We start from the raw sequence: 68,659 nt of genomic DNA on the forward strand, positions 1-68,659 counted from the left end.
TGTTCCAGGTGCTCTGCTGGGTAGTAGATGAGTGGCCCAGCCAAGACTACAGAGCCAAAATTCCTAGGGGCAAAGGGGACAGGCAGGAATTGGAAGGATGGCTGTAATGACAGCACGGTAGGGGAGGGGCATCTGGGTGTTTGATTTATGTCTGTTCCAACAGTCCTAGGCTGTCTTCCCCTGCCTCAAGCTGGGATTTTCCCAGATGTGCATCTGCTTGAGGGAAAGAAGGGCGGGTGCAGGGGGAGGGTCTCCATGTCCTTGCATCTGGTCCCAAGAGCAATCCCTTCCCCTTTCTCCCTGTGCTATTCACTGCCTGCTGGGTAGAGGGTGGGAGGCTGGGGGAAACGCCAGGGCCCCCAGATAATAACCAGGTAATGAAAAAGAACTGGCCCAGGGCTGGGGGAATGCAGAGGATGCAGATTTGGGGCCATAAATCTCTCCTGGAGGAGGGGGTACAGAATGGGGGGACCTGGCAGTTGGGAGCCCATCCAGGTGATTACCCACGAAGTATCTGCACCTTGAGGGGCGGGAGGAGGGAAGAGGAGAGGAAACAGGGATGTGAGCCAGAGACATGGAAAGAGACAGAGATAAGAGAAGCAAGGAAGAGAGACAGAAGGGAGGGCAAGGGAGGGAACAGGGATGGGGGAGGCAGCAAAAGGAGAGAGACAAGAGGAGATGTGGCTGGAGAGACTAAAAGGCACACACGGTGAACCTCATAAAGATGCAATGCGAAGAGAGACCCTCAGAGACTGAGGGAGGGAAGCAGGGAGGGAGACAGGGAGAAGGAAGGGCTGATGACAGACGCAGGTCTGGAAAATCGCAGACCAAAATATATTTGGAGTCAGACAGACAGACAGACCGATAGACAGACAGATCTGCCTGATGGAGATGAAGGTGAAGGAGGCAAAGTAGGAACAAAGAAAACAGGGATGCGGTGAGGAGGGGGGAGGGAGCAAGACAAAGAGAGAGAAGGAGGCAAGTGTGGAGCAGGAGGAGGGAGCGAGGCCGGGGAGGGGGATATATATTTTCTTTATGATCCTCTTCAATCTCACTCGGCTCGCTGCTGAGCCGGTCCCCTCTCAGGTGCTGCTGGGTGGTGGATGTGCCCAGAAAGCTGATAGGGTGAAGCTGCTGCCATTGCTGCCCCAGGCTCCCACCCAGTGCCAACCAGGGGATCCCAGAGGCTGCTACACGGATATAAAAATTGCCTCCCTTACCCTCTTCCCCAAAATGCTGCAATCAAAGAAGGCCTGAAGCTCAGCCCTAAATTTCTGAGAGTGAATGCAGCCTGGCAAGACCAGCGCACAGCGGGAGAGGGGGCCAAGGAGAAAGTGAAGCAGAGGCAGGCAGATAAGGCAGGCAGACAAGCTCTGGAGAAAGTGTTGGGGACAGACTGGGGTTAGGGGTCACTTGGAGAAGAGGGAGGAGAGAGTAAGGACGGGGACACTGTCTGCATTGAGAGCTAAGTAAGCACCATGCAACATATAAGCAAAATAAAATACTCATGACTGTCCATTAGTTTGGAATCAACAATGTAGACACATTCTGAGCAGTCACAGTCAATGCCTTTAAGCAGCTCTCTACTAAGGGCCCCAAGAATATACACATGAAATCCACAAAGGAGAAACTGAGGCAGAGAACAGAAACCTTGAGGCCAGTGTACATGTGTGAATCTAGGCTTTAAGGGACCAGGGATGAAGCAACCAGCCAAGTTTCTGAAGACCTAACACTTAGCATGGCAAGAGGGACCCTGCCTTTTCCCCCAAGCTTTCTTGGGGCTCTGCAAAGACTAACTCCCCTAGCTCCTCTCAGGGGCAAGGGAGACCCTAATAACATTAACTCAAGTAATCTAAAGAGGAATTGTTCTACCCACCCCCTTCCCTGCCAGCCACATTTTAAGGTCCTAGAAGCTGATGCCTGGTTATAGCTAGAGCCTAAGGAGTCTCTTTAGCGCAGGAAGAACCTATCACAGCTGGTTTGGGCCTCCCAAGGCTAAGTTCAGAGGCTTCAGGACAAGACTTTCCTCTTCCTACACCCATTCCAAAGGGGTATTGGTAGATAGCCAGATAGCCACCAGGGAACAGAGTCAGAAGGACTCCACACACCAGGGAAAAAGAGGACTCGATTCCCAGAGTCCCTGGCAACAGCTCAGCATATCTGGAATAGAGACCAAAGTTGGGCAGCCCAGGCTGCAGGCGGGCCAAAGGACCCCCCAAAGCAGCTCTATACCTATTTAGTTGGCCGGGTCACACAAAAAGCGGGCAACTAGGAAGCTCTGCAGTACCAGAGGGGACCGCTAGGGAGTGCTCGCCAACAGCCAGGCTCCGGAGAGGCAGGAGTAGGCTGACTTGCAGGAGACCGGAAGACAATCGATCAGAGTCGCCCTGGCAACCGGGCTGAGCCCGAGACAGACAGCACGTCGATAATGAAATCATCGTTAAATGACTTCAAGCCCTAATTAATAATCCGGGCCAACCGAGGCCATGCCTGACTGGGGTCCGGGGGGAGGGGATGTCATTGTTGGGGGAGCATTGGAAGCTTCTGGACAATTAATCAATTAATCCACTCACTCAATAATTGGCTCCTTTGTCCTCTGCCGTGCCCCCCTCCCCCACCCCATCCACCTCTGACTGTGGAGAGGGTAAGATGAGATGCGGCTCTAATCGTTTCCAAGGGCCACGGGGCCTCCCTCTCTCCTTTATATCCACTTGTCCGTTTCCTGGACCAACTCACAAAAGCCTTCAGCAAGATTGGACTTCCCTAGTGCTCTTCTACAAAACCCATCAAAGAGTGAATATTCTAGAACCTGGGGCTCTAGCTGTCTGGATACCTCCCCATACCCCCCTACTCCTTATCCTGTCTCATTCCCACCCCAGTGCACACGCACACATACACACAGCCACCCACAGCCTACGCTGACCGAGTAAAGAGCACTGAACTGAGAGTCATGGGGGTCAGGTGAATCCCAGTCACACCAGCCCACCATTAGATATGTGACTTGGAACAGGTTACATGCCCTCTCCAAGGCCTCAGTTTCCCCATCTGTTACCTGGGGAGATCCAACTGATAGCTCTGACTCCTTCCTGTCCTATCTATTATTCTAATCATGGCACCTGGATCATCTCCCAGTCCTCTCTACTGTTTCTTTACTTCAGGTAGGGAAGAAGGGGGTGGGAAGGAATGCCAGGTACTGACTTCTTAAGCGCCTCAGCCTCATCGCCAAGGAGCTCACCTTGAGAGCTGGGAAAGGGGAGATGGCCGATGGCAGAAGAGTGGATGGAGGGATGCTTCCCCAGCCCATCCCCCACCTGCCCAGTCATTCTGGCCTGCCCACCCACCTTGCTTATTGCTCTCCACAACCCCCAGCAGGAAATGAAAAAGGTACAGGAAATTGCACTTTAAATCCCCCAGCTCCTGGCTCCCTCCACCAAGCCAGGGAGCTTGGGAGGGACTAACCTCACAGACCAGGCTTTCTGTTTGTAATTAGTAAGCAGCTTAGGAGGAGACAGGGCTCCCTGCAGAAAGAGCCCCTCCCTCCAAAACAGTTAAGTGGATTGTCAAAAACCCAGTGTTAAGGGAGAGCTTTTGGGTTTGGGGAGAAGGAATCAGAGAAAGATGAAGAGAGCCAGTGAGACACCTGGACTGGACAGCTGATAGATGGCCTCCTTTCTCCAAGAGCTAATTAGAGCGCCACCTGTAGCAGGGCAAAATGTGTGTAGCCAAAGGCTGGGGATGGGGAGTGAGAATAGAAAGAGAACCCTCCAGCGAAGTCCTGCAGAGAAGACCAGGGAACAAAACCCACCAGGTCGATCCCACCCCCATGGACACTTAGAAGTTTAATAAAGTTCAGAATGTCCAGGGCTTACATGTAATTAAAGCCAGAAGCTGAGTAATTACATTTCTTCTCCAAGCTCTACCCTTTACTCTCCTCCTCCCCCATGTATGCACGTCTTTTATCAAAGACATGAACCTGATCCTGGATTTTAGAAATTGCCCCCCACCAAAGAGATGGGCTTAATTTCAGCAAAAGAAATTTAGAAATCCTTGAGAAAGGATTTCCTTAGAGCTAGGGTCGGTAAATGCTAAAACAAGAGAAACACGCGCGCGCACGCGCACACACACACGCACGCACACACACACACACACACACACACACACCCCAAACAGGAAAAGGAAAGCCCTCTCTTGACTATTTCTTTTCATGTGGGATTGACCTCCAGATGATGTGCCCCACATCAGGGAACAAAATACAGTCTCTCTAAACACTTGGAAAGTAATTCCCTGCTAACCCTTAGCTCCAGGAGGGAGATGATTGTTTCCCTCCCCCAGTCATGGCAAACATTCTGAAGAAGGATCACACAGCCTATAGGTAAGAGCCCCACAAGTAGAAACCTCCTTTGCTCTCCTATCGCCCAAGGCCTCCCTTCCCTGTTTGATCTCAACCTCTCTGCACCTCTCACCATCCGTGCCCTGTGAACGCACCCTAGGGGGAAAAGAAGGCATCCCGAGGGAGGAGAAGACAGGGCCCTGTTCTCTGGGATGTGAGAAGAGAGACACACAAGACAAGAAACCCTGGCAGAGGGGAAAAACTGCATATAAGTTAATAGAGTGTAGCCAGACCCTTCAAGTGCTGAGGGACCTGTGGAAAGGAGACTGGAAACAGAGATTGAAAATATAAAGCAAGATCAGAGGGAAGGAGATGCCAGATTCAGAGGTGGGGGCGGGGGGGGGTAAAGTACAAAGGTACAAAGGGCTTGGGAGACAGGAGGCTGACCTACTCAGTGGATATGTAGAGAATAAGTTGAGAAGATAGCAAAAATGAGGATCGGGATGGTTTAAAATGTCTAATGTATTTGATTTTATAAATCTTTACAACGGTACACAGTTCTTTCGCAGAAATCTCATTTTATCCTCAAAAGGAAACTACAGAAGCATGTATTAGTATTGCTAATACTAATGAAATAATAATAATGAAAGTAAGGCACAGAGAGGTTTAGGAACTTGCCTCAAGTCACAGAGCTGGTCAGGGGCAGGGCAAAGAATCCAACGACTGCATTGTGGCGCCTCCTCCTGCGGGCTCTGCCCTGGGAAGCAGCCAGGCTTGAGGCCTGGCTGTGGAAGGGAGAAATTACTCCCAGAGTCATGCCTCCCTAGTACCCTTTCCAACATATTCTACCCAGGAGCTCTTTGCCAAGTTTAGGCCTCATCTGTGAAGTGGGGATGTAATATCTCAGCCTCCGAAGATGAAAGGCTAAACCGGATCATTTACCGAAGATTTTTTCGCTTTAAAACACATAATTCAATCCATGGAAGGGGCAGGTAAAGAAGATAGGATAAAGGTCTGAAAGCCTTCGAGTCTTTTCATTACCTTCCCGATCCCCGTCCCTGTCTCCTCTCCCTCCTTCTGTCTACTGACCCCCAGAGGCCTCTTCCCCACATTTCATGGCCTGAGCAGCTGTCTCCACCCAGCCATGGCTCACTAGCCTATGAAATCCAGGCTCATTCATCCTCAAGGTGTATGAGGACACAGCAAGGCCAGGGAAGTCAGCCTAGCTTCCCAGCATCTTGCTGGCCCAGCCCAGGGTCGCAGTGGAGCGACAACCATGGTACATTTGACACGGCTGCCTCACATCCCCGCCACCACTGGCACCCCATCCCATCCCACCCAAGTCAACTCAGCCCAAGCTCTCTGCTCCTTCTCTCGGCGGACTCTGCCTCCTCTGTCCATCTGCTTCCCTAACACACATCCCCCAACACACACACACACACACACACACACACACTCACACAAATGCACACCCACACATTTCCTCCTCATCTGTCTCCAAGGGTCACATCCCCTCTCCCAAAATCATGCACTTACTGAGAGCTCTGACTTACCTGATCCTCACCTCGCCATTTTCCCACTCCCTGCTAACTAAATGGATATCATTCTCCTTACCTCCTAGGGAAACTTCTAGACTTCTGTGTCTTCCTCCGTCTTCCTTCCTTTGGTCATTGCCAGTCCTCTCATCATCGGAGTCGTGGGGCCTGGTCCAATGGCTCTGAATCGACTCAGATCACCTACATTTGCTGAGGGAGCACCCAGACCACTGTGACTCTGTCTCGGCTCTCAGCCTCATCTTACCAGTGGTCCAGGGCTCCCGCAGGGCAGGGCCCCCTCTCCTCCTTTTGGATCTCCCCTCAGGGCCCAGCACACACAGAGAGGGTAGAATGTGTGACTCAGTGATTCTGCTCCCTGGGGGAAAGGAGGGAACTGAGAAAGAAACCCAAGCAGGGACAGAATTCTGAGGCTACACTGCCCTGTGAGGTTTCCTATCAGGGAAGCAGCAGCAGGAAGGAATGGGTCTCTCTCTATTCGGGGGGAAGGGTCATATGCATGGAAGAGAGAAGAGGATGTAGGTCTGAGGATCCAGGAGTCTAGTTCCTGTCTGGAGGTGAGAGTTTTGGGGGACCTGGACCCCCTAGACGCACTGCAGTGCCCAGCACAGGCCGAGGACTGCAGGGACAGAGGGTGGCCAGCGCTGCCACCGCAGGACAAACGCAGGTTGGCCTTCGGGCGCCTCCCTCCTCCCTGGGTTTGAACTTGCTCTGGCCAGCGCACCCATTCACATGGTTTCCTGTGTTCTGTGGTTCAATCCAATCCCCTGTTCTCCCTTCTTGTCCACACTCATGGGCATTTCCTGTGTTCCAACTGCAGAGCATTTGTTAGGCTACACCATATGAAATCCCTGATATTCAAGCGGTTTGGGCTTATACAGTCTATTAGTTTGCTGCTTCTCTCCTCTAAAAAATATTGATTGATTGATTTAAACTCCAGGCTAAGGAGACGGGGGCAGATTGAGGAAGGGCAAATCATAAGATCTAGTATTTATTGAGTACATACTGTGTGCTGAGAACACTGCATCCCTTAAGACTTCGCTAATTCTCACTACAATCCCATGATGCCCCTAAAATTATTTGCCACATTTGACAGGTGAGTGAGTCTAGGTGAAGAGGTTACATGGTGAGGTACTGGGCTAGGATTCACACTCGGGGCCAACATTAGCTTAACCACTGCCCCCCACAACCTGGGAAGTCCTGGCAAAGCTGGGAACCAGCAAGCAACGCCTGCAGCTTCACAATCAGAAGGGAGAGGAAGAAACAGGCCAAACTTGAACTCTGGCGGGGCAAGAGGAGCCCCCAGGAAAGGGGGCGGGGGCAAAGCCCAGGGAACACACCTGAAACCGAAAGGGAGAAGGGCCAGTCGGAGAAAGAACACGGGCAGAAACAGACAGAGGGGCGGACTGAGACTGGGAGCCGACACGGCGGCGGGGGGAGGCCGAGGCGGGTGTAGACGGCACTGAAGGGCAACGACGCGAAGGAACGGGGCTGCGGGTCTACCACGTCAAGGAGGGAACGAATGATAGCTGCAGCCTGGGAAGGAAAGATAAAGTCCGGGCGAAAGTCTGAAAGCGAGGAGGGAGGGAGAGACCCCCGCGGAAGAGATATGGAGACTGCGGCAAAAAGAGGAATCGAGGGCTAAAGGCAACGGCAGCGCACGGAGAGGGGGAGCCGGAGTCCGCTGCAAAGAGGGGGAAAGGGGGGAGAGGGGAGGGGGGGAGAAGGCTGGAACAGATAGGCCCAAAAAAGAAAGCCAGGAGCTGGCACCGGCCGGCTGGCGTGGGGAGGGACCTTCATCTCAAGGACACTGAGAAAGGCAGATGGATGGCGGAGTGGGGGGAGCGGCGGCCCCCGTGGGGCGGGCACCGGCCCGGCCGCGCCGCCCCCCGGTGGCCAGCCCCGGGCCCCCGATGCCCCGGCTCGGCGCCCCGCAGACCCAGAGTGCGGGCCCGGCCCAGCCCGGCCCGTGCTCGGCGACGGCATGAAATTGGCTGCAGCCGTAATGAGTCCGCGCCGCGCGGAGGAGGCTGAGGGCCCGCCAGGGAGCCCTGCGCGCCTCGTTTAGCTTGTTTATTGTTCAGGCCTAATTAAAACGTTCCACCGCGCTGCGTTTACATCCGCCCCCCGCTAATGAATTCTCGGCCGCCGGGCGATTTCGGAAACTGCCGCGGGCCGGAAGGGGGGTGGAGGTGGCGGGACTGGGGAGGGTGTGAAGGGGGGGAGCGCACACACATAGACACACGCACACACCCCCTTCCGCTGCCGGAGGAGCGATTGGGCATCCGGTGATTGGCTCCGAGGTCCGGGTGAGCGCCCCCAGCCCCATCGCCCCAAGCCCTCGCAGGCGTGTGGAGGTGATGTAAGGCAGGCACGCAGGGCTCGGAGGAGGTGTGCAGAGAGGGAGGTCAGGAGCGAATGTGCGTGTCCTGCTATGCGTGGTAGGCCTGTAGGCGCCTGAGCGCGTGTGCGCGTGTGAGTGCACCTGCTCAGAGGAGCGGCCTGTGCGCGTAGGGCTCTGCGGGCGAGTCAGCCCTCTAGCTCGGTGCGGGCTTCTCCCCCGCAGGGGGAGTCTGCACGTCGTTTGCAGTGTTTCTGGTCTCTCTGGGCGGAGCAGTTTGCCGTTTGCTGTTGGCCTGCTTGTCACGACCTCAGTGAGGGCAGATGGAGCCGGTGGAGGGAGAGAGACAGACGGTGATGCTTGGGCAGCCTGGGCTCCCCGCCGGCCCCACTCCTCCTGCAGACACGGGTACGCGTACACACACACACACACACACACTCGCACACACGCCGCCCTCCACCGCATGCAGCCAAATAAAATACATAAAGAGCAACAGAGACACCTTTCATACATGACCACATGGAAACCCACAAATGAACAAACGCGCTCAGACATACCAACGTGCCAGTCACAAACACAGATGGAAAGACAAGAGCCTGAGGCATAACGCCACTTGGCACAAAGCCGCCTGGATGTACATTCCCCCCACCCCCCAACACACACACACACACACACACACACGAAAACTTCAGTACACACTTCTTTGGACAATCGTGTGCAGACACATCACTGCCTACCACATGTCAGTGCATTTTCCAGTGGGCCCCAGTTCCTCTCCTAGCAAATTCGGGTCCCACAGCCTGGCCATCAAGATCTGCCCTCCCCATTCCTCTTTATGCCAGTTCCCCAATCAAACTATTCCAGGCCAGCAAAGCTGTCTCCCACCCAGCCCGGCTTAGGGTTTGCTCATCCTGCTTCAGAAGCAACCAAGGAGATTCTCTTCCTCATTTCCTACTCCAGCCCACGCCCTGATGGGTTTCTCCTTCTACGCTCCACTCCTAACACCCCTCCTCCAGGCAGCCTTCCCTGATGAACTGACTGGCTCTGATTCTGAATTTTGTAGTCCTTTGCATTTGTTGATCTCTGCTGGGTGAGTGTCACCAGGTTACTTTGCATAGTACTTGGAGGGAAGGGGGGACTGTCAGCTCCCCAAGGGCAGGACATTTAACCAAGCATTTCTGGCAAATGCCAGGCCTCCCTCCTCCAGTGCCAGACCTCGAATGCTCCTGGGAGACCTACCGCCTGGTTTTAACGAACAGACAGAAAATTTAAACCGGGGCTCCAGCAGCCCACCACGGTGTCTCCTGTCCCATCCTGCAAGCTTCGCCTTCAGAATGACCTTTCAGAGCCAGGAAAGAGGGCACATCCTTCGCTGTCTTTTTGCACATTCACTTTGTTTTTAACTGAAAAGACTGCTTCCCGGCTGAGGCCTTCCCTTATTCTCCGGCCTCGGAGGAAACTTGGCAATTTTCAAAAATTAGATCCATCCTGAAGGATAAAAATCGGCTTCTGGTGAGGGTGCTCAGAGCTGTCCTGTAGGCTGTAAAGGCGATCCCCAAATAGGAATGCCAGGAACGACCCAGGCACCTACTTTGAAGAAGATGGGATGCATTGGAATAGGTTCATTGTACTTAAAAGAGAGAGAGAAGGAAGGTGACCCTAAAATCTCTCTATGACCATCTCCCCACGTCACCATGGGGTTGTTTCATCTCAGCTCAACCTCTCTGGGGAGACAGGTGCCCTGCTTGCTTCCTGCCCTGTCCCCTTACTCTGCTTTCTCAACAGCTCTGTGTCTCCAGGCCCCTCTCTCCCTCCTGCAGTGAGAGGCGCCCCCCCCCCCCGTCTTTCACCCATATCTGCCTCCATCATATTTCTTTCTCCACCTCGGTCTTTGTCTTCTGTCCACTTCTCTACTCCCTTTTTCACTCTCGGTTTCTCTGGTTTCTCTCCATCTGATCTCAGTCGGGGCTCTGACATTTCTTTCCCTTCTCAGTCTTTCTCTAACTGGCATCTTGTTTCTCTTTTCCCCCCACCCCCCCACCTCCACCTCCACCTCCACCTCCACCTCCACTGCTCAGAGCAGTCCTGCAGAGGGAGGGGCGTGGCGTCTCCTTCAGCACCAGAAGACTCTGGTTCTGAATTGCTGTGTTACACACACACACACACACACACACACACACACACACGAACCTCTCCTCCCGCCAGAGTCTCAGGTCCTGAGAGGCCAGCAGAAACCCTGACACAGTCTCCCTCCTTCTCTCTGCCACCGCTATCTGCCCCTTCTCACTGCCGCCGCCTGGGGCCCCCATCTCCTCCTTTCCCTTCTCTATCCCCCTCTGCCTCCCTCTCTGCGTGCACTTGTCTCGGATCTTCTCAGCCCTGCCCTTGTGTCCATTTGTCTGTCTCGGGCTCTGGGTCCAGGGCTTTCAGACCCCGGGAGCCTGGGTCCAACACATGTCTCTGAGTCTGTCTGCCTCTATCTCTGTCCTCTGGGTGTCTCTTTGTGTCTGTCTGTCTCGGGTCTTTCTCTCTGCTCTCTGGAAGCTCGTCTCTTTCCTCTCTCCTCTCTCTGGGTCTGTCTCCCGGTCTCTCTGTCAGTGTCTGTTCACTGTCTGTCTCTGACTCTGCAGTGTGCTCTGACCGGTCTGCCTCCTTGGTCCCACTCTGTCGGTCCTGGTTGGCATTTACGTGGCCTTTCCGTCCCTGTCTGTGTGTCCGTCTCCCCCCCCCCCCCCCCCCTTCCCGCCTCCCATCATCACTGCCCGGCGGTTACGGGGGTGGGCGGGCGCCGAGGACTCGGAGAGGACGCGGCGGGCGGCCCTTTGTGTGGAAGATTGACGGCTCGCGGCGCAGCCTCCGCAACGCTGATTAGGATGCAGCGCGGGCTCCGACTGCAGCATTCCGCTCCTCACCGAACATTCTCCACGACTCCAGATACTGATCCCCTCCCTGCTTGCGACGCCGGCCGCTCAGGTCGTGAGGTTTACCCCTCCCCCGCCCCAGTTCGTCCACTGGGAGCCCCTGGAAATTCTGGGAGGGCGCTCGAGCCCCCCCCCCCAACACACACACACCCCTCCAGGTATCTCCGCGTGTCGAGCCTTCCGTGAGATGAGTGAGGAAAGGCAGGAGGCCGACTGGAGGTGCTGCTTTGCCAGAGAGGGCGGGGGGGGGGGGAGGTTGCTGAACAGAGATGAGCCCCAAGACTTTGCCTCTGCCTCCCCAGCAGCGCAGCAGCAACTTGCACCCCTCGGGCACACGTGAGCAACAAGTCCAGGGAGGACCTGCGGCAGGTCTTCAAAGACAGGAAGGAGAAGAGGAAACATACGTGCCCCTCTTTTATCCCCTCATGGCATCTACAACCCTCCCTTGTGCGTAGGAAGCTCTCAACAGAATCACTGGCTCGCGTTTCACCAGTTCTCCCAAAATTCGCGCCTAAACCAGTGGAATCCAATTCCTTTAAATATTCCCTCCCACCCCCACACCCCCACACTCACCCCTAGCAACTCACTGTCTGCCCCCAGGACAGTTTCCTTCCAAGCACCCCAGTGATCACCGGACCCCAGCTCAAATCCCGCGCATTCCAACCACTCCTCCTCCATCATTTACCTGGTGTCCCTCCCTCCTGCTCTTCCCCCTTGCCCTCCCCAGTGCAACCTGGCCCACTGGGCTTCTCCCCAAAGACAGGCAGTCACTAATGAGCCTGGAGTACTAGAAGGGGAGGGCCAAGGGCAGCCTGGTGGGTGGGAGGGGATTCCAAAGCCAGCAAATAACGAGTCCTGTCAGCATCTGTCAAATATGCCATCTCCCTCCATCATCCCTGTCTCTTGCCTCCTGGCTCCTGCCAATCCATCTCCCTGCTGACGCTGACGGACTGAGCTCAGGTGCAAATTCGCGGAAGCCTAGATACATAACGCCTGGTCTGCGCCAGAACCATTTTCTCCAGGAATGTCAGTAGTTCCCTGCCATCTTTCTTTGAAAATTCCCGACGACCCTGGAAAGCTGGGGTTGTAGATAGAACCCAAGGAGGAAGAGAAATTGCCCTCTCCGCTCAGTCGCTTGATCTCGGCCCCTTGTCTCCACTGCACATCCCCAAAAGCAGAACTTAAAACTTCAGGCAATGGCAAAGAGGGTTGAGTCTCAGGAAGACTTTTCCAGCCTTAAGAAGGTCGCGAGTACCTCCAGAAACCAGGGGAGATGGGGGGGGGGGGTGGGAATGAGGTTGGACGACCAAAGATCGCTTCTGGTAATATACGCAATTTCCACCAGGGGGCGAGGGACGCAGCCCCGCGGTCTTGAGGGGAAACTTCTCAGCAACGACCTGCGAAGGGCTCCGCGGCCACAAGAGGGCGGCAGAGAACGGCTCTCCCTGCAGAGCGGGAGCTGGGCCCTGGGTGCTGAGATGAGGCTGAGTTGCCAGAGCCGGGGGAGTCTTTGGCTCCAGCAAGAACTCATGAACTTCCGAATTCAGGAAATCCCTTTTGCATCCCTTTCCACTAGAATCCCTTATTCTCTTCGGCCCCTGAAATGGCATCACCCACTCAATCCCCCTTCCCTTTTCTGGACCCCCAGCACTGAGGCTGCTGGCACAGAAGGTTCCAGGGGCCTTTCCTTTATGGCTGTACAGCAAATGACTTCCCAGCTCCGAGAGATGATGCTTCACAGGGCCCCAGACTAGAGCCAGAACCAGAACCCAAGTTTTCTTGATTCCCAGTACAGAGTCTTCTGATCTGTGCTCCTAAGCACAGGGGGTGGCTGAGTGACTCGGTGTCTGACTCCTGATCTCAGCTCAGGTCTCGATCTCAGGGTCGTGAGTTCGAGCCCCATATTGGGCTCCACACTGAGTGTGAAGCCTACTTTAAAAAAAAAAAGAAAGAAAGAAAAGAAAAGCATACTTTATAGGCCCGAGTGGGAAGCCAGCTCACAACCTTTGGTTTAAAAAACTAAAGTCGGGGCGCCTGGGTGGCTTAGTCGGTTAAGCGTCCGACTTTCGCTTAGGTCATGATCTCGCGGTTCGTGGGTTCGAGCCCCGCGTCGGGCTGTGTGCTAACTGCCAGCTCAGAGCCTGGAGCCTGTTTCAGTCTGTGACTCCCTCTCTCTGACCCTCCCCTGCTCACACTGTCTCTCTCTCTCCTAGAAATAAATAAAAACATTTAAAAAAAAATCTTTAAAAAACTAAAGTCAAGGGGCGCCTGGGTGGCTCAGTTAGTTACATGTGCAGCTCTTGGCTTTGGCTCAGGTCATGATCTCATGGTTCATGAGTTCAAACCCTGCACTGTCAGTACAGAACCTGCTCGGAATTCTCTCTCCTTCTCTGTGTGTGTGTGTGTCTCTCCCATTCACGTTCCCTCTCTCTCTCAAAATAAATATATTTGTCAAAAATGGGAAAAAATAAAAAAACCAATGTCAAAGTTAAACTCTGTTAATCACAGAGTATGGATACATTATTTAAATACATTATTTAAAAAAAATTTTTTTTGACAGAGAGAGAATGCAAGTGGAGGGAGAACAGAGAGAGAGAGAGAGACAGAATGTGAAACAGGCTCCAGGCTCTGGGCTGTCAGCACAGAGGCCTACGTGAGGCTCGAACCCACAAACCATGAGATCATGACCTGAGCCGAAGTCAGATGCCCAAGCAACTGAGCCACCCAGGTGCCCTGCAAATACCTTATTGCACGCCCCCTCATCCTTAGCACACACACCCCTCTGCCCCTCAGAGCGCACACAACCCCTGCCCCTCTCTTCCTACATCCTGAACTGCAAGAGGAACTTCTCTTCATTCCTTTTTAAAAATTTTTTTAATGTTTATTTATTTTTTGAGAGAAAGAGAGACATAGCACAGGTAGGGGAGGGGCAGAGAAAAAGAGAGGGAGACACAGAAGCCAAAGCAGACTCCAGGCTCTGAGCTGTCAGCACAGAGCCTGACACGGGGCTCGAACTCACGAACTGCAAGATCGTGACCTGAGCTGAAGTTGGACACTTAACCAACTGAGCCACTCAGGTGACCCTTCTCTTCATTCCTAATGTGCACTTTTCCCTGTGTTTGCAGAGGCTCCGCTCAAAGCGGCACACAGGGAAGTACCTTCCTTATTCTCATCGTGGTCCCTCCTACCCCAGCCCTGTACACATCAAGGCGAGGGGCCACTCAGGGTCCCCAAAGCTCTCTTCTCAGGGAACCTCTCCTCAAGCCCTTCACTACTCCTTGCCTCGCCTGTCCTCTGCTGACCCGTCTACTCCTTTTCCAGATCCTTCTTGCTTACCACTGGCTCTCCTTTAACTTCAGGCTCTGTCTTGTTCTCTTTACCCTCAGTCTTCTGGCTGGCCCTTACTTCTTCCACTCTCCTTGGAGCTAAAGAGCTGACGAAAGTGACAGTAACTGGATTAAATTCATTGATTGAGAGGAATGGAGCCATTTGGGGGGTTGCGGGGTAGAAGGCGCACATGTCCAACTTGTGTGTGCATACGGGTGTGCCACACCCCACCCCTTCCACACGGTCTCCACACGCATGAAATCCATGCCATTCCCCCACCCAGGACTCCTTCCTTATAAAACAAGTCCAAAAAAGCAAGCCAGCCTCTTCTTCCAACTCTCATCCCATAGGGAAAACCTGAAAAGACAAAATCTTCCCCTCTTCCTTCCTTCTCCACATGCGCTTCCTTGTCCACTCTGGCTTTTGCAATCCCCCCCCCACAGACCCTCTGGGTGCAGCCCCCACACACCTTCCCCAGAATGGAAGAGACACCAGACAGAGCCTCCTCCCTGCAAAGGCTCAGACAAACGCCAATCACGTTGGGGCCTCTCACGGTGCCCATTCCGCTATGAATTCCCAAGGTCAAAACCATTCTGGTGTTATTAAAAACATAAATGTTGCATACCAGGCAGCAGGGGAAAAAATTATAAGGCAGCCAGACGAGAGGGAGACGGAGGGGCCGGTAATTGTCTTCGTCTTCCCAGAGTCAAGCTCCACAGGGCTGGAGCCGCACACAGAACATTGCTTTTTAATTTAACTCAGTAAGGTCAGCGGCAGCAAATGAGGCAGGGGAGGAATGGCACCTCAGAGGGAGGGCGCGGGGGGCACAGCCCCCACCCCGAGCCCGCAGAGCCAGGGCTCCTGGCCAAAATCTCCAAGCAGTAACAGAGGAAACAGAGGGGAAGTGGCAGGGAGGACTCGGTGACTCGGAGCCCACCAAAAATCGGTGCTGGAGTGGGAGTGGGAGTGGGAGGAGGGACGTGTCACTGTGAGGGCCTCTGGGGGACTGGGATTTGTGTGGCAGGAAAGGAAAAGGCTTCAAAGGGACTCTAGGTGAGACTGGAAGGACTTGGGCTGATGGAGACAAACATTGCCCCCTATCTTCCCTCCCCAAGATACCCACCCTACAGAAGAGAACAACAAGGGCCATGTTTGGAACTTAGAGCCTCGCCTTTCCCCCAGCACCTGTGCATCCTGAAGTCCAAGCAGAGAGTTCTCCGGTGAGGTGAGCCACTCCGTCTCGCCCCCTTCATCTCCAGGGATCCAGAGGGGCAGGGGAGAGGAGGATGTAGGAGAAAGTGAGGCAGAACTACTGTCCCTCAAAAATCCTCATAGGTTCCTTTCTCTGGGCCGCCTTCCCATGTGCAGTTCTTCTAGCTATACGGTGGTTCTCTCCACTTCCAGTGCTACAGGAAGGACTGCAGTTAGACCAGAGAAGGGACTTCCCAGATTAGCACCTTGGCGGTAGCCACACATAGACTGGAGTAAGGAAGGCTAAGGAAGCTGAGCTTTTCTGAATAGTCCCGATGAGCTGAACGTGAAGAAATCAGGGAAGATGGAGAGGGTGGGACAACTCACTAAGAATGGGGGAGAGGGAGTCTTTGAAAAAGCTGTGCAATTGTCAGAAGCAGTGGCATATGAACACAGTTGGGGGTGTGCTTCTGGGGGGCTGTTTGGTTAAGTGTTGGACTCTTGATTTTGGCTCAGGTCATGATCTCACAGTCATGAAATTGAGGCCTGCATGGGGCTCTCTGTGCCGAGCTCTCTGAGACTGCTTAGGACTCTCTCTCCCTCTCTCTCTGCTTTTCCCCCCGCCCCCCAACAAAACAACAACAACCAAAAAAGACATTGTGGGATTTATCGGGAAGTTCTGCAGGTCAGATATCAACTCCTGCTTTAGTTTCAGATTGTTTCCCTTTTAGGGCTCTTTTGGGGAGGGAGAATTTGAATAGTAGGTTTGAGACTTGAGGACAGAGTTTCAATTATCTCTCTCCATCTAGACGTGTCCTTGCCACTTGGCTTTCCTCCCGGATTTCTACTCTCCTGTCAATTAGGAATTGAAAGGCTCTCTGAGGAAACCTCCAATGTCAATTAGGAATTCTGAGATCCGCTACCCTGTAATGTACACCCCTGCCTGCGTATCCCCCTCTCCCTTTCCCCTCTCAGCAGGACCCCAACCATGCAGTTCACAATATGGTCACAAGGTGGCGGCCGATGCCTCAATTGGTCCCTAGCTAGGCCTGGCGCCTCTCCAGAGCCAGGACCCTCTTCCCCCAACCGACCCCCACCCACCCATCCTCCTCCCCAGGCAGCAGCCAATCCCAAGGGTCTCAGGAAAGGAAGAGCTTGCTGAAAGAATTCAGGCTCTGCGGATAGGTGGGCTGGGTGAGGATGGAGTGGAGGAAGGAAAGGGGGAATGGAAGAGAAGACAGAAAATGGGTCTGAAGAGACACAACGGGGAAGCAGGTGGTCAGGTGCAGTATGAAGCCCAAGTTGAGAAACCACGGCGGGCCCGCGGGCTGCTCCCCACACCAGGCCCAGCATCCCGGGGGCTCCAGGGCAGCAGTCTCGAGGAGCCTGTTAACTGGGTCAGAGGCAACCGGGAACATGAGGAGGATGAGAAGCTGGAGGGGAGGCCTGAACCAGAATGAAACTCTAGGATAGTTAGGGGAGGGTCTTCTCATGTCCCCTCAGGATGAGACCCAGATGGACACCATTATCTCCGCTACTCACAGAACACAGAAAGAGGGAAGGGTTCATTCGATTCTCCACTGGAGTCCTGACCCTCCTGGTGCCTGGAGAAGGTCCTGGGAAGGAGGAGAAAACCCGGGCCTGCCCATGGGGAGGCACAGGTCCCTGTTTATGGGGCAGGGGAGGTCATAGGAGGGAGCAGGCGCAAGGCACACAGCCAGGAAAGAGAAGAGAGAAGAAAAGGGAAAGGCCCGCAGGTAACCTTGGCAGTGGTCTAGAAAGAAAAGAGTTGGGATCCAGAACCAAGAGGAATAATCACAGAAGACATTCCAGAGGAGAAGTGGAGTGTGGGGGGGGGCAATTTGCAAAGGGCTGAGAGGCTGGTCTGCAGGAAGAGGAGGGGAGGAGACGTCTCAGACTGTGAGGCTAGGAATGCGGTGAGGAGGGCTGAATACTGGGATGGCTTCCCTGGGGGGACCTCAGAGACTAGATGCAGGGAGCCTGTGCAGGGAGAGCAAGGAGGAGAAGGAACAGGTGTCAGTGGGCCGGAAGCCTTGAAGCCCACCCGGTTGGGAAGACCGGAAAGGAGTCACTCTAGGCTTAAGCAAGAGGAAGGAGGTGGCACCCCAGTCTAGCTCCAGTCCTCCTCCCTTTTGCCCCATCGCAGAAAGCCAAGGGAATGGGAACAGAGGCTATGGCCGTCCAAATAGGGCACCAGAAGGACTCCAAGGCCAGGAGTCAGGGGCCTGCCTCAGGGCCCCAGAGGTAGCTTTCCCGTGCCAGCGGACACTGAGTGTTCCACCCTGAGGGCCTCTGGCTCCTGTCTGCAAAGTAAGAGTGCTGCAGCTGGTGGTCTCTGAGCTCCCTTCTCTGACACTGCCCTGATGACCATGCCCTCCTGCTCAGGAATGGTCAGACCCATCTGGGATCTGCCAGGATTTAGCCCCACATCCTCTCAGGGTCCCTATGCTCTGGAACCACCTTCCCATCCAGAAGAAACTACCTCCATGCTTGGTGCTGGGTTCCAGCTTCACAAGCTCGGCCCGGGCTCATTTGGCACAAAGTGTAACAAGAGGACTTGGGGTTAGACTCTAAGAACTTCCCAGCACAAGGGGTCTGAAAGCTCGTGTGAAATTCAGTAGGAATGCATACATGGCCTTACTGAAGGCCTCCAAGAGACTAGAACTTGCTTGGAACCTGTCTGTTTGGGACCTGTCGAGTACTAACTAGAGAGAGAAGTTTTCATGGTGATTCCAGTCATCCCAGAGGCAGAAGATGGCACACAGAGACTTCTCAGGACTCTACTAACCTAAGGCAGAATGGGTGGAGCCTACAGTGAGTCTTGAACTCTCCACTGTCCAGGCACACCTCTTTATGGCCCTCTCTGGTCAGAGCAAGGCCTCTGAGCACTTCCAATGCAAGCCCTGAGTGAAGGCCTCAAGACTCAGTCTCCACCCAGCCTCAGCCCCAGGATCCTGAGCCTGGCAGGGCAGAAACACCCACTGTTCAGGTTACCCAATCCCCTACACCCCAAGCACAGACAGCCCTCCTCTTCTGGCCTCCCACCTCACCCCACCACTTCGCATGGCCCAAATCCTGCTAGAAATTTGGACAAATTAAATCAAAGACATCTTCAGCTATGAGGCTTCAGGCTCCCCTAGGATTGCACACACACACACACACACACACACACACACATCCACCTGCACACATGCAGACACACACACAGATCTCACACTCATACATAGACATAGACACATACTCTCAAAATACACACATGTACACATCCATGCTCACATGTATGCAACACAAAGACACACAGTCACAAACTCACACATTTATTGGGGGCGCCTGGGTGGCTCATTCAGTTGAGTGTCTGAATTTGGTTCAGTCATGATCTCGCGGTTTGTGGGTTCAGGCCCCGCATCAGGCTCTGTGCTGACAGCTCGGAGCCTGGAGCCTGCTTCCAATTCTGTGTCTTCCTCTCTCTCTGTCCCTCCCCTGCTCGAGCACTCTCTCTCTCTCAAAAATAAATAAACATTAAAAAAAATTTTTTTAACTCATACATTTACAGATAGGCATATACACGCAAACTTACACATATTCATACACTCATCAAACACTCTTACACACATATACACAGGCGATTCTATTTCTTTCTTCTAAGGATCCAGAGCCCTGTCCTCCAGATTCTTGAGGTGTAGAATCCCGGAGAAAATATGGAAACCCACCGGAAACCCATTGCCGGTTTTCTGACTCACATTGGAACTCCTTTGCTATATCCCTCTTCCTGCCACCACAGCCTCTAGGACTCTGGGCCACACCATCGAAGTGAAACCTGCAAAGATAATTCATTCCTTCATACAATGAACATTTTTGAGCACCTATCTGCCACCCTCCAACCTCATTCCCCCACCCCCAGGCCTGAAGGAGAGTAAGACCTTCTGCCCACTGGTGTGGTGAAAGAGTAAGAACTGAGTTTATATCATGCCTTTGCCTCTTAATATATTAGCTGTGTTACTTTGGGCACTTTATGCAACCTCTCTGAACCTCAGATTCATCACCTGTAAGGTGGAGTTAATAAAATTTACCCAATAATTCCCAGATGATCAAAGACAGGGAACACTTCCATCAGCAATGTGGCCCCCCCTGGAAGGCCGCCCCATTCCTTTTCCTCAGCCCCTGTGGTGAGCATCTCCCCAGCCACCCTTCCAATCCCACTGTCGCTGAAACGTAAACCCAGTCTCTTTCAGCCTCAGACCCCCAGGTGAGCGCACCTCGGGAAACTTGATCTCCGACTTGGCCGGCTCCATCCGACTCCCCTGCCCCCACCCCAGCCCCCCGCCCCTCCTGGTCCATCATGCCTCTCGCCCGTTTGCAGGTCGCGTTTTCAGTAATAACCTTTAATGCGGCTGGCCACGGCCCAAATGTTCGCGATGGAGCGCTGGGCCCCGCGCATCAGATGGACGATGAAGTGTTAATCATCCCCCAGGGAGCCGTCCCGCGGAAAGTCGTCATTAATTTCTCTGAATTACACCAATTCCGAGACATTCTTTATGGACAGACAGTGCGGGAGACAGTTATATGACAGGACTTGCTGTGCTAAGCAGATGTGGGAGAGATTGCGTCGCCCCATGAATACTAAACAATCGCTCGGAAGAAACCCCACTAGCTTCTGCGCTCAGAGCTGGGAAGCGGCCCAGCCTGCCCCCACCCTGACGGGCACACCCTGCAGGTGCCTTGGGCTGAGTGGGGGAGGGGCTGCACCTCTCCCCTGCTGCTCAGGTGGTCTCCTCAGCTCCCCTCCAGAGTCAGGCCTCAACCGGAGTGGGAAGTGGCTCTAGAGGTCTTACCCTCACCTTCCTGGGACCCTCCAAGGACCCACAGACACCCTTGCTTCCACTGCCACAGCCTTTACTCCCTACATGCTTCCCTGGCTCTGACCTGCCTCGTAACTGCTGTCTGTCTTCCCCTTCTCTCGCTCAGATCCTCCTCCAGCCTTCGTTCCAGACAACCCCCTACCCTGACCATCTCTGAGTTTCCATCTGGCATTTGCCCCATCCTGGTTCCTCCACCTCCCCGCCCTGCCCATCCCCATCTCTTCCACCCCCTCCGCTGCCCACCTCCCACTCTGTCTCCTCCCACCTTGACACTCTGACGCCCTACCCCGGCTGCCTCCCTCCCCTCCTGGCTCGCCTCCCCAGACAACCCACCTCCCTGCGGGCTCCACTTTCCCATACCTCCATCTCTCCAACCTGCTGCATCCTACCATTTTGCCCCATTTCAAGTCATCTCTACATCTGCTTTCATAACCACCACCCCCACTTCAGGATCTGGGAAGGAAGAGCGGGGTTCAGAACCGAAGGAAAGGAAGTTTGCACCCTTGTCTCCACTCATGCCCTCTCTGCCTGCCCTTCCTGCCCTCTTCCTTCCGGCAGATCCGGACGGGTGTTAACGAGAGCCGAGGAGACCTCTCCTCATCGGCAAAGTGAAGGGCAGGGGTGCGCTGAGGAACAGGGTGACCAGGGGAAAACCTTCAAGGCAATTCGGTTACACCTGGGGAAGCCCCGCCCACCAGGGCGAGCCCCGCCCCCTCCTCTGTGGGCCTCGGGGGCGGGGCCTGGCCAGCTCACGGCTCCGCCCCGCCCCAGGTCGGAAGGGACCCTTGGCGGCCTTGGGACCTCGGTGGGACCTCAGTGGGCCTAGGTACTCGGGCGCTTCAGAGTCACCCCCTCTCAGGAAAGGACAGAGGCTCCTGACTCTTCCCCATCAGGTCGTCCCACCACCGCCGCCTCCACTCCGACTGGAGGGAAGGCTCCCCTTCAGCTCCTAGCACGGGTTTGGGGGAGAGAAAGGAAAGTGCGCAGCCTCTGCGTCTTTTCTCCTCGCAGATAATTTATGTCTGAGAGCTGAGCAGATGGCGGGTAATTTAGCAATTACCGTGTGCAGGAACGGGACTCGCGCCTCCACATGGGAGCCAAAGATTCCCCGCCGCAGTCTCATCTTCTACTCGGCCTGTTTCCTCTGTTTTGTCTCCCCTTCCCCCACCCCACCTTGCCGAATCCCGACACTCAAGGAGAGAGGATCTCCCTCTATGGGTCCCTTTTCATCCTGATCCGCTCCCCCACCCCCGCATATGAGGCGGAGGATTTGTGCCTCAGAAAACAAGTAGCGCGGTCTGCTCACGGGAAGTTCTTCCTCTTCCCTCACTTGAATCTTTCTTGCTCCTGTAAGTCATCAGACTGTCCGGGGGGGAAAAATTGTGGGGTTCTCCCCCAACCCTTCCCCTCCCTCCGACTTGTTCGCATCCTCCAAGGTATGTCCCGAATATCTAGGTTCTGGGTCCCAGGCTTCCGAGGAGGCTTCTGGGCCCTGAAATTGACCCAGGGGCTGAGGAGTCTGAGGAAGGCCGCGGTTGTTGAGGTGCGAATGGCCAAGGAGTACTTTGGAGCTCTGTGCACACACTTGAGTGTGAAGTGGCGGGTTGAGAAGCTGGGTTTAGCGAAGTGATCGAGGGTAGAGGGGAAAGGAATGACGCTGGATCCATCTGAAATGTCCTTTCCCCATTCTTTTCCCTTCCCCTCTGGGCCACGTGGAGAGAATATGTTCTAACGTAGACCCTGAGCCTGGAGTCCTCCCTAAACTGAGCGGGGTGTCCTCCCCTCCATCCGCCTCCACCCAGCCCAGCTCAGGACACCCACCACCTAGAGTTCCCAGGCCACACTGTACCCTGCCGCACCTGTCTACCCTGGCTTCAGTCAGGGATCCGAGACCCCTGACTGCTAACCTTGCACACCAACCTGAACGCCCTCATTCTGGCAGAATCTTAAGTGACCTCTGGCCTCTGAAGAGCTGGGCTCCTGGGCTTTGAGTCACCCCCACCACCACCTCCCCCAGATCCTCCTCATTCCTCGACACCAGAGGAGCACTAATTAATTAGCGTGTGCAACCAGCCATACGCACGATCTCGTTACTCACCACAGGGACCCGCTGTTAACACACCAGACCCCCCGGGACGCGGGCACACACCAATTACACAGCCAGCAGCTCGGCTAATCACTGCTCCTGGTGACACTGGCTCACAGAGGAATCCCCAGCTTCCCTCTCCCCATCCCTCCCACCCCCCACACCCTTGCCTAGTAGACCGGGATACTGAAAAGGAGGAGGTGAAAACTGGCTAGGGAAAAGTTGAAACTTGCTGGGAAACAGGAGGCCAGCCATACAGGAGCTAAGGGGAGAGTGGGGATGAAAAGTTGGAAAGAAAGGAAAATTTTCCTACCAATCCCTTTGGGCTATAAACAGCCCTGCTGAAATTAACAACTGCAGCAAGCGAGAGTACTGGTTAGACTATGAGAAGGACTTTCCTGAGGTGTTGCTAGTGTAGGATTGGGCTGGGAAAGAGCAGGCTTTCTCCTTATAAGCAGGAGGCAAGAGAAGATGGCCGCGGAGGTGGGTGGAGGAGGGAGAAAGGGGCAGTTCCAGGAACTCAGGTATCTGGTTCCATCCTGTCCCCCAGCTGCAGTTCAAGGGTACAAAGAGGAGGCAGCCTCACTGCAGACACAGATAGACAGCTTTCCCCCCACACACGTCCCATTGACTTTGCCATTCCGCTGTCACTCCACAGCTTCTCCGAGATTTAACATATTGACTCTCCGAGCTGCAGAAAATTGAATTTTCTTCATTACGACTGTCTCCCGACAAAAGCAGCTCATAAATTCTCCATCTTTTCCCGACTTCCCGCCCCCTCACCACCCAGTATTTCCCCGGGGGAGTCACATACTTGAACATACAATTCACATGTCAAGGCAAGGCATGACCGGCACCCCCCACGGACATACTACTCAGCAAGACCACCCCTCACTGCCCGTCCACAGATGAGGTCAACACCTGAACTGGGCCGCTGCTCTCGGGGAGGAGGGCACACATCTGCGCAGCCGGGGCCCATGGGTGTAGTGCTCATGTGCCCCAGATAGCAGACACAGGGGTCCCTACCGTGGGACTGAAAGGTCCCATGCCTCGGCCATGCTTGTGCTCCTGGGCCCTGAGTCTCACCGCTGTCACTCCCACACAGGACAGATTGAGACAGTTTCAAATGGCCTGACCCGCAGAACTCATTCCAGGTTCACCTAGGCACTGCGGGGGGCATAGCTAAGGCCCCTCCCCCACGGTCTCGGAGCCCCGCCCACACTCCCACGGCGGGGGCGGGGTGGGGGAGGGGGGGACTCAGCCACGGTAGGAAACCTGCACAAGTCCACAGGCTCTGCACACACATGGAGGGACAGGAGGAAACATCCCCTAGGATCTAGTAGGGAGTCTTCCCACCATCGCAACCACCGCCACCAACCCCCAACACTGCTGCAGCCCAAGTGCGCTTGAGGTGCTCCTCCTCTGTGGACTACAGTCACATGCCTGAGCAGTCCTCCCCAAGGCACGGACATCCCTTTGCAGCATCCAAGGGTTTGTATGGGCATTGATTTCCAACCCGGGAGCATACTCTTTTCATGTGACTCTCCACCACTTTGGCCTCGGGAACAGCACTGGGGGGAGGGCAGAACCTAGTAGAAGTTCCTTTTAATACCTGTGCCAGCCTGGCAGCTGAGGCTATAATGGATGGGCAAGAGGCCAGTCTGATGGCCAGCACCATGTGGCTTGTGCCCAGGGCCAGATTGGGGCGGGAAGTAGTGGGCCAGTTGCCCAGGCACTCCACCCTCCAAAATGCCACACAATCTGTGAGTGGAAAGAGACAGAAAGAACTCAGATAGATAAAGACAAGGACATCCCCTGAGACCAGACTAAGCTAATCTCTGTCACCATCCTGGCCTCTCAACAGCCACTCCCTCCTCCCGAACTCCAACCCGGCTACAAAGGAAGTCACCCAATTGCTTCTTTTCAAGTATAACCTACCCAGGGGCGCCTGGGTGGCTCAGTCAGTTGGGCGTGGGACTCTTGATTTCAGCTCAGGTCATGATCTCTTGGTTTGTGAGATGGAGCCCTACATCGGGCCCTGTGCTGGCAGCACAGAGCCTGCTTGGGATTCTCTCTCCCCCTTTCTCCCTGCCCCTTCCCTACTCACACTAGCTCTCTGTCTCAAAATAAATAAATAAACTTTTAAAAAAAGAACTTCTATATTAAAAAAAGAAAAAGTATATAGCCAGCCCAACTTTAAACAATAGGAACTAGGAAGTTTGGGGTATAACTAGAAAAGAGAAAGATGACTCTTCAGTTAGGAGAGGTGCTAAGATTTGGGGGGGTCTCCATTCATTTTTCTGTGTGCTAATTAGAGTGCAAATGTTATGCACAATGCAAATGCACATCTATTGTCTTGCAATCCCAACCTGATCCTGATGGTAGTTACACACACACACACACACACACACACACACACACACACAGAGTCTTTACCTATCTTACCTATGTTTGGCTCCTCTGCTTCTCCAGCACCTAAATTTCTGAGCCACCCTTCATTTTCTTTAAGACCAAGTTTGGAGCTACAGAAAGATGGCTGGAGGGGGACACCTGGCTGGCTCGGCCCGTAGAGCGTGAGGCTCTTAATCTCGGCGTTGTGAGTTCAAGCGCCATGTTGGGTATGGAGCCTACTTAAAATTTAAGTTAAATTTAAATTTAAATTAAAAAAGAAAGAAAGATGGCTAGAAGGCTGAGCTCCAAGATACAAGGAATGGCTTTCTGAAAACCAGGAAGTACTTCAGACCTTCTGTATCCAGAAGTAGAGGGTGTGGAGGGCGGTGAGGAAGAGGAAAGCAGGACCTTTTGACTTGTGAAGTCATTTTGATGCCTGCGGATGTGTGACCCTTCAAAAGTTCAACTTGTAGCTTTTTAAGCAAATTGTCATTTAAGTACTTAATACCTGCAACAGAGCCCCTTGTCCCATCTCTAACCCAGGGAGAAGGAAGAGTCAGGGCTGATCGCAGGTTCCTGACTACGTGGACGTGGACGGTGGCCCCTCCTTGAGATGGGGACCTTGCCAGGAGGAGCAGGTTTTAGGGTGGGTCTGCGTGGGATTGGGATGGGGGAGGTTGTTCTACTTCTGGATACAGAAGGTCTGAAGTGCTTCCTGGTCTTTAAATTAAATTAAGTATTTCTGAACCTTGGTTTCTTCAATGATTTAAATCATGGAGTAATAATATGTATTACTATTATTACAATACCACTTCATTGTATTAGCTGTGAGGATCAAAGGAGTCCAAGAATGTAAAAAGCCTTTGACACCAGAGAGCTGCATATGTCACTGGCTATTAAACCAACAGGTGATACATAATGCTTATTAAAAAAGCTGTTGAATACAGGCACCTGGCTGGCTCAGTCAGTAGAGCCTGTGACTCTTGATCTCAGGGCATGAGTTCAAACTCCACACTGGGTATGGAGCCTACTTTAAAAATAAATAATAAAGAAATAAGTAAAATAAAATTTAAAAATTAAGGGGCATCTGGGGGGGCTCACTCAGTTAAGCATTCATCTCTTGATTTGGGCTCAAGTCTCTCATGAATCGTGAGATCGAGCCCCACATTGGGTTCTGCACTGACCATGCAGAGCCTGCTTGGGACTCTCTCTCTCTTTTCCCTTCTCTCTCTCTGCCCTTCCCCTGATCATGCTCTCTCTCACTCAAAACTAAGTAAATAAAATAAATAATTACTTAATTAAAAATAATAAAAAATAAAAACAGATTTTTTAAAAATCTATTGAAAAAATACATGAGTACTCAGAGTTATACCTTGCTCCCTCCTAATAGAGGAAGGACCAAGGCAATCTGAACACTATGAGATTAGAGTGGGTCTGTCAATCTGTGGAGTGAAGCAGGAGTTGTAAGAACTGAGTATTAGTGAGAACCCTAAACCACCCTTCCACCCAGTCTGAGGAAAATGGAGCCAAAGAACTCAGAAGACAAAAGAAAACGGCGCAGGGGCCTTAAAAGAATCAGACTTTCCCCTAAAATTATCTAAACATTTTCTTTACTGTTATGGACTGAATGTTTGTGTCCACCCAAAATTCGTACGTTGAAGCCCTAAAACACAGTGTGATGGGATTTGGAGGTGGGCTTCAGGGAGGTAATTAGGGTTAGATGAGGTCTGAGGGTGGGGCCATCAGGATGAAACTGGTGCCCTTACAAGTAGAGACCAGAGATGTTGCTTTTTCTGTGTCTTCCTTGTGAGCACACAACTGTACACAAGCCAGGAAGAAAGTCCTCAGCAGGAGCCAGATCAGCCAGCACCTTGATTTTGGACTTCGTTCCCAACATCTAGAAATGTGAGAAATAAATTCCTGTCGTTTATGCCACTCAGCCTATGATATTTTGTAATGGCAGCGTGAGCCGACTGTGGCACCTACTTCCCACAGAGTCCACAGTTTGGAAACACGAGTAACAGCCTACAATATCTGATAAACCAGCTGCTTCTGTATGTTTGTAAGGCACCCAGCAGAGCTCCTGGCACATGGCGGGCACTCAGTAAATACCAGCCATTATGATTTTCTGAGAAAGCATCCTGTTATATTGGAAAACGTATGAGTATCCGAGACATCTTGGGCAAGTTACTCGTAGAGTTTCGGTTTCTTCATCTGTCACATCTGCTAGCACTTTGCATGGTCGTTTTGATGACTCAGTGTGTGAAAGAGCCCTCTCCACACCTTAGGCACTCGGCTAGTGGTAGTTCCTCAAAGCTTTCCAAGAGTCCAAAACTGGCCTCCATTCACCATGTATTACGTATCAGGCACTGGGCTAAATGGAGCAGTACTGGAGTCATGACTTTGACGATAGAGAAAAGAGACTGTAATCTTCTGGAAGATAGGATTCATTTTGCAGCAGCTGCTTCCACAGCCTCTAGAGAGACTTTCAAAGTCATGTCAGTCCTCCCCCAGCCTTGTATTCTGACAACATCAAAAGTCCCAAGACCTCACAACCTCATCAAAAAGTATTCTTCAACCCTTGTCACTTCCACTGATATTTACAGTGTAAATTCCCGTATTAAAAAAAAAAAAAATCATCTGGGGGGTGCCTGGGTGGCTCAGTCAGTTAAACGTCAGAGTTTGGCTTAAGTCATAATCTCACGGTTCTTGAGTTCAAGCCCCCCGTCGGGCTCTGTGCTGACAGCTCAGAGCAGGGAGCCTGCTTCGGATTCTGTGCCTCCTTCTCTCTCTGCCCGCACTCTCTCTCCCTCTCAGAAATAAATAAACATTTTAAAAAGTCATCTGCGACTAACTTCCTATTCTGGAGGGGAATCAAATTCAAACCTTTTAACCTGATGTATTGGTTAGGAAAACATTAACTACTATAAAACATAAAGCCCAAAATTTTAGTGTTGTAGCAAATAGAAATTGATTTATTGGTAAAGTAAAGTCCAAAACGCATGTTCCTGGGGCGCCTGGGTGGCTTAGTCGGTTAAGCGTCCGACTTTCGCTTAGGTCATGATCTCGCGGTTCGTGGGTTCGAGCCCTGCGTCGGGCTCTGTGCTGACTGCCAGCTCAGAGCCTGGAGCCTATTTCCGAGTCTGTGTCTCCCTCTCTCTCTGACCCTCCCCTGCTCACGCTGTCTCTCTCTCTCTCAGAAATAAAATAAAAAAAAACAAAAACAAAAACAAAACAAAACGCATGTTCCTGATTAGCAGGGAGTTCGGTGCCAAGTGGTGATTCAGGGAATTAGGTTCCTTCCATCTTCCTTCCATGTGGCCCAACCATCTTTAACATTTGGCCTTCGAGGTCACTGTGCTTAAGGTCATATGCATCAAACCACAAAGGAAACAAAAATGAAGGATCTCCCTTGGGAGACTTCATGGGCCAAGCCTGGAAATGGAACACATTACTTAAAAGGAAACTGAAAAATGTGGTCCAGCTGTGTGTCCAAGAAAAAGAAAAAGATTTTGATAAATACTTATCAGTCTCCGCCTCACCTGGCATTCAAGATTCTCCACACTCTGGCTTAAACTTACCTTTCAAACTTGATGCCATTATACAGTTATGACTATTGGTCGGCTTTGCAGCATTAACAACCAAACCCAAACTCTCAGTGGCTTACAGCAACAAAGGTTTATTTCTGACTTATGTGCATGCAGGCTGTGGCAGTTTACAGCTCTGCTCCATGGGTCTTCTCATTTCAGGACCCAAGCAAAAGGAGTAATTTTCATGTGGAATATAACCATGCTAGTGGCAGAGAAGAAGAAAGTGGAAACTCACATGCGCAAACATGGCATCAGTTACGTCTGTTCACATCCCATCGCCAAAATATGAAACATGATCAAGTCCAAAGTCAATGAAATGAGACGTGTATACTCCTTCTTTTTTTTTTTTTAATGTTTTATTTATTTCTAGGAGAGAGAGAGAGAGAGACAGCGTGAGCAGGGGAGGGTCAGAGAGAGAGAGAGTCACAGACTGAAACAGGCTCCAGGCTCAGAGCTGGCAGTCAGCACAGAGCCCGAAGCGGGGCTCGAACCCACGAACCGCGAGATCATGACCTAAGCGAAAGTCAGACGCTTAACCAACTAAGCCGCCCAGGCGCCCCGAGACGTGTATACTCCTTCTACAGGAGATACTTCAAGTCACCTAGCAATGGGCAAAGGAGGAGGAGGTAAATAATTTCAAACAGTAAGTTAATCTATTACAACTGCCATCTTCCGTCTAGAGTACACGATAGACATTACTAATTAATCCTAGCACTCTTTCCTCAGAATCCTTCTCAACACACTTCAGGCAGTCATTGCCAATAATCTGAGTCTGAAAGGAAAAAAAAAAAGCTGAAATTTACATGCTGTCCTTATATATGACCTCCTGGGCCCTAGCAAACATTACATATTCTCACTTCTGAATCTTTGCTTCAGGCTGGAATAAACTTAGCCTTCTTAGACCTTGTCCTGCCAGACTATCCAAATCCAATCCATCCTTCAAATATCTGTATTTTATATTCATTCTTTCCACAAAATGTATTGAATACCTAGCATAGTATCTCACACACATATCTGTTGAATGCATCTGTTTCACATCACTTCCCTGTGCCTTGCACATGCATGCTCCCTTGATTAATTAATAGCACTGTTCCTTAAAACAACAGGAGTTAGTGTCACATACCAGCAGTTTCTGGGGTGGGAGCCTAGTATACTCTGCCTGTGTTTGAATCTTGATTCTACCGCTTACTAGTTAGATTATGTCGGGTAAGTCATTTTAATTGTGCCTCAATCGTTATCATATATAAAAACTGACAATAATACTAGGGCCTTCTATATAAGCCTGTTAAATTAAATAGAAAAATTCTTCGCAAAAACACATTGTAAGCACCAAAAAAAAAGAGGAAAATGTTCTTTCTTTAGCTCCACTGAGACTGAGTTTTCTTCCAAGTCTTTTTTCTGGGCGGAAGACAAAACCCAAGAACACTGGAGACCTGGATCGCCCCACTCTTAACCCACCCCAGGACCTTGACCCAGCTCCTCATCCAGCAGCTATTCCCTAACTCATAAATCCTGACTAATGACATAGACATGTCACCTGAATGTTTGTGAAGCCCAGTGACTTGTTGTTAAGTGCTTGGAGATCTTCAGATGAAAGGCACCCAAGGGCAGGCACCAGACACCCTATTCAGTCATAAAAGCAAAATACTACCCAAAAAACTTGGAAAAGGCAGAGGCTCCGTAACTTAGTGAGCAGAGCCTTAAAGCAGACACCCTGGAAGGACAAATCAATCCTTAGACTGTAATACCTGAATACAGAGACCGGGAGAGAGATCACTTTGAATGCCTCAGACTACCTGGAGGCTGCCGGAGGGTCTGGGAAGGGGGAGGCAGAAGGATGCCCAAGTCTTTAATTGGACTTAGGTTGTGGGAGGAGTGTGACTCATTCATCCCTCCTAAACAAAAACAGGAGCAATAACATGTATTGTTACATTTAAGCCAGTTAAAAGTTTTGGGCAAACCAGCCCTTCTAAGTGGCTTGTTTGGGAGTTCTGACCAGTCCTGAATTATGTTAGCCTCCCCTTTCAACTTCATCCTTTCTTCACCTCCCCATAACCACCACCTCAGCCAATGGGTCCTCTTTCTAGACCCACAGACCACTCTAGGGAGAGCCCAGTCCAGGTGTGTTAGTATTGACAGGCCCCTGGCACATAAACCCTCATGGGGGGCGGGGGTACAGTACACAGGTTTTACAGGGGCTGTCCCTGAGGTTAGAGCAAAGAAGAAATTGCTACCTCAGCCAGTAGCTCCCTGTCCCTAAATAGTAGATAGCCCGTGGTGTAGTTTCAAGAGCACTTCACTTGGAGTCTTGTAGCACTGGAGTTCTACCATCGCATAGCTTTAATACTTTAGACTGGTTCTTTAAACATGGTGGGTGGGCTTTGGTTTCTTCATCTGTAAAGTGTGGATAACCACACAAGCTATCCCACAGCCTGTCGTGAAAAGCAAACGTGAGCGCGCAACGCAACGCGCTGTACCCAGTGAGGGATGATACAGGAGACGTTAGAGCTCTAACTCCTCCCCACCCCCTAACACACAACGCACGTTACAAACCAGCAGTCACCACTAATACAGCCGCCCCCTCCTAAGGAATCATGGGCCATGAAGTCCTCTGGTGGCCACACCCTCGCTTGCAATCATGGAAGTGGGAACTACGCCTCCCAGGAGGCAGCGGAGAAGAAGCCGCCACGGCCGCCCTCTGCTCCGCCCTCCTCTTGCATAGCTTCCTGGGATATGTAGTTCCATGTCCAAGCCGGCTCGCCGGCCAAAGAGGGCAGAGAAACCACAAACCCCAGAAGCCCTCACGCCCACTTTTCTCCCTCCCCTCCAGGAGTCGGAGTGCTGTTTTTGTTGTTGGTGGAAGGTGAGGGAACAGCTGATCCGTGTGTGGGGTAAGAAACTTGGCCTGATTTGGGGGCGATCTAATGCGAGGGTCACCCCACTTTCCAGCCTGTGAAAGGATAATCTAAAGGAACTGTGTAAGGGGGATGCAGGAGGATTTGGGTTTTAACACTTTCCGTACTGGAAAAGCCACCCCTCCTGTTTTGAGAGTTCTTGGTCTCGAGGGGGATCTGATGGGGGAGGGGGGGTGCCCCCCCTCACTGTTCTTACCTTCTCCTCAATTCTTATTTATAAAGCTTGTTATGCTTAAGGTAGTTGGGAGACACTGAAATATTTACTCATTCCCTCCCAGGCAAGACTTGACCCTCACAAACCTTCCCTTTCTCCTTACCCTCTCGCCCTAATCCAAAGGCCTTTACCACGCTGAATCGGGAGGGGGGGGGGGGGGGGGGGGGGGGGGGGGGGGGTGGTAGCCTTCCAAGTAGTAGAATATTAAGGAACTCTAGAGGCCTACAGAGCCCCCTCCACCTCCACGAACACTTGAATCTAGCCACACACATACACTTTAGGTGCCCAGAGTTTTGTTTCAGGTCCGGTGAATGTTTCCAGCTGTTATGGATTTTATGTGTGGGGAGTATTTGGGATTCTGCAGGCTTAGCTCTGTGGGGACGATGCATCCCCCACTTAGAAAGGCAGAAGAATTGTATCTGGAGAAAACATGGATGAATTTTAACTAGGGATTTTTCAGAGATGAAACCCCAAAGAAACATCTTGTCCCCAATCCAATCCATATTTTGAGGGGAGAAGTTGCTTCTTTTTGTAAGGCTGGCCCACCTTTCCTTCTCTACTGAATTCCTGTTGTTTTTTTGAGTTCCTAGCCCCAGACTTCAGCCTGGCGTGGGTTTGTGGTGTTTGGGGGTGTGCACATGACTAGTGGCCATGGCTGATTGGACGCTGTCCTCCGTGGTTGACATAGGGTGAAGATTAGTGGGCTGGAGAGGAGTGATGACGAGAGCCATCTCACAGCCCCGGGCTGAGGAGTCGTGTTGATTACTGTTATTCCTCACTCCATCCCCGTATTTCCTAATTAACTCTCCCCACCTAACTTGGATCACCTCTTCCTGCCAATCTCATAGCATGCCTCCAACTACGCATCCAGGCACTTAGAATTGAGGCTAAAGGGGAGCAGAAAGAAAATGGGGGAGGAAAACACTGCAGCTGTGTTAACAGAGTCAGACCAGTAGGTTTCTAGTTCTGCTCCAGGCAAGACCTGAAGAAAAGAACGTTAGGTTACTTTTGAATTATCCCTCCCTTCTCTCAACATCATATACATATTTCCCCTTCTTAGGGCCCCTTACTTCCCACCTTCCAATCTCTCCCCCATCCAGGGGTGGGACTTTCCTGGCTCCAGGCTCCCACATTCCATCTCCCCACACCATCACGTTCCTGCTGAATGTTTCACCCCACCCTTGAAGCAGCCGCCTCCAGAATTCTTGACTTCCTCAAGTTGAGAGGCAGAACCTGTCTTTCCTTATAACCTCCCTTTCCCTCTGTCTCTTGAATGAGAGCAGAACCTTTTTTTTTTTTTTTTTTTAATTCATGAGGGTAGACAGCTCGGAGAGGGGAGAGAACTGAGATGTCGGGGGCCTGAGGATGGGGCTCTTGGTCCCCTCCCCCAGCCGTATTCCTGCTCTGAAGACTCCTTCATTACTTTCAGAGATCAGTTGCTGTGTTCAGGTGTCATAAGCTATTCCTGGGTACAGCTGGAGTGGGCAAGGAGACTCGCTCGGAATGAGGGGGCCCCACACGTCAGTTGGATTTTGAAATCAAGAGCCGAAGGATATGGGGGATGGGATGGGGAGGTGGAGGCTGAAGAATTTGGAATGTTCAAGTATGTTAAGAGGTGGAAAAGGAGGGAATGAGGGGGTAGAGCCTGGGATGCTGAGACTTGGTCAATGGGACTGTGAAAAGGAAGCAGAAATGAGAGAGATGTTACCTCTGGAAGAGTCTGTGACTCAGAGAGGGTACAGTGTGAGACAGGATGGGGACTGACTCAGAAGGCCAGACCTGTGTTCTGGAGACTAAAAATGATACCTCTAAGGGATCCTATAAGCCTTAGGGACTAGGAACAAAATATGCCTTCATCTCCGAGTGTAGTGGCAGGAGCTGTGAGTGGGTGGGGATGGAGTTGGAGAAATTTTTAAAATATTAACCCTTTATTTCATAGGAGGGCAGATATCTTGAGGATGGAAGAATCATCACTAAGCCGGGCACCTTCCCGGGGTGGAGTCAACTTCCTGAATGTAGCCCGGACCTACATCCCCAACACCAAGGTGGAATGTCACTATACCCTTCCCCCAGGCACCGTGCCCAGTGCCAGCGACTGGATTGGCATCTTCAAGGTACCCCTGAAACCCCTTTTGGCTTAGATTTATGAGCCATGGGTTGGTTGGAATCAGGGGAATGACTTAGTTCTTGGGTTTTCAACCCCATGTTGACAGAGAAGAGGGGCAAAGATGTCACAGGTGACAGAAGCCCTCTGTGTAAGCAAGGTTCATCTGCTCCCCGTCTTAGCCTTGCTCTCTCCTGCCACAGAGGATCCCTCCACTTTCCTTGTCTGTGATCATCATTGTCACTGTAACAGCATCCTAGCCCCCATTCAGCCCCTCAGCCCTTTCTGCCGTCCATAGCTCGTACTTCATCACCATACCCCTCTCCCGCCGTGGGCCTTCACAGGTGGAGGCTGCCTGTGTTCGGGATTACCACACTTTTGTGTGGTCTTCGGTGCCTGAAAGTGCAACTGATGGATCCCCTGTCCACGCCAGTGTCCAGTTCCAAGGTAGGAGGGAACATGGAAGGTCCGGGAGGGAGGAGCCGAGGGGATAGAAGTTTGGAGGAAGGTAGTGGGCTCAGAAACCAAAATTAGGCACAGACGACAAGATAAAATAAGGGCAGGGGCGCCTGGGTGGCTCAGTTGGTTAAGCGTCCGACTTCGTCTCAGGTCATGATCTCACGGTGCGTGGGTTCAAGCCCTGCGTCGGGCTCTATGCTGACAGCTAGCTCAGAGCCTGGAGCCTGCTTCAGATTCTGTGTCTCCCTCTCTCTCTGACCTTCCCCTGCTCACACTGTCTCTCTCTCTCTCAGAAATAAATAAAACATTAAAAAGAATTTAAAAAACAAAAAGAAAAAAGAAGGGGAAATAAATAAGAACTATATCCAACAGGGCTCAGCAGGCATAGAATTGTGGGAATATTATAGAATCAGGGACTTAGAGATGGAAGGAGCTGTCAAGGGCCAGGAATCCTGCCACCCACCCCCACACACACACCAAAAAAAGAAGTCCCTCGGGGAACTAGGGGTAGGAAAGAGGGAAAGGTATTGTTGTAGATTGAGAAGAAGGTAGTCATTACATTCTGAAAGACCTGGGTTCAAATCTCAACTCTAATACTTACAAGCTATTGGACCTTGGACAAATTACTTAATTTCTCTGTTTCTATTATCTTAACAGTAAAAAGGGATGCATGGCTTATAGGGACAATATGAAGGTTTAAAGTGATACAGGTAAAGGGTTAGCATAGTGCCTGGTACAGGATGGGCACTCAGTAAGTGATAACTAGCATTATTGTTATTATTATTATTATTATTAGGGAAGGTAGATTTGGGAAAGAGGGGAAGGACAGGCCTAGGCAGAAAGGAGGGAGAAGAGTATCCCAGGGAACAGAAATAGCCTGTGGGAGGTAGAGAGGAAAGAAACAGTATGTGGAACAGGGAACAAGGGGCTGGAGCCAAGGACAGTGGGTGATAAGACACATCAAGGTGGAGGCGCCTGAGTGGCTCAGTCAGTTGAGCATCCGACTCTTGATTTCAGATCAGGTCATGATCCTGGGGGTTGTGGGATCAAGCCCCATGTTGGGTTCTGTGCTGAGCATGGAGCCTGCTTAAGATTCTCTCTTTCTCTCTCTCTCTCCCCATCTTGTGCTCTCTCTCTAGAAAAAAATTTTTTTAATTAAAAAAAAAAAAAAAGACACCTGAAGGGGAAGGGAGACTGCCAAGCCCTTGAGGGCCTGGGATCATATTGGGGTCCTGGGTCCATTCCTCTTCCCACAGCCAGCTACCTGCCCAAACCTGGAGCCCAGCTCTACCAGTTCCGATATGTGAACCGCCAGGGCCGGGTGTGTGGGCAGAGCCCCCCTTTCCAGTTCCGAGAGCCAAGGCCCATGGATGAACTGGTGACCCTGGAGGAGACCGATGGCGGCTCTGACATCCTGCTGGTCGTCCCCAAGGCCACTGTGCTACAGGTGAGAACACAGCCAGAGAGCTGCTCCTGGGCAGGGGAGTGGGAGAGGGAAGTGGGAGGGCTGCATGGCGAGGGACTGTTTCTCACTCTACCTTCTGCTGGGCTGCAGCCTCAGCCGAGGACCTCAGCGGGACTTACACAATCTTGCCGTTAAGAAAGCTTTGATCTGGGGCACCTGGGTGGCTTAGTCGGTTAAGCGTCCGACTTTCGCTTAGGTCATGATCTCGCGGTTCGTGGGTTCGGGCCCCGCGTCGGGCTCTGTGCTGACTGCCAGCTCAGAGCCTGGAGCCTGTTTCAGTCTGTGACTCCCTCTCTCTCTGACCCTCCCCTGCTCGCGCTGTCTCTCTCTCTCTCTCCTAGAAATAAATAAAACATTAAAAAATTAAAAAAAAAAAAAAGAAATGTGACTGGTCCAATTGTGGAACATACACAAAGGATTTTGAGGACTTAGTATTCCCAAAAAAAAGAAAGTAAAAGATCTCAGTAATTTTTTTTATATTGATCACATGTTGAAATGATAATATTTTGGATACGCTGAGTTGGATAAAATACCATTAAAATGAATCTCACCTGTTTCTTGTTACTTTTTTTGGCTATTTACTAGGAAGTTTAAAAACTATATATGTAGCTTGTATTCTTTTTCTATGGGACCAAATAGACCAAATAGAGGAGAGTTAGAGAGCGGGGGCAGATGTTGGCAAGAACTTCCTGTTCCTGAAGGAAGATCAGGGACAGGGAAAGTGGGGAGGAAGTACACTCCCCCGACAAGAGGGCAGACTGGAGGAAGTGCTCAGAGGGTGAGAATGGGTATCTTGGGTGATTGAGATAACCTCTTGTCTTCTAGAACCCTCTAAACACACAGGATCAACACAAGAATAGGAAGATATATACTTTTTAAAAAATTTTTAACATTTATTTATTTTTGAGAGACAGAGAGAGACAATGTGAACAGAGGAGGGGCAGAGAGAGAGGGAGGCACAGCATCTGAAGCAGGCTCCAGGCTCTGAGCTGTCAGCACAGAGCCCGACATGGGGCTCGAACCCACGAACCGCGAGATCATGACCCGAGCTGAAGTCAGACACTTAACCGACTAACCACCCAGGCACCCTGGAAGATGTCTATTTCTTACATAAGTCAGAGATATGTGAGCTCCTACCCCGCCTTCTGGGGTTGTTTTTTTCTATTACATTAAGTTTTTATTTTAATTCTAACGTAGTTAACACACTGTGTTGTGTTCGTTTCAGATGTACAATGTAATGATTCCATAGTTCCATATATATTAATCAGTGCTCAGCATGATAAGTGTGTTTTTTAATCTTTATCACCCATTTCCCCCATCTCCCTGCCCACCTCCCCTCTGGTAGCCATCAGTTTGTTCTCTATAGTGAAGAGTCTGTTTCTTGGTTTGTATCTCTTTTTTTCCTCTGCTTGTTTTCTTAAATTTCACATATAAGTGAAATCATATGGTATTTATCTTTCTCTGACTGACTGATTTCAATTAGCATTGTACTCTCTATCTTCATCCATGTTGTTACAAATGGCAAGATTTCATTCTTTTTCGTGGCTGAGTAATATTCCATTGTGTATATATATACACCACATCTTCTTTATCCATTCTTCAGTCGATGGATACTTGGGCTGCTTCCATAATTCGGCTATTGTAGATAATGCTGCTATAAACATTGAGGTGCATGTATCCCTTTGAATTAGTGTTTTCATATATTTAAAAAAAAATTTTTTAATGTTTATTTATTTATCAGAGAGAGACAGAGCACGAGGCAGGGAGGGGTAGAGAGAGAGGGAGACACAGAATTGGAAGCAGGCTCCAGGTGCTGAGCTGTCAGCATAGAGCCCGACGCAGGGCTCAAACCCACAGACCGGGAGATCATGACCTGAGCCGAAGTCGGACGCTTAACTGACTGAGCCACCCAGGCGCCCTTCATATTTTTGAGTAAATACCCAGTAGTGTGATTATGGGACTGTAGGGTAGTTCTGTTTTTAACTTTGTGAGAAATCTCCGCACCATTTTCCACAGTGGCTGCACCAGTTTGAATTCCCACCATCAGTGCATGAGGATCGCTTTTTCTCCACATCCTCACCAACACTTGTTCCTTGTGTTTTTTATTTTAGCTACTCCGACAGTTGTGAGATGTGCTCATTGTGGTTTTGATTTGCATTTTCCTGATGATGCGTGATGTTGAGCACCTTTTCTTTCGTGTGTCTGTTGGCCATCTGGATATCGTCCGTGTTCTGTTTTTACATTCGTTATTCTCATTATAATTATCTTTCAAAAATCTAGGCTAAGAGATCACTTTACAAATGAGGACAGAAGACTCAGAGAAGTTACGTAACTCATTCAAAGTGACATAGCCAGCAGGGCACCTGGGTGGCTCAGTTGGTTTGAGTGTGTGACTTTAGCTCAGGTCATGATCTCATGGTTTGTGTGTTTAATCCCTGTGTCAGGCTCTGTGCTGACAGCTCAGAACCTGGAACCTGCTTCAGATTCTGTGTCTCCCTCTCTCCATCTCCCCTGCTCGCATTCTGTCTCTCTCTCAAAAAATAAGTAAATATTTTTTTAAAAAAAGTGACATAGCTAACAAAAATTATATTGGAGATTTAAACCTACCTCTGTCGGGTTTCAGAATAGATAAGGGCAAATTCAGGGAACCGTCTCTTTTGTCTATGTGGATTGAGAAAGACTTCTTTCAAGAGTGTCAAGAGCTGGTGCATCTGACTGGTGGTGGGCAGGATTCGGGAACACACAAACCTCCTCTTACTCAGCTCTTTATAGCTGCTACTGATGTAACCTCCCAGTCCCAAATGCACCTGCAGAGTGAGGGGGCCGGGACCTTCACGAGCACACCCCCTTTCTCACCCACTCCCTTTAGAACCAGCTGGATGAGAGCCAGCAAGAGAGAAATGACCTGATGCAGCTGAAGCTGCAGCTGGAGGGACAGGTGACGGAGCTGAGGAGTCAAGTGCAGGGGCTCGAGACGGCCCTGGCAACCGCCAGGCGGGAGCACGCGGAGCTGACGGAGCAGTACAAGGTGGGAGTCGGGCCAGGTGGGGACCAGGGCCGAGCCTCTTACCCAGGGTCCAAACTCCAAACCCAGAGAAGATGGGAAAGGAGAGATGTTAGTGGGCTTTTAAGATGGTTCTGGCATCAAAAACAGCTTTAAGGGGTAACGAGTAGGATTTAACTTGATGTGACAGGAGACACATGCCCAAACGCAATATAAGGAGACTCAGTTCTTTGCACACAGGAGGGCTGAGGTGGGGTGGAGGTGGCTGTATCGGCCAGTAAGGGAATGCTCTCCAACGGGTTACGGGGGGTGAGAACAGGCAGACTCTGTGTGCTCCCCCTAAGCCCTTGTTCTGTTCTTTGAGAGGTGGGTCTCAAGTTCATTTTCCTGGGGGGGAACCTTGATTCCAGGGGCTTTCCCGGTCCCACGGGGAGCTCACAGAAGAGAGGGACATCCTGAGCCGGCAGCAGGGAGACCATGTGGCACGCATCCTGGAGTTGGAAGACGACATCCAGGCCATCAGTGAGAAAGTGCTGACAAAGGAGGTGGAGCTGGACAGGTGAGGGCACCCCCCGCCCCCACTTCCCTGCATTTCCCTGTCACCGCCAAACTCCGGCCTCCTGTTTCAGCCAGGCGAGCCTGCACTCTGCCCAGTGTGGCTCTTTCCCCTTTCAGCCTCACTCAGGCTATTCCACTTCCCTGCCTGGCTCTCTTCCATCTTTCCTAAGCCCATTCTGTATTCCTCACCTTTAAAAGTAATTGTAAGTTACTGTCTATGCGGCCACGAAGGCTAAGCAGGAGCTAGGAGTGGAGGATTTGGAAGAAAAGAATGGATAGAACAGTCAACACAAGATAAGAGAGGATGGATTTCAGATTTTTATCACAGCAGAGAAGATGAGACCCCATTCTTGCTGTTAGGAAATGTCCGAACTGGTGATCCAGAAATGTTACAGGATCTCTCCTCTGAAAAAAGGTATAAGTCATAGAATCTTAGCACCCAGAGGAATGTCAGGTAATTGAGAGGGTCACTGCCTAAAAAGGCAGCCTCTTTTCAATATCAGACAGCTATCATTTTTGTATCTCTTGTATTGAACCAAACACCTCCCTCCTATAACTTGCCTCCGTTAGTCCTGATTTAGACCTCTGGGGTTGCACAGGATGAATTTCCTTCTACCAGACAACTATTGTTTTTACCAAATGGCACACATGTTGACCACTTCCCATGCCTGGCCTTCACATCTTCGCCAGGAGAAACACTCTAGTTCTTTCTTTCATCAAATCATGTAATTAAGTCTCTTTCATTCGCCACCGGTAGACTTTATGTATGTTTTTAAACTCCCTTAAAGGAAAGAGGCATTCTAGCCAAGGCCCAGAGTAAAAAAGTGAGTTACTCCCTGAGGCTTCTCCAGTGTAGGATATGTTAGTCTTGCCCTAGGGAGATAGTAAATGTCTAGGTTCTAAATCATGGAATAGAAAAGCAGGGATCAGACTGAGCATCTGGAAAAGATTAGGGACTGTCTAGCCAGGGGTCAGTAAACCTATGGCCCCATGTGCCAGATCTAGCCTTGCCACCTGTTTTTGTACAGCCCGTGAGTTTTAATGGCTTTAACGATGAATTAACGGTTAAACAAAACAAGAAAAATACTTTGTGATGTGAAAATGACCTGAAATGCAAATGTCAGTGTTCATAAATAAAGTTTTATTGAAACAGCCATGCTTATTCATTTATATGTCTGTGGCTGCTTTCACACTACAGTGGCGGAATTGAATAGTTGCCACAGAATCCTCATGGCCTGCAAAGCCCAAAGTATTTATTATCAGGCCCTTTACAGAAGAAAATTCTTCTAACTTCTGATCTAGATCCAAAGTTGATAATCGATCACGGCTGTCCCTTGTCTAAGAAAAGACTGGATTCTGGTCTCTTGATTGAATGAAAACAACTAGGAAGTCGGGGCGCCTGGGTGGCTTAGTCGGTTAAGCGTCCGACTTTCGCTTAGGTCATGATCTCGCGGATCGTGGGTTCGAGCCCCGCGTCGGGCTCTGTGCTGACTGCCAGCTCGGAGCCTGGAGCCTATTTCAGAGTCTGTGTCTCCCTCTCTCTCTGACCCTCCCCTGCCCATGCTCTCTCTCTCTCTTCTAGAAATAAAATAAAAAGAAAAAAAAAAAAAAGAAAAGAAAACAACTAGGAAGCCGTCAGCAAAACATTCCTTAAAATGATACATAAAGAAAACAGACAAACTGTTTATTTCTAGGTTGTGCTCTAGCACCAAGAGTCTTGGGTTCTCAGGGCTTCTGGGGATTTGAGCATCCTAGAGACAGGTGGAGGCATGGGCCCGGAGGGGCCCCAGAAAAAGAGCTAAAGACAGAAGTCCACGTCCTTCATTCCTTCTGTGGTGACTGGCAGGTTACCTGACATTCCATGTCCCCACGTACAGGGTGAGAGACACCGTGAAGGCCCTGACTCGGGAACAGGAGAAGCTCCTTGGGCAGCTGAAAGAAGTGCAAGCAGACAAGGAGCAGAGCGAGGTAGGGGCTCAGGGTCGGTTTGCTTTCTCAATTGTTCTCCCACTGCATTGAGGCCCTCCTGAGTGCCGGGCACGAAGCCGATAAAAAATGTAAAGACGACATGGGGCGCACTGTCCTAGGAAACATAAAATGTGTGCCCAAATCAGGATGGGTCAAAGTGGAATGTATTCAGCATCACCGGGGAAGAATAATAAAGTGTTAAGATGCTCCCAGAAATGGGCAAGAGCACGTGTTGTCGGGATCATTAGAAGGGGCAGGGGCGCCTGGCTGGCTCAGTCAGTAGAGCATGAGACTCTTGACCTCGGTGTGAGTTCAAGCCCCACACTGGGCACAGAGTGTCCTGAAAGCAAACAAACAAACAAACAAAAGAGGCATAAACGAGGCTAGTATTTTCCAGCGTTTTTGGCTTTCCTTCCCACCCCGCAGTCAAGTTTTACATCTTATGTGGAACCTCATTGAATAGAAAAAAAAACAATAGTTTATTACTATAAATTTATTTGTATTCATTCAAGTATTTATTTTCTTGAATGTTAATTTATTTTTGAGAGAGGGAAAGACAGAGCACGAGTGGAGGAGGGGCGAGAGAGAGGAAGAAGCAGGATCCAGGCTCTGAGCTGTCAGCCCAGAGCCTGTCACGGGCCTCGTACCCACTGGCTGGGAGATCATGACCTGAGCCAAAGTCGGACGCTTAACCAACTGAGCCACCCAGGTGCCCCTGACAGCAGTTTTTAAACTGTCCACCATGCCATCTCAGTTTGCTTTTCAAACAAAAAAGAATCCAAGAGAAACTTTATTCTGCGATTTGTACCAAAAATAAATTAACCTTAAAAAAAAAGTGAATTAACTCAGAAGCACGTGTCAGTGGATTGGTGATCCCCATTGTGTTAACTTGTGAGCTCGTGTGTTGTTTTTCTCACATATTTTTTAAATTATTTCCAAGGAGCTCAAATCACAGATTTGCAGAACCTCTCCATGGCTTCCTCCAAACTCTAGACTTCCGTGGGAAATTATTTGAAAGCCATTTGCTCAGCAGTAAAGAGTAGGTAGAATTTGAGTAGACAGAGATGAGAGGGAGGCCATTCTGGGAACTGAGAAAGACGATGCAAAGGCCGAGAGTCCAGAACACTCAGGCCAGTTGAAGGTGTAGGTGGAGAGTTTGAGACAAGGCCTAGGTCAGATTGGAGAGGATCTGGAGTTAGTCTTTATTCTATAAGCAAATGAGAGGCATCCGTGAGTTTCAAGGGGGTGACATGTACTTAAGTGGGACTTACAGAAGGTGAACGTGATTTCCTCCTGGGAAATAAACTAGTTATGAGATCATTCAGTAATCTAAGTAAGAAATGACCAGAGCCTGGGCTAACATGGTTGCCGTGATAGTAGAAAAGAGAAAATGGCTATGAACAAGATGGAGGATGGAGAAGCAAAAGGCTTTTCTTGGGGTCACTAAGGAAAGAACAGAGCCAAGCCTGGTACCAAGGGATCCAGCCTGAGTGACCTACGAAGTAGTTAGTAGCATGGACAGAAATAAGAGTGGAAAGGAGCGGGGCGGGAAGTAGAATATGCGGAGTATGAGGGACCCATAGGACATCCAGACTGAGCTGTGATCTAAAAGGAAGAGCAGAGGGGTGCTTGGCTGGCACAGTTGGTGGAGCGAGTGACTCTTGATCTTGGGGTTGTGAGTTCAAGCCCCATGTGGGGCATAGAGGTTACTTAAAAAATAAAACTTTTTTTTTTTAATGTTTATTTTTGAGAGAGGAAGAGAGACAAAGCACAAGTGGGGAAGGGACAGAGAGAGAGAGGAAGACACAGAATCTGAAGCAGGCTCTGGGCTCTGAGCTGTTAGCACAGAGCCTGATGCAGGGCTGGAACCCACGAACCAAGAGATCATGACCTGAGCCAAAGTCGGACTCTTAACCGACTGAGCCACCCAGGCGCCCCAATGAAACCTTTTTAAAAAGACAAATAATAATGAAAGGAAGAGCGGAGAAGCAGAAATGGTACACGGGATCCCTAGATTTATGTAAGACTCCACCAAGGCTGTGATGGCGCTACCACATGATGGGAGCTGGAGACTGGATGTTCAGGACCGAGTCACTTTGAGCTGAGACCCCCAAGAAGGGCTGACAAGAGCCGAACGCTTGAGTTTGTGTTAAACCTGGGAAGCAGAACCTTGATCTCTCTCGTCCCCCCAGCCACCCCAAAAACATATACCCCTGTCCTCACCTCTTCTCTGCCTCCCTCAGGCTGAGCTCCAAATGGCACAACAGGAAAACCGCTGCTTAAATTTGGAGCTGCAGGAAGCGAAGGGCCGGCTAGAGGAGCAGGGGGCTCAGGCCCAACGACTGAAGGACAAGGTGGCCCAGATGAAGGACTCCCTAGGCCAGGCCCAGCAACGCGTGGTGAGTGAAGCCTCTAGGCAGCGGGAAGTAGAGGATGTTCCAAGGACCAGCTGGGGAAAAGACGTGGCTAAAGGTTGAACAGTATAAATCTTGAGTCCTGCTGCAGTGCAGGGTAGAAGGGACCCTGGTTACCTTCTTGGTTCAAGAATATTCACTGGGAGCCCTAATCTCCATCTCCTCCTTTCTTCTGAGGCTGAGCTGGAGCCCCTAAAGGAGCAGCTTCGAGGAGCCCAAGAGCTCGCAGCCTCAAGCCAGCAGAAAGCCACCCTTCTTGGGGAGGAGCTGGCCAGCGCAGCAGGAGCCCGGGACCGCACCATGGCCGAGCTACACCGCAGCCGCCTGGAAGTGGCCGGAGTCAATGGCAGGCTGGCGGAGCTCAGCCTGCACCTGAAGGAGGAGAAAAGCCAATGGAGCAAGGAGCGGGCAGGGCTGCTGCAGAGTATGGAGGTAGAGGGATGGGGGGACCTGCCAGGCTCATGGCTGCTGCCCCCACCTCCCTGGGTCAGGCCCCCTAGGAAGGGAGAAAGTGGTGAGAAGCTTAGGGGACTCAGGTGGGGAGGGACTCTGAGGGAGGTACATTTCACTGGCCAGGTACGACCCATCCCTAAGTAGGGTGTCCCAGCCCTGACCTTCGTAGCACCTCCCCTGGTTACCACCTTGATTGGGAAACGTTTCCTGCCCTAGGCCCCAGGCCCCGTCGTGATGCCCATGTCTGATCAGCAAGGCACCTTGCTGGCGTGCCCCTTCCTTCATTGAGAAGTATCAGGAATGAGGAAGCCAAGAAGGGGAAATTGCTCCCAAAATACTCATTTAAATAGAGGAAAGGACACAGCGAGGGATGGTGCTGTTGCCAGCTGCGTCCCTTTTCCTTCACCTTTCCCCTCCCACGTTCCTTTTCGGCCACATCCCAGGCAGAGAAAGACAAGATCCTGAAGCTAAGTGCAGAGATACTTCGACTGGAAAAGGCAGTTCAGGAGGAGAAGACCCAGAATCAAGTGTTGAAGACTGAGCTGGCCCGGGAAAAGGATTCTAGCGTGGTGAGGCACCCAGCCACCCGAGAGTCTTGGTCCTGTCGCCTCCTGAGGTGTCAGCGGCCTCTCTCTCTGTCCTGGGTGTGGGCTCAGAAGTGCTGGGTGCCCACTTACGTATTGAGTGACCTATTCCTTGCACACATCCCAGATCTCACTGGGTTGAAATGTGCAGTGTCCCTCTCTGTTCTCAAGGCAAATCTGGGCCTCATAGCGATGACTTAGGGGAATTCTAGAACGTCCCTGCTGTGACCAGGGCCTCTGTATCCCAGGCCAGAGGCAATCTCGCAGGCCCACACTGGAGAGGCAGACTGGGACTCGGGCGACTGTCTCCTGTGATCAAGACAAGGGACTCGAAGAAGAGTGTTGGGGCTTCCCCTGTGTCAGGGAAGAGAGGGGCAGAGGCGCAGAGGAACATGGTTCTAGGTTGGGGGGGTCCAGGTCGCAGAGCCTCGGTTCTTGGAGGTACATTCTAGGCTCCACATTCCCTCAGGTGCAGTTGTCGGAGAGCAAGCGGGAGCTGACGGAGCTGCGGTCAGCCCTGCGCGTGCTCCAGAAGGAGAAGGAACAGTTGCAGGAGGAGAAGCAGGTGAGAACCCGTGACTCAGGCCCCTTGGATGCCAGAGTCGAGGACTCACAGGGGGACTTCCTATCTCATAGTCATCTCTTGACTTAGGAACTGGTAACTCTAAGAGGGCCCAGAGGCTAAAAACGGGACTGTGGCTCCTCTCATTGGTCGACTTGGCAGAACAGGGGAGGACTGTGGGGGAGAGGGAGGGATGGAAGAGGTGAAGGAGGGCTCCTGGGGTGGGAGTGAGGCTCTACTTTGAGCTGCCTCCCACCCACCTCCACCCCCACAGCCCGCTTTGGGGAAGGCATCCAGTCCTGAGGAGCTCAGAGTTCCTTTTGGGTCAAAGAGGGTTCTCCAGGCAGTGGGGTTGGCATCTTCCCAGCCTCCCTCACCTCTTTGCTCCCAACTCCAGGAATTGCTAGAGTACATGAGAAAGCTGGAGGCCCGCCTGGAGAAGGTGGCAGACGAGAAGTGGAACGAGGATGCTGTCACAGAGGACGAGGAGGCGGCTGCGGGCCCGAGTCTGTACACCCCTCCGTCCTGGGACACCTCTTCCCCCCCAGCCCAACTGTTTGCCCCGTCGGGGAAAGCTGCATGTGACCCCTCTGGCAACTGCCTCTGCCTCCTGTGTTTTGCCTTTTTCCTTCCCGGACTCTGGCCCCTGTCTAGTGTAACCATATCCCCTTACCCAGAGAGAGAAAGCTGAGCCAAGCTGCTAACAATTCATCCTTCTCTGCCCTCTCCCTCACCGACAGGCTGCCCAGCGGCTCTGACAGACTCAGAGGACGAGTCCCCAGAAGACATGAGGGTCCCTCCCTATGGCCTGTGTGAGCGTGGAGACACAGGCTCTTCTCCTGCTGAGCCACGAGAGGCTTCTCCCTTGGTCGTCATCAGCCAGCCCGCTCCCATTGCTCCCCACCTCTCAGGGCCAGCTGAGGAGAGTAGCTCTGACTCGGTGAGCTGTGCAGGGGGTGGGGAACAGAGCAGGGATGGGGAGGAAGGGGCAGGTACGGCCACACCCAATGGCCCAGCCTCCAGAAAAGGAAGTCTTAGCCATACAGGGCTCTCTTCTTCCCTTGGGGGAGAGGAGGCAGGCCCAGCCTCTCTTCAAGGCCATGGCCCCAAATCCAGTCCAACCCACTAACCTCAACACTGCCAACCCCTGCACCCCACACGCCTCCTCTTCTCACCACCAGCCCCCATCAAAACTCCTGTCCTGCCTCACTCTTACTACAGTCCACTGTCCGCTGTCTGGGCCTGGACTCCTCTTACCCCCCACCGTGTGCTGCTCCCCTATCTTGGGACGCTACCCCAAAACCCAGCCCTATCTCTTTGCTACCCAGGAGGCCGAAGATGAGAAGTCAGTCCTCATGGCAGCAGTCCAGAGTGGAGGTGAGGAGGCCAACCTGCTGCTTCCTGAGCTGGGCAATGCCTTCTATGACATGGCCAGGTGAGTGCAAAAGGGGGAGAGAACACGAGGGAGGTGGGAGGAGGCCAGCGGAAAGGGCATCCGGGTGAATGGTCCTCATGCCCTTCCCCCAAGCTCCCTCTTCTTGGTCCCAGCCAAGAAAAGGAGACATAGGTGTGGTTGACACAGAAAATCACCCACCAACTCCAAATCCCAGGTGCCGTCAGGTAATCCCTCCCCCCATCTTATCAATGCACATGTGCACTGAGAGGCCCTGCCTTTAACTGGCTTCTGTGTTGTTCTAGCACCATCTTCCGTGGAGCCCAAATTGCCCTGCATCCCCTCACTCCTGCCCCTCCCCCTTCCCCAACCACCAGGTAGGTACCAAGGCTCCATCTGGGGAGGAAGGGAGGTGACCAGTGCCCCCAGGGATGGGAACAGAGAGAAGACTGGGGTCCAGCAGCTGTCTGACCACCCCTGAGATGCTGTCCTCCTTCCCTGACTTCCCTGGGAGACCCTTTGGGCGATGCAGCTGCAGGGGTGGGGTATTCAGGTATCAGATCGCCCCTTCTGCCTTCCCTTTTCTTTTGCAGGTCAAGAGGGGAAGGCAGGGGGAAGAGAGATTTTATCATCTAGCCCCCAGCTTTGCCTCGATGTGAGATGGGCTCAGGGCAGGGAGGGGGTGATGCTGTCATCCTTCTCGGCTGGAGCAGGAAGATGAAGGACGATGTCAGACTCATTTTCAGCCTCATTAGGCAGCAGACGGAGATGGAGGGAGGAGAGAGCAGGGTGGTGGGGGATGGGCTGTGCACCACAGCCACCAGCGGGGACTAAAGCAGAGAGGGCATGGAGAGCCGGGGAACTAAGGCTCTGGCCCTGGAGGTGGGGGGTGGATGCTGTGGGTGAGGCTAGGAGAGAGAACTCCCAGGAGCAGGGTACGCCCAGGAGCTTGCGTCCCTGGCCCTGAGGCCCACAAGGCAAGAAAGGCATAGGAGCATCCTGACCCTCTCCTTTCCCTCTGTCTCCTGCAGTGGCTTTGCAGTGGGTGCCTCGTCCGAGGCCAGCACCGGGGGTCCTGCCACCCCCCCGTGGAAGGAGTGCCCTATTTGTAAGGAGCGCTTTCCAGCTGAGAGCGATAAGGAGACCCTGGAGGACCACATGGATGGACACTTCTTTTTCAGCACCCAGGACCCCTTTACCTTTGAGTGATCTCACCCTTCCCTAGTACATGCACAGATACACTACACACACACACACACACACACACTCACACTCACACTCACTCACTCACTCACTCCCTCACTCCCTCACTCATGCACACGGTTAGGTCCCAGGCCTCTTTTCCAGCACACTGGGCTCCATGATATTCTGTTCCCTAAGCTCCGCTCCGCTCCCCTGAGCCATTTCCAGCCCAGGCTCTCACCTGCATCCCCTCCTGCCTGGCTCTTTTGTCTAGGCAGGGGGTCCTTCTCCGAAGCAGTGGCTGACCTGACCCTCCCCACAAAAAGCAGTTTTGGAGGAACCAGGATGGAGGAGACCTTCCCTGAGGGTAGGTTGCTTCTGGCACTGACACCAGCGACCTCGCCGCCACCACCACACATAACACTCATACACACTCACACACGCACTCCGATGCCCCAAAGCCAGTTCCTGGGGCACCCCACCCTCTCTTATGGGAGGGGGGTCTTTGTTGGTTTACCTGAGTTTTCTCTGGGGCCTGCATGGAGGCAGCAGCATGGACATCGTGGCCTCTTCAAGGTCTCTTTCAGTTCTGAGTTTCAGTGGTTCTTTCTGTTCCCCCCCCCATTGCTTTATGCACCCCCCACCCCAGCCTTTTCCACACCATTAGATATGAAATTTGGATGTTTCTTTTGTATTTCTGAGGTTTTCTGTACTCCTGTCTCCTGCCCCTCCCTGCCCCCCCCCCAGTGTCCTCACATGGAAAGAAATAATGCATTTGTGCCTTCTGTGAGGGATGGGGGAAACAAATGGTCCCAGGTGTCCCCACTTCTCAGCCCTTCCTCCCTCTCCATATCCCCCCCCCCACAGCAATAAGAGCTTTCCCACAGTATCCCACCCCCAATCTGTAGTTTGGACAAATATATTTATATGATATGTATAACGATTCTAATAAAATGTGTTCTTACCACAAGGTGTGACTGGGGCAATGCAGGTCCAGGCAGCTGGCTCGTAGACCATAGTGGAGGGGAATGGGAGGGAGGGGACACTCCCTGCCTTCTTGGGGGGTGGGGGGGATGTGCCCGGCATCTCCCAGCTATGCCTCTTGGTGGGCAGAGGAGGAGGGAGGGATCTTTGTCTGGGGTTGTGGTGGGGTGGCTGGCTTGGGAAAGACTGCAGTGGGGGAGGGAGCACACTCTGGGTCCACGTGGGACAGGATTTCAGTCCTGGGGTGGGCGGGGCAGAACCCAGGGTTCTGGGCCCAGGTGCATGTCTCAGAAGACAGGGGAAGTTTCCACTCCTCAGACTTTCACCCTCCATAGCATTCATCACTGTGTCGTGGGCCAAAGATGGGCATTACCCCTGTCAGGAGTTCATACCTTTGGGGAACCGTTTAATAAAAAATGCCCTCAACTCCATCCCTCGGAATTCTATTTGATTTTCCTTCAGTCCCTGCAGCCCCCTCTCCCTCCGTTGCCATCCTCACATACCCGTATGCACACTCTGACTCCACAGTCACAAAAACACATTCATCCACTCTAACTAGCTTCACAGGCTAGACACACACACAGCGTCGTAAAGCATTTATTAAAGACCTGCGTGCTCACCGAGACTCTCAGCAATGCCCGGCACAAGCCATGCCTATAACCCCCACGCTCCCCATCCCAGGAGCTCCCTTATCAGCCACCCTCCTTTCCCTTCAGGGGCCCTGGGTAGGCAACCTGCACCAATCCCTCTCTCCACCCACCTGAACCCCCCCTCCACCCCCCTTCCCACCCCACCTGGATGACATCCTCCATCCTTCCTTCTTCCCGCCTGTCGCTGTCTCCTAGCAACCCCATCTCATTCCCTGAATCCCTTCCAAGGAAATTAGAGATAATGGATCTCTCCTCTCTCCATCTCAACTCCTCTTTATTGATCCTCCTTTAATGAAAGTTAATTATAACAATGATTTAATTAATAGAATCCCTCTCTTCCTTTATTGCTTCCCGTATTAAGACTATTAATAAATACGAGCTGGGCTGACAGAGACATCCATCACCCGCCTGGGATTCCCCCCATCCCTCCTTTTTCCCTCCGCCTGCCCCACTCCCTCGCTTGGCCTATAAACTTGCCGGGGTAGTGGGGGTTAATCAGAGAGGAATTATGAGCCAACATCCCCAGCAGGAGGTGCATTTAATGAAATCACTTGTGATTTATGTCTGGGGGAGGTTGGGGAGGGAAGAATCTGGAACCCAGACATCCCGGCTTCCAGAAGGGTGCCCCACCTAGTGCAAAAGGGCAGGAGGGAAGACACAAACGGGGGCCCAGAGCCCCCTGCTCCCACCCCACAGCCCCTGCCAAGCCACCTCCCCCCCCCCCGGGAGCCACATGGGTACCTGCACAAGGCCACTGACACAGGCGGCCAGAAGAATAGCTCTTAGGAGGACTGCGGCACAGGTTTTGTTCTTTCCCACCCCTAGAACTTCACACGGGTCATTCTCATCTCCCGTTCTCCCCAGCTCTGCCTCACCTTCCCAAACCCACTCCTCCACGAAGCCCCCCAGGTCCTCATCGGACTCCCTACCTAGATATCTAGAATCTCCAGCTGTTCCTCTCTCTGCCCTTCATAGGTCTTCTTGTGAGCTATCTGCGCCTTCAGGCTCAGAAGTTTAGAGCCATTTCTCATCCTGACTCATAATTTGCCTAAGCCAGGATCCAGCACATGGTCCCCGATGCAGGGAGCTCAGGGAAGATCATTGACCGCCTGGGCGGGGAGGGAAGACACCTGAGTTCCAACCCGAGCTCGTTCTCCTCCTCACTGTGTGGTATTTGGCAACTCAGCCTTTCTAGTTGTTTCCCTTCTGGAATGGATTGTTTCTTCTGCTTCCCAGCATCCATGCAGACAGTGTTGGATCCGAATGGGTTTTTTCCTTTCCTAGTGTGAAAAGAAAAGTCAGATCAGACGAAGAAGCAGCAAATAGGAACGGGAGTGTCAGTACCTGGTGGGAGATAACGAATCCAAACATCACTCCCCGCTTCCAGAACCTCAGTGGCTGCATGTTGCCTACAGGAACATGAAGTGCAGATCGCTAGGTGTGCCAGTCAGGGTCTTCACCATCTGACTCCAATTTGCCTTTCCACTTCCCGTCCTACCCTAAGGAACTCTGCAGTTCAGATTCATAGAACCACGCCACCATCTTTACATGCCTCTGAGCACATGCTTTTCCCACAGCTCAGGGGACACCTCCTCCACGAAGTCTTACTTGACTTCTTTTAGTCATCCCCTGGGGTGCCATATACAATACTTCATAAAAACACACTACACCACGTGTACCAGCCTTTCTTCTTTCTCAACTCTAAGCAGCTTGAGGGTAGGTTCTGTGTTTGTACATCAAAAAAAAAAAAAAAGTTATTTTTGCCAGTCCTCCAAAAAGAATTTTTAAAATCATTTTAATAAAATATTTCCAAAAATATTTCATACATATTAAAGGAGATGATAGATAGATAGATGATAGATAGATAGATAGATAGATAGATAGATAGATGTCCACATACAAGGGATAAAGAATAATGAAGTGAACATCATTGGACTTACTAACCAGCTTTTGAAAAACATTACGAAGTGTGCTGGGTAGCCTGAAAGAATAAAGCATGAAATGTCGTGCATGAATTCAGAGAACTTTCTGTAGTGTTCTTTATGGGCCAGGTTCTGGGAATAGAGATGGAATAGTCAAAACCCTTGTCAAAAACTGCCCTCACTGAGCTTATAGTCAAATCAACAAATCTTCCTAAGTAAGATAAGCACTACTTTAGAGGTATGCACAGCAGGCTCTGGGACCACAGAGGAAGGATAATTAACCACAACTGGGGGATGTAAAGCTTCTCATGGGTGGCCATGTAGAGGCTGAATCTTAGTCAGAAGGAACAGAATGTGCAAAGACATAACTGGCTTAGAAATCTAAATACTCAGGGCTGCTGAATGAAGATCGTACACTGTGTGAAGTGAGACTGGAAAGAGGGACTAAGAGATCTATACTTATACATTCACTCAACAAATATTCATTGAGTGCATACCATGTGTCCGGTGCTGTTCTGGGCACTGGGAAACAGCATGAACAAAATGTAAGAGGAGTGCATGGCTCAGTCAGTTAAGCATCCAGCTCTTGGTTTGGGCTCAGGTCACTATCTCACAGTTCATGAGCTCCAGGTCCGAATCAGGCTCTGTGCTGACAGTGCAGAGTAGGTTTGGGATTCTCTCTCTCCCTCTGCCCCTCCCTTTCTCTCTCTCTCTCTCTCTCTCTCTCTCTCTCACTCTCTCTCAAAATAAATGAACTTAAAAAAAATAATAAGAGGGGCCCCTGGGTGGCTCAGTCTGACTCTTGATTTCAGCTCAGGCCATGAGCTCACAAACCGTGAGCTCAAGACCTGTGTCGGATTCTCTCTCTTTCTCTCTCTCTGAACCTCCCACACTCATGCTCTCTCTCTCAAAATAAATAAACCTCCCCCAGAAAAACACATAAGAATGCCTGTCCTTATGAAGCTTACACTCTATTGCCAGATCATGAAAGTCCAGAACAACCAGTTAGGAACCCATTGTAACAACCCAGGCAAAAATGGTGAGCACTGCACTTAAGCCTTGTCAAGAGGAAAAGAGGCAGAATTCTTTAGGAGGCAGTATTAATGGGACTTGGTGATAATTAGATATGAGAAGTGAACAGAAGGAGTCAAGTTGATCCCAGATTTCTAGTTTCAATGAACAGATAACCAGCAATGCCATTCACCAAATAAATAATATAAATGGAGAAACACACGGAGGGAAAATATGATCGGAGCAATTCTGACTTATTGACACATTTGCCTTGTTGACACATTTCCAAAGTGTTTGCAATCTTGCAAAGAAGAGAGAGATCCAGTAGGCAGTGGATAGATATTTAAGTCTGGAGCTTACAAGAGTTTGGAACTGAAGACAGAGACTTAAGATCCTTGAGAGTCAAGGTGACAAGAGTGAAGAAAGATCACCCAGGTGTCCCTGCATGTAGAGTGAAAGGGCAAGAGGGCCAAGGGCAGAATCCAGCTGACCATCCACATGGAAGGGAAGTTCAGAGAACGCAAAGTCATGGAAAAGACTGGGAAGGATCAGTCAGAGGTAGGAAGTTGTGGCAAGCAGCAGAGAGGTCCAGGAAATGACTCCTGGAAACCACTGGATTGGCATCTAGGGGGTCTCTAGTGGCTTCACAAGAGCTTGAGGAAAGTGTTGTAGGTGGAGGTTTTTGTGCTGCTGGACTTCATAGAACCTGTAATAGATACAAACACAATTCTGACCCATGGGAATTGGGAGTGTGTCTCCAGATTCACATAAAAATAAGGACTCCTGAATCAAGGTGTAAGAAAAATCAAGGGCAGGAGCCAAGATGTCTGGATCCACAATCAAAGAATTCATGCTTGCTTCTGACTAGCCAGGTGTGGGGCACAGTCTAAGCTTGGACTGTCCGCTATGGTAGCCACCAGCCCATGTGACTCCTGAGCACTGGAACTGTGGCTCATCCAAATTGAGATGCTTTGAGTATAAATTGCATAATAGATTTCAAGACTTTGTACCTAAAATTTAAAAAGAAGTTTAAATAATTTTATATTGATTGCATGTTTACATGATAATAACTTAGATATATTGCATTAAATAAAATATGTTGTTAGTTTCACCTGGCTCTTTTCTTTCATTAAGGTTTTTATTTTGGGGGCGCCTGGGTGGCTCAGTTGGTTCTGTGTGACTTCTGCTCAGGTCACGATCTCATGGTTTTGTAGGTTGGAGGCCCGCGTCAGGCTCTGTGCTGACAACTCAGAGACTGGAGCCTGCTTTGGATTCTGTGTCTCCCTCTCTCTCTGCCCCTCCCCTACTTACACACACACACACACACACACACACACACACACACACACACTCTCTCTCTCTCTCTCTCTCTCTTTCTCAAACATTTATTTATTTTTAAAAGATTTGTATTTGTGGGGTACCTAGGTGACTCAGTGGGTTGAGTGTTCAACTTTGGCTCAGGTCGTGATCTCATAGTTCGTGAGTCCGAGCCTGGTGTCAGGCTCTCTGCAGTCTGCTTGGAGCCCACTTCTGATCCTCTGACCCCCTCTCTCTCTGCACCTCCCCCATTCACGAAATAAACATTTTTTTAAAAAAGATTTTTATTTTTAAGTAATATCTATGCCCAATGTGGGCTCAAACTCATGACCCAAAGATCGAGTCACGTACTGTCTAGACTGAGCCAGCCAGGCTATCCTCACCTGGTTCTTTTGACTTTTTGTGATGTGGCTACTAGAAAACTTAAAATTCAAAATTCAAAATTACGTATTAAATTTCTACTGCACAGTGCTCACCAAAGTCCTGCCCCAGAATGGGACCCCGACAACCTGGACATCCCTAGACTCCCAACATCCCTACCGGCAGGAAGATGCATGCCAGAAACTTCCAAGGCTGCATTCTAGACATATCCCTCTGCCCCATGCTCCCAAGGCCATAACCTAAGGTAAGGAATCCTGGTGCTTAGTACCCATCTCCAGATCACCATTCCTGTTCCCACATTGTTTTTTTTCTCCAGGTCTATTGATAATCAGATGAGAATAGAAATGTCCTTTTCTCACTCACAAAAGTGCATTTTTTCCAGGCTTAGAATCCAGAATCTCTCTCTCCCAACCCTAAATTTAGAAGCCAAAAATCTTCCCTCTTCTGTTTCCCCTCTTTCTCAAATCATGGCGTGTGGAAATCACATAGATGTTAAAGGTCTCCAGATTTAATGTGTCATACTTTCCAACCATGTGACCTGGGGCAAACCACTTCATCTGTCCGAGCACTCATCTGCAAGATATGGAAAACTGCTACCTGGGAAAGTTATTGTGAGGATTATATGAAATCAGATGTGTAAAACGCCTGGTACAGAGCCAGGCACACGGAAGGTACTTTATAATCTGAGGTTTTCTGTTTTGCATCTTACTCCTGAGTATTTGGAGAAATAAGAGCAAACTCAGGTTCATATAATATATGGGCACTGATAGGACCTCAAAACCAAAAGGGCGCTTAGAGATATATTTCCAACTTCTCATTCAGTACAGAAATTCCCTGGACTACATCTCTCATTGGTAGTCATCCAGCCTCTGCTTAAACATCTCCAGGGGCCATTCACTGGTTTACACAATAAATAAGAACAAGGCACTGTGGGAGCCACAAAGAAGGGCAGACACAGATCTTGCTGTTAAGGAGCTTATGTTTTAGCAAAAAGGACATATAGAGGAATAACTGTAATATAAGGTAAATGTGGTATGGGCCAGTTGAGGTGACATGACAGAGCCAACAACCTTACAAATTAATCCACATACAACAAAGGATAGCTCTACTATTAAAATTCCTCCCAAGTGTCAGACCTCAGGTTTCCCCACTAATTTTGTGGAAAATAGTACAAAATTCCTGCACGCTAGATTATGGACCGTCCTCAAGGGGGACGTTTCTGTAATAATCTTAAAACTCCAGTGGTGCCTGGGTGGCTCAGTTGGTTAAATGTCCGACTTCGGCTCAGGTCATGATCTCACGGTTCGTAGGTTCGAGTCCCGCATCGCGCTCTTTGCTGACAGCTCAGAGCCTGGAGCCTGCTTCGGATTCTGTGTCTCCCTCTCTCTCTGACCCTCCCCTGCTCATGCTGTCTCTCTCTCTCTCTCTCTCTGTCTCAAAAATAAATAAAACATTAAAAAAAAAAAACTTCCAGGAGGGTGTGGCCATGGAAAATGCTAGAGCAGATGAATGGAAACACAGGTATGGGGAGAACTGGCTTTGCCGCAAGATCTTCCAGTGTCTTCTGTATCCCAGAATTTCTGGGAGTCCCTAGATGTCCACCCCACCCTCTACGTACTACCAAGACATTCCTGCCTCCCTGGAAAGGCCTGAACATCCCTACTCTCAGTATTTATCCAAACGTTTTTCTGTCTGTGCTTTTTCTCTCCCTTTCCACCCCCCCTCCATCTTTATCACATTTTCCTCATCTTTTATCAGCATCTCTATAACTTTCTTTGTGTCCATTTCGGCTTCAGCCTGTCCCTCTTGTCATTTAGATTTTGGTGTCTGTTATTCTTGAGAGGTCTCTGCCTCTGCTTCTGTCTTCCTCTCTTTTACTTCATCGGTCTCCATTTCTTGGTCGGTTTCCATTTTTCTGTCTCTGGCCTTGCTTTCTCCCCAGCTGCCGCAAAGCTATAAACCCAGCCGGCCCTGCAGCAGGCAGCCGCCAATCACTACGCTCCAGGAGTTGGGGGAGGGGGCTGCGGGGAGGTGGGGGTCTGGGAAAGCTGGGGCACTGTTGCTACAGCAGGGGAGGGGAGAGGCAGAAAAGAGCAGAGGGATCCCACTCCCAGAAGGCGACCACAGCTGCCTCCACAGCCTGTGTCTGGACCCCTGTCCTGCAGGCAGCAGACACCTGGCCCTCTTTCTGTTGTGAACCAGGGTACCTGGGCCCCTCCTGTATCCTCCCCAAACCATGATTTCTCATAAGAAACCACTGACCACAGATCACTCCGTGAGAGATTTGCCTCTTCCTTCATTCTTAGGCCCTCCCAAGACGAGGGAGCTAAAGGACCCTGGGGGGCTCTGGGGATGTCTGGGACAAATGCTTACATGAACATTGGGACAATAAAAAGATGGTCAAGACAGGGTGGAGTGAAGGATGCTGAGAAGCAATGGGTATCGGGGGAGGCCCTGAAAGGAGGGGGAGCCCTAATCGAGCAAGGGTGAACCAAAAGGTTGGGCACTCCAGGCTTCTTACCATCTCCCTGGCCATTCCTAAAGCAGGACTGACAGCCAGAATCCTGTCCCTGGGGCAGGTTGGGATTGGGCAGATTAGGGTGCTGCATAGTGAGTCACTACTTAGCTCGTCATTCGAAATCTGTAGGGTCGGGGCGAGAGTGGGGGTTGGGGGTGTTGCCTAGGAGGGGAAAGCAAGGAAGGGGAGGGATTAGCCAGAGATTTTAGGAGATTTTAGGAGGAGAGCAAGAGAGAAGAAACAGTTCCATCCTGTGGGGCAGGAGGAGATCGGGCCCAGCAAGTAGTAATTCCTGGTGTGCCGGCGACCCCTGCTGGCTATGCACACCACCACCTGGGAGAAGAGAAGGTACAGCCAGCCTGTGTGAGTCCCGGTGTGGGTAGAATGTGACACTGCGTTCTATGAATGTCTCACCGTACCACAGTGACAGTGCCTGTTAGTGCTATCCGTGATTATGTATGGGCACTCCTAGGTGAAGGCAGAAATGTGACCGAGCACAGAAGCCACAAAGGTCAGGTTCTGAACTCCTGGCTCCCCGGTGGGCAATCTGGGTGTCCAGGAAGGGTCAGTTCTTTGAACCCACCATATGTCCTCACTAGAGTCACAACAGCAGTTCAGATCCATTCGGTGGGGCGCTGATGGCATCGAAGTGAAATTAACCAGTCCAAGGTTATTGGAGGAAATTGGGTGCTTCGGAATGAGACATCCCTGGATTAAAATCCTGATGCCCAGTTACTACCCGCATGACCTTAGGCAAGTCACTTAACTTCTTTGAGACAGATTGCCTCACCTATAAGGGCATCATAATACCTATCTCACAGGGTTACTGTAGTTAGCACAGTGCCTGGCATTTAATAGATGCTAATTTTCTGCCTCCCTCTCCCTTTATCCACTCCCACCCCCAAGGTCGAGCAGGGATTTCAAAAGGCAAATAAACTGAGGACGATGTTGACAATGATGATGGTGGTGGTTTATATTTACATCACTCATGCAAATCATTTTAAACATATTTTTAATACACGGCTTTTTTCCTTTTTATTAGCCAAGCACATCATCATCATGTTTTATTGGGACAGAAATATCCTCGTGTTATGGCAGGTATCTAAAAGGATGGCCTTATGAAGTGATAACAAGGCATGACAAATCTTTCTTTATTGTGATACATTTTCATTACTCAGGTTAATCAGGAATTACCCATTAGAACAAGGGCTTAAGATAAGTACATGACAATCATCTGCGGAGATCAGAATCTCCTGATTTTCCAATGGGTATCTAATTGTTATTGCTGTTGTGGGGGCCGATTAATGCTTTGATTGAACTGGTCTTAAAACATTAGAATAACTCAAGGAGATATGACAGGTAGTTAGAAATAGTATATTCCGAAATTAAAAAGAAGATGGATTTCGATACCACGAAAGAATAGTCTGATCCCTACAGCAGCCCAGTGACGGAGCAAACCGTTTAGGAAGTAAAGAGCTCCATTTCAGCGGAAGGATTGAAGCAGAGGCCGCTGACTCCCTGGAAGGCTCACTGTGACAGAAATTTAGGCTGCAGAGGGAGATTGGAGGAGACGCCCTCCGAAACCCTTCCACAAACACTCCAACGCAGAAGTAAGACTTAGCCGACAGAAGTGTTGTTCCAAATGGCATTAGTGCCGTATCCGTGGTCATTGTTTGTCACCATGGAGTGGAGGCGGTGGGGGAAGGGGAAGTAGAAATAATAACACAGTATTCTTTTCCTGAGACTTTGTTCTTCCTAAGGAAGGGCGAGACTCCAGGATCTTTCCTTCTCTAACCCCGCATTCCTCCTCTTGAGTTCTTCTGCAATTCTTTTTATTCCCCCCTCACTTAATGAGCTCCACCTTCAAGTATCTTAAAGAAAACCTTAAAGAAAGGGCTTTTTTTCATCCTTTCACTCTGTCTCCAAGAGGTGGGCAAGCAATGGGTGGGGACAAAGAAGGGAACAAACATTTGTTGCGTCCTATTTAGTGCCGATGCTGTAAGTTTAGCATTTGATCCAGAGAGAAGAGTATCTGCTATCATGCAGGTAAATGTGGAGATGTAACGTATCTATTGTTTTCTAAATGTGGATGTAAATATGATACATCTGTAGGAGTGTTTTGCTGTTCAGGCCTCTCTGAGGGACTTTGTTTGGTATCTAGCTGCCTGTGTACAGCTCCTCGGAGGATTTCAATACCTGCCCATATGTACACAGACTGGCCAGGAGTTACTCTTCCAGCTTCAGTGTCTTTGCACACGATCCCAGGCTTATCTTCCCTCCCATCCTGGGCACAAAGGTGTTGTCACCTCAGGCCCGTCTGCCTCCTTACCTAAGAAGCGTGAGGCATCTCATTTCCCATCTCTGTCACAATGCACACAGATCCCAGTGCCCAACCGGACCCACATGAAGCCATGTGTGTCCTGCAGCCCCTCCTCCTACCTCCATAGAGAGTCCTTGGCACCCTCCCCTCCTGGCTACCCCCACTCCCCACTTTCCATGCCAGGAGAGATCTAATTACACAGAAATTAGTACAGAGAAGGATCGTTTGCTTTTATGGCACCAGCACCAGGGCAGCTGTAAATCTGGGGCCGCTGCTATAGCTGCCTCTGGGCACTGTGCAGGCTGTAGGGGGGCTCTCACCTCCACACCCCACTTTGTTCCACCTCTGTCCAGCTGCCTGGGCCTCTGCCCCTGCCCAGGAAGCCAGAGCCCTATTTGGTTCCTACCTCAGTGGAGTAGGGGGAGGTGTGGCCAATGAAAAATGACACATAATAGGTGTTCAATTAATGTTATCTGAACAATTAGAGAGGAGTTAATCCCAGCAATGCCCACTGGTACCTAACTAGCCAGACCAGTGGCCAAGGGATGTATGTATGTATGTATGTATGTATGTATGTATATTCCTAGTAAGCACTTACTAGATGGGATCTACTTCCTTATGAGCCCAAGTGAAGCAAATGGGGTGTTCTGTCATCCCCGCTTCCACCTTCCAGATCCTAAACTCCTTCTCAGGCAACATCAGCTAAGGAAGACAGTCCAGGGTTCAGACCTTGATTCTTCCATTTACTGGCTCAGTGACCTGGATACCTTGGATACCCTACACACTTTCACCTGACCCTTGGTTTCTTCATTTGTGAAATGGTGGCCATGAAACCTACCTTTCAAAAGTTGTGAGACATCAGTGAGAAAGTACTGGATCAAGAAGAAAGTGGTCCACTAATAGTTATCACTGAGAACATCTTGCCAGCTAACACTTGCATGTCCCCATTACCTCTTAACTAGCCTTTATCCCAACCAACTCCCTCAAGTGCCATCATACAATTTGGGGTAACAGGATACTCAGGGTGGTTGTTCCCAACATGGAAAGAATGTTTCTTTATTTAAGAATCTCATCGGGGCACTTGGGTGGCTTAGTTGGTTAACCTCGCTCAAGTCAGGATCTCACAGTTCATGGGTTCGAGCCCCATGTGGGGCTCTGTGCTGACAGCTCAGAGCCTGAAGCCTATTTTACATTCTGTGTCTCCCTCTCTCTATCTGCCCTTCCCCTGCTCATGTTCTGTCTCTTTCTCTCAAAAATAAATAAACACTAAAGAAAGAAAATTTTTAAAAAAGAAGATAGGTGATTCCAACAATCCTTGTGCACGTGGAGGCACCATTTTACTCATAGCCAAATTCCTTCAAGCTCCTACCTTGGCAGTAATTATTTTGATCTCCCTTATTTTCATGCAGGATATGAATTTGTTCCTTGAGGTACTGGAGAGTCTTGTTGTAAATGGCTGGGTAAAAATAATCAAGGACTTAGGGAATTAGGAAGGAGTAGGAGCTTGGGAACTAGGGTGGAGACCGGAGGCTTAGACCCATCCCAAAAAGGGCCCTTCAGGGAGTAGCAGAGACAGAAGCCTACCCCCATCTTCTTGCCAATACAGTCTCCAAAACCAGGGACTTGGGCTCTCCTCCCTCTTGGCCTCTTCAATTTGATGCCTCCAGCCCAGGGCACTCAGCCAAGAATTCCCGATTTTACCCCTATGAGCTCTAGGTGGTGTGTAGGCCAGGGAGGGAAAAGCCAAAGAGAAGAAGGGGTGCATCCTTTTCCCCAACGGGTCTGTCTAGATCTCCAAGCACCATTTGGCAGGACCCCATGCTCCCAACCTTCAGGGGCGCCAGGAGCCCGCATGAGAAAGCTGAGGCACATCGTTTGTGTCTGGCCTCTCACCCCCTGATCTGCGTCCCAAGGAGGGTGAGGATTTGGCGTGAAGGGCAGAGCGGCTGGGGCATCTCTGGCCCCCGCCTCCCCCACCCCCAACCCCAACTCAGGCTGCAGTCTCTCCTCGTTGTAGCAGAGCGAGAGCAAAGGGACGGGCAGTAAAGATGAGTGATGGCGCGGAGACAAGCAGAAATACACCATCATGAAAATGCTAATGACTCCTTGCTCTCTTTCTTTATGGTTGGAGTAATACAGACTTCAATCATAAAAACAATCTCCCAACATTTTAATGGGCTCCATCATGCCCGCACTTGTCGGTATATTTGAAGAATAAATCACCCTCCCCGCTCGGAATGAATTCGCTGTCAAACTCGGCTCCCTCGGAGAAAATGGATGGGGAGCGAGGATGGAGGGGTGTGTGTGTGTGTGTGTGTGTGTGTGTGTGTGTGTGTTGGGGGGGGGTCCTTTCCCTGTCTAACTCCCTCCTAAACCGTTCTTTAGACTGTTGTGCGAGATGCCTGCATCCTGAGTGGGAGGAAGGAGCAATTGGGAATTGGTGGAGCTGAGCCCTAAGGGAGGGCTTGGGGCAAGAAAGGGCAAGGACTGAGGGACTCCACAAGGAGAAGCTGCCCCTGAGATGGACGAGGAAGAGAGAAAGGGGTAGGACCTGTGGCAGCTTTGGACGGAAGGGGCAAAATCTTGACATTGAACCGAGAGAATGAAAAGAAGACGCAAACCGCATACAAATCCGCATTATTTCTGCGTTATTTGGTAGGATTTCTTTCAGACTAGGCCTCAGGCAGAGGCGCCGAGGGAAAAAGGAAAAGTTCGGGAGATCTCTCTGGGGGAGGAGAAGGCAGAGAGGCAGCCCAAGAGTTGCCGCTCTGAGCTTGCAGGTTTCAACGCAGTAAGCCACAGGTCCACACTGCAGGGAGAGGCTGAGAGTCCCGTGTAATTCTCATTTCCATACAGGTGGCCGTCAGCCAATGAAAACTTGGGACGCGCACACTATGAGCAGCCAATCCCAGTAAAGGATGAGCCGAGCTGCCTGGCTTAATTGCATCTTGATTGGCTGCGATGTTGCTAGGCAGAAATGGAGTCCTGGAGATTGATGCTGGCAAGACTGAGGAGGCAGGTGGATAAGAAAATATCTGGAAACCTAGACTCCTGGATTGACATTTTTCTTCCCGATCTCCTTTATTCCTAAAGGATTAATGAGGTCAGGGGAATGACTCTCCCTCTTCTCCTCCGCTTGAGTGGGACAGAGCCAAATAGTTGTATCTTTTCCCCCAAACGCCTTCAGAGAAATCTGGCTACTTGCAGGGTCTTCTAATCCGAAAAATCCCCATGGGGTATTTCAGCCTCACGATCGGTCTTCCCACCTAGTAAGTCCTTTCTGAGACCTATCTGCAAGACTTCCGACTGTGGTGTAGGGCGAATTTTCCTGATGGGCTCAGGAAACAGAGATCTTGCCACAGTTCTTCCTTCATTACAGCAACACTCACGGAACAAGAAACTGCCCTACCTCCTGGCCACGGCACCATGACCCAAGGGGGGCCTCGCAGACCCTCCGAGGGCTCAAGGCGGCCATAAGGCGGCCATAACCTTCCCTCAAAAGGCTGGGCAGTGGCATTCCAAACGCACGGTTTCTGCACCTTCATTCGCATCCATTTGCATAAACCCGGCTCCCCCGTCACCCCACTTCTGCAGTTCCGCGTGACCCGCCCTCCACACACTACCCCTCTCTCCAGCCCTCTCGCCCCCACCCCCAGCGCACCCCGGCCTGCAGCCTCCCCAGCTGGAGACTAGGCGCCGGAGCCTCCCGCGGTTCCTGAGTCACGGCCTCCAGGGAGGCCGGAGGGAGGCGGCGGGCGGAGAGGCGGGGACTGCCGCCGGGAGCTGCGAACCCGCCGCTCAGAACTAGACCGTCCGCGAACAATATGCCACCATTTAAATCTGAGCGCGCGCCAGCCGCCGATTGTGATGTTAATTCGGGGATGATTTAGGGGGGCGGGCCGGAGGGGGGGCTGGCCGCCTCTCTGTCAAAGTGCTGTCCGGGGGCTTAATATTTGTAATTGAAGCTGATGAGGACTCCGTCTCTGTTTCCACTGATAAAAAAAAGGCAGGGAGGGAAAAAGAGCAACTAAATTATGGGGCCAGGAGAAAAACATGATTAATCAAAGGTTTGAACTGTCGCCGTGTTCGAGGCCCAGTAAATCTCGCCTGGCCGGGGCCTGTGGAGGCCGGAGGATAAATCTGAACCGCCCGGTGTTTGCCGCCCCTTTCAGTTTGCCTCTCGGTTAGCACGTCAATTAATTCGATAATTGGATTTGAAGAGATGTCAGGAGATTATCGAGGGGGAGCCGGGAGGAGCGGGTGTGGAGGAAGGGGCCCCGGGGATGGCGAGGAAGGCGGCGAGAGCCGGCTGGGTCAGGTGGTGGAAGGACCCAAAGAGCCTGGCCTGCCGAGACAGCACCTAGCCCGCTGCCTGAGCTGGCGCCTTGCGAGGGAGAGACCCCGGGGCAGGCGACTGGGCTGTGTCTCGCCTGCAGCTACGGTTCCCAGGCCCCCAGGCAACGTCTCCGCACACGGTTCCTCCGCGACGCTTTCCCAAATTTTCTCTAAATTCTGCCGTCTCGCCCTCGACTCCTTTCCCAGTTCTGTTCTGCATTTGAAGCTAATGGGTGTTCCAGCGTGAATTCATTTGCAGTTTGTATGTTTGTTTGTAAACGGAGTTTAACGGTTCCGCGTTCCTTCCTCTGATTCACCCCATCTGACACCCAAATATTGGGGGGTTCCCAGAAAGGCAGACAGAAACTGCTTTCTGAATCCCTTCCCCTAGTGGTCAGAAAACAACTTTTTCCTCACTCCTCCCCCCCCCAACCCCCCGAACCCCCCCCCCAGTGCCTCTCCCCCACACCACCCCACACACACTCTTAGAATTCTAACCTATAATCAAAGCTACTCTCTGGAGCGCCTGGGTGGCTCAGTCGATTGAACGTCTGATTTCAACGTCTGACTTCAGCTGAGGTCATGGTCCAGAAGTTCGTGGGTTGGACCCGGTGTCAGGCTCTGTGCTGAGAGCTCAGAGCCTGGATCCTACGTAGGAATCTGTCTACCTCTCTCTATCTCTCGGCCCTTACCTGGCTCTCACTCTGTCTCTTTCTCTAAAAAATAAATAAACACTTAAAAATTTAAAAAATTAAAAAAAGCTATTCTGCTTAAGAAAAACACCTTTACAAACAAGTAATATACCTATGAAGTAGGACCCCAAACCACAGGTCACCAGGCCCTCAGATGCAGCCTGACAGAAATAGCTGCTTCAAAAATTCAGCCTTTTAAGGACCCCTGGTTGGCTCAGTTGATGCAGCAGAAAACTTTTGATATCAGAGTTGTGGGTTCAACCCCCACTTTGGGTTCATAGAGATTACTTTGAAATAATTTTTTAAATATTAAAAAAAAAAAAAAAAGGAGGGCAGGGCACCTGGATGGCTCAGTCGGTTGAACGTCTGACTTAGGCTCAGGTCATGATCTCATGGTTGGTGGGTTCAAGCCCCTCATCGGACTCTGTACTGAGAGCTGGCTCAGAGCCTGGAGTCTGTTTCAGATTCTGTGCCTCCCTCTCTCTCTGACCTTCCCCTGCTCACGCTGTCTCTCTCTCTCTCTCTCTCTGAGAAATAAATAAAAACATTTTAAAATTTTAAAGGGGCGCCTGGATGGCTTAGTCGGTTAAGCGTCCGACTTTCGCTTAGGTCATGATCTCACGGTTTGTGGGTTCGAGCCCCACGTCGGGCTCTGTGCTGGCTGCCAGCTAAGAGCCTGGAGCCTGTTTCAGTCCGTGACTCCCTCTCTCTCTGACCCTCCCCTGCTCACGCTCTCTCTCTCTCTAGAAATAAATAAAAAAAAACTTAAAAAAAATTAAAAAATAAATAAATAAATAAAATAAAATTTTAAAAATAAATAAATAAATAAAAGGGGGGAGCACCTGGGTGACTCAGTCTGTGAAGCGTCTGACTTCGGCTCAGGTCATGATCTCACGGTTCGTGAGTCTGAGCCCTGTGTCAGGCTCTGTAGAGCATGGAGCCTGCTACAAATGCCGTGTCTCCCTCTCTCTCCCCTTCTCCGCTCATTCTCTGTCTCTCTATTTCTCAAAAATGAATAAAGGTTAATTTTAATAATAATAATTTTTAAAATCTAAAATAATTCAGTCCTTTAGTAACTTAAGTTGGATCCCCGAAAAAGAGTGGACTCATCTCCTAGAAGGGTTTTTAAGGGTCCCCCCCACCATTTTTTTCTTTTGTTTTGGGGGTTTGGAGTTTTGTTTTTTGTTTTGGAAGGGATTTCAATTTGATATTTGGGGGCATGGTAAGGTCAGAGGAGAGCTGATGTCTGCCTGCCACTGTGTGTGTGTGTGTGTGTGTGTGTGTGTATGGTTGTGTGTGCACGCACGTGCATGCATGTGTGTGTGTGTGTGTGTGTGTGTGTATGTGGTGTGAGAGAGAGAGAGAGACAGAGAGATTGAGGAAGATGATTTTTTAGTAGGTTTTTCTCCCTAGTCTCTGTAGAATTTTATGCAGAGATGAAAAAAGAAAATGGGGGGGAGGAGCATACAGGAGAACCATGCAAATAATTCTGGAAAATGACAAGATGAGATGAGAGGCTAGGGAAGGTGGTGAGAGCAGGGACATAAAGGCCATCCTGCCAGGCTGCCTGGTGTTAAAGAAGCCCTAGGAAAGGACATTAACAAGCACCCCAACCAGAGGCTGCCCCAGTGAGGATAGAATCCACAACTACCCTTGGCACCCAAACAAGGGTGATTAAGGAGGGAGAGCTGAGCCAAATAATAACATGAGGGGTACAGCCAACCAATTTTTATTTAAGCACATCAGTTTAGAATACTGACTGATGCCCGCCAACCATGCACACTTATTCTGACAATTATCATCCTTTGTCTGCATACGTAGGAGGCAAAATCCCATCTATGAAGGGACAAAATGGAGGATTTCAGCAGCTTCGGTTTCTGCGTGTAGGCTCCTCAGAGAAGTCCATTTCTGCTGGTTCATGTTACCTGGCCTCAATCTCTTGCCCATGTAGATGAGGCTCCACGGCTTGGACTGACAGAAGCTTGGGCTGTCCACCTGTCCTTGGATCGTAGCTTAGTTTTCACTACGTGCTGTCTGAATGCTTCCTTGATTGCCTGCATCTTGTAAACTGGGAAATGTTTTCCTTTACACCTAACAATTAAGGGGTGGATTTGGACTCAGAGCCCCTTCTGCAGCACTCTCTCTACTCCCCATCAGCCAAGCCTTTCATGAAGCCATCAAGATCTTCATATAGGGGCGCCTGGGTGGCTCAATCGGTTAAGCATCCGACTTTGGCTCAAGTCATGTTCATGATTTCGAGCCCCGTGTTGGGCTCTGTTCTGACAGCTCAGAGCCCGGAGCCTGCTTCGGATTCTGTATCTCCCTCTCTCCCTGCCCTGTCTCACTCTTTGTCTCTCTCAAAAATAAATAAACATTTAAAAAAAGTTTTTTAAGATCTTCAAATATCACTTATCAAAAAAGGATCCTCATCTCCTGAATGACGATTCATTCAGGAGCTGCCCTTGATACCACAAGGAGGTAAAAGATGAGAGTTAAGGGATCACCACAAGGTTTAGGCAGTCAAGGCTGGTAGAAAGAGCGCAGGACTTGAATTCAAAAGAATAGGCTTTAAGACAAGTATTGTCACTCTTTAGCTACGTGATCAAAAGGAGCTGATAATCAGTTAGCTAAAATGACTTCTGCAGGGCACACAGCAAGCAAGTGGCAGGGTCAGCTTAAGAACTCAGTTCTCTACTCTCCCTATTCACATGAAGACAGCCTGGCGTAAAGTCAGACTTCTCGGATTCAAGTCCTATCTTTTCTGCTTAGCAGTTGTGCCTCAGTTTCCTCTTGTGTAAAGTGGAGATAATAATCCTACCTACTTCATAGAATTATTGTTAGGATTTAGATAATTCATGGTAATAAATCAGCACTACGTCTGCCACCTAATATTTAACAACAGCTGTTTTTATTATGATGATGGACATAGTTCTCATAACTCACCAACCTGAATGATGCAAATTGGCAAAAGGTATTCACCGATGCCTGTAAAATGCTTGGTGATTTAATCACCAGGCCTTAAGGGAGGCAGTGAACCTTTAAAAGACTATCTGTTTTGATGACTCTAAAGACCATTTCTTGGGGCGCCTGGGTGGCTCAGTCGGTTAAGCCTCCGACTTCAGCTCAGGTCATGATCTCACGGTTCGTGGGTTTGAGCCCATGTCAGGCTCTAGGTTGACAGCTCAGAGCCTGGAGCCTGCTTCGGATTCTGTGTCTCCCTCTCTCTGTGCCCTTCCCCTACTCATGCTCTGTCTCTTTCTCTCGAAAAAAAAAAAAAAAAAAGAATAGTAAATATTTAAAAATTTTAAAAAAAGAAATAAAGACTAGAATTTGGAAAGCAGAGGAGGAAGAGGGAGTTCCAGCTACAGGAATAGCAAGAGTGACAGCATGTGGTAAGAATCTATACAAGCTCAGGAACAATACAAGATCAACTTAATAAGGAGGTCAGACTTTGACTTTGAAAGACAGAAGCCATATGTGCTTACAACCATGTGTTTCTCTGATTGTGTTCCTGGTCACCAAAAAAAAAAAAAAAAAAGTTTGCATTTTCTATTATTTTAGATCCTTCCCACCTTCTTCCCCTATCTTAACCTGAAAACCAAGTAAACAGCTGCTACTGTCAACAAAGCAAACAGATTGTGAAAGCAATTACACCATTACTATTTCTCATTTATCTGCATACAAGACAACTTACTCTTCCTCTTTCTCCCACATGGTCCTAGCCTGAGAGGGGATTATTACTGCCTAGATTATGACTCTCCTTCATAAACTCCTTTTTTCCCAGACCCCCTCTTCCCAGACAGACTTGCCTGAGAGAAACTTCCTATCTTTTCCCCAGCCTCCATGGTTGCTTTGAGGAAAGCATGGTGGCGTATGGAAGGAAAACAATGTGAATGAGTGGTTGTTATTATATACCAGATGCTTGGTACATATTAACTTATTTATTCTCACAATAACCCTGTGGGGGGAGATATTATTATCCCTATTTTATTTATTTATTTATTTATTTATTTATTTTTACAAATAGTTTATTGTCAAGTTGGTTTCCATATAATACCCAGTGCTCATCCCCACAAGTGCCCCTCTCCGTACCCATCCCCCCCCCACATCCATCAGTCCTCAGTTTTTGTCAGCATTCAAAAGTCTCTCATGGTTTGCCTCTCTCCCTTTCCCCCACCATTTCCCCCCTTCTTCTCCCCCATGGTCCTCCGTTAAGTTCCTCCTAATCCTCCTATACGTGCAAACGTATGATATCTGTCTTTCTCTGCCTGACTTATTTCACTCAGCATAACACCCTCAAGGTCCATCCATGTTGCTACACATGCCAGATTTCATTGTTTCTCATTGCCATGTAGTATTCCATGGTATAGATAAGCCACATCTTCTTGATCCATTCGTCCGTTGATGGACACTTAGGCTCTTTATTATCCCTATTTTATAAGTAAGGAGACTGAGGCTCAGAGAGCTTGCCCAGATTCAAAGAAGAGGAAATATCAGAATAGAGATTTGAGCCCAATCTATGATTCCAGAGTCTATGCCCTTAGTCCTGGCCTAACAGACCTCTACCTTGGATGCCTGTTTTAGAAGCTCTCTTCCTCCAGAGTGAGGATAACTTCAGGCCAAGGGGATGTGCCTAACCAGAGC

The 68,659-nt window shown here is 50.5% G+C and overlaps 1 protein-coding gene across 7 annotated transcripts; it reads left to right on the forward strand.

Annotated features, from left to right (window-relative positions):
- Positions 1-31,448: 31,448 nt before the first annotated feature.
- CALCOCO1 (calcium binding and coiled-coil domain 1) lies at positions 31,449-48,855 on the forward strand. 7 transcript variants are annotated; one of them, XM_039255087.1, is made up of 17 exons: positions 31,449-31,501; positions 33,679-33,853; positions 34,188-34,290; positions 35,559-35,749; positions 38,637-38,795; positions 39,182-39,330; positions 41,207-41,297; positions 43,541-43,696; positions 43,889-44,143; positions 44,608-44,733; positions 45,218-45,313; positions 45,708-45,816; positions 46,051-46,250; positions 46,639-46,745; positions 47,009-47,080; positions 47,297-47,358; positions 47,735-47,824. In XM_039255087.1, exons 2-16 carry the CDS (start codon positions 33,698-33,700, stop codon positions 47,337-47,339), a joined length of 2,013 nt encoding a protein of 670 aa, XP_039111018.1. In that variant the 5' UTR covers positions 31,449-31,501; positions 33,679-33,697; the 3' UTR covers positions 47,340-47,358; positions 47,735-47,824. The 7 variants fall into 7 exon arrangements, with proteins under 7 accessions (XP_039111018.1, XP_039111015.1, XP_039111017.1 ...); XM_039255084.1 differs by lacking the exon at positions 47,297-47,358 and having other exon boundaries at positions 47,735-48,855; XM_039255086.1 differs by having other exon boundaries at positions 47,297-47,829.
- Positions 48,856-68,659: the final 19,804 nt, after the last annotated feature.

Source organism: Hyaena hyaena, unplaced genomic scaffold (assembly GCF_003009895.1).
Source record: "Hyaena hyaena isolate Hyena2069 unplaced genomic scaffold, ASM300989v1 scaffold_510, whole genome shotgun sequence".
NCBI classification, from domain to species: domain Eukaryota; kingdom Metazoa; phylum Chordata; class Mammalia; order Carnivora; family Hyaenidae; genus Hyaena; species Hyaena hyaena.

Bases quoted from the DNA above. Each gene is read 5' to 3' on its own strand.
- CALCOCO1 (XM_039255084.1), top strand. From the start codon at position 33,698: ATGGAAGAATCATCACTAAGCCGGGCACCTTCCCGGGGTGGAGTCAAC. The intron at 44,144-44,607 runs GTAGAGGGATGG...GCCACATCCCAG, and splicing joins GGCTGCTGCAGAGTATGGAG to GCAGAGAAAGACAAGATCCT. The intron at 44,734-45,217 runs GTGAGGCACCCA...ACATTCCCTCAG, and splicing joins GGGAAAAGGATTCTAGCGTG to GTGCAGTTGTCGGAGAGCAA.